Here is a 72,089-nt window from a genome sequence, read left to right as displayed (position 1 = left end):
GCGCAAAGACGGATACCGGATCCGTGGCTGTATTCATTATATATAATACAGCAACCGGAAAAACGTGAGGTGATATCAGCTTCACTAGGGTCGGATGCAGCAACAGACACAGAGGTCAGCGGTACTCCCAGAGGGGGTAAACCGATAAAAGGACTCGGGTTGCCCGTCGAACCAGGACCCGGAGGGGACAGATTGGGCCGGCAGCCAGTTCACATACAGCAGCAGGGCCACACAGAAATTGCGCACAATAAGAGGCGAAGACCCCGGCAGGGTCAAAGTAACTCAGAGTTCCCATACAGACTCCGGTGACAGGACTGGTTGTAAATCCTTTTATGTTAAAGTAAACTGGTTAAACGTTTCAGTGCCTCAGTCTTTCATTTGGACAATAGCCATCTATCCAGGATCGAGATCGTCACCGCTGGGAGAACCTGCTGCTGATCAAGTAAGTGCCTGTCCCCTCATAATACCCCTTACACTGTGCATTGCCTGAGGCCACAGCACCGGGTCAAGCCACCCGTGACATCCCCCTCAAGAGACAGACTCCATTGGTCCGGTGCTGGGTATCCCGGTCTCCTGGGCGTCACAATTGGCGTCACGAACAGGATCTAGCCAGCCCGTATACCGGGTATTGTGTGCCGTGATTGGAGCCCAAAACTGTGAAAACTGGGATGAAAAATCTTGAAAATTGACTTTATTAAAGAAAAATCCATTCCCCATTGAAAACTATTGAAAGTGACTTTTCCCCATTGGTTATAATGGAGTAAAGATGGCCGCCATCCCCTGAGGTAATCACTTCATAACCGTTAGGCACGAGACTGTTAATTGAGCTACGCCATCACCTGAGCCCCAGTCTAACTGAAAAACTTCAGAATCCGCCATTACAGAGCGCGGTGGGTGGGAGCAGCAGGGGGCGTGTCATTGTGGGCGGCACCAAGCTGAGCGCTCTGACATCAGAGCAAGGGGAAAATCGATCCTGCTGCACAGCGGAACGAATCTACACTATCCCGACGGAAGCGGAGGACCGGAAGGGTCCGGATTAACTAAGGGGGCACAGTATGTCGCAGCACGGAGACGCCGCAGCACTCGGCAACGCTAATGCAGCTGAAAGACAGAGTGTCAATAGAGAGTCCGGCAGCGCAGCGGTGCAAGGAGTGGCGCCCATCATGCCGGTGCTGATGCCATATACCCCGGGTGGCCCATGGCTTCCAATGTATGAAGGTGAGCCTAATACCCTTGACGATTTCAGAGAAAAGATGCTGGCCCATTTTGACATGTTCCCTGTGGGTGAAGTTCAGCGTGTTAGTCTCCTGATGATGCAGTTAAGTGGCCATGCTAAGCGAGAAGTCACAGCATGGGCAGCTGATCTAAAAGGCACTGTTGAACGCATATTTGCTGGATTAAAAGCTACATTTGAAACCACGGCCAGCAGCAAAGCTAAAATACGATTCTTTAGTTGCAAACAAAAAGCTAATGAGGGCGTGAGAGACTTTGCCTTAAACCTGCAGGAAGCCCTTAAATCACTTACACTGGCTGAACCCATTTTTAACACCGGAGCGGATAAACTGCTAAGAGATCAATTTATTGAGGGACTCTACACCCCTTCTCACCGGGGGCATGTGAGCATGCTTGTTTTTAAGAACCCTGAATTGACATTTGCCCAATTAAAGGAGAGCGCTATACGTCTCCAGCTGGCAGAGGCACCTCGGGATCAGGATCCTGCGCAACCCATGGCAGAGGCACCTCAACAACAGGGAGTGCCAGTGACATCAGCTATGTCTGGGGCCATTGCTAAGCCCCTGGGGCCCAGTACTAATGAGACTCTTCAACAAAAGCTTGACTCTTTAGCTGATGTTGTTGCTTCAATGGCTAAAACCATGCAGGAGATGAGAGGACACAAGATGGAGTTGGCAAACTGTAGAGAGGATGTTCCATGGATGAGACCCCGGAGATACCCGACATGGAGAGGACGACCCCGCGACCGCTACCAACCGGATGGACAGCCCATTTGCCGCCGTTGCCAGCAGCCGGGCCACTTTGCACGAGATTGTGATTTAAACGGGAATCCCCTGGGAATGCGGGCCGCTTCGCAGGAATGAACTTTCAAGGCCCAACACCCTGGCACGACAGGTACATCGGAGGACGACCCATTATCCCTATCGTGCTGGACGGAATTCCCCTCAACGCTTTGCTGGACACAGGTTCCCAGATTTCATCTATACCGTATATCCTTTATAAGAGGTACTGGGCTGATGCAGATATTGATAAAGGGCCCTCTGATGTTGAACTAGATATATGGGCCAGTAATGGTAAGTTGGTACCGAAACTAGGATTCAGGGAGATGACCATAAAGATTGGTAAAGTAGAACTGAAGAAACAGGGTATAATTGTTGTTGATGTTGACCGGCGGAACTGTGAACCAACTGTATTGATAGGAATGAATGTGTTAGAGAACTGCTTTTCCGAAGTCATTTCTGTCTTACAGCAAATTGCTGAAACCGCCCAATCCTGCCAGCAGAGAGTTCTCCGGAGGGAAATAAAAGTATTGATGTTAAGGCAACAGGTAGAAGTTGCAGGTGGAGAAATCGGCAGTGTGAGGGTAAGTGATCCAACGTCTATTGTAATCCCACCAAAAACAGAAATGCTGGTATGGTGTAGAGCAGCCATTGGTACTAAGGGACGAGATTATCAAGCCTTAATAGAACCAGTGTACACCGACAGCAGGCCCACTATACTCACAGCACGAGGGATAGTCGAGGTACACCGGGGACGAGTGCCGGTACGACTTTTGAACTGTGGAGAGGAAGAGGTCACTTTGCCAAGGTATGCTACAATGGCAAAGCTATATACTGTTGACAACAATGCCATCACAACCATTGAGCCCTTAGAACCAACCTGTCAGGTGGAAGGCAATGGCTCAGATGGAGAAATGGAGGATTGGTGCCAACAGCTACACGTGGGCATAAATTCAACACCTACCCATCAAAAACAAGGGGTGTATAGGCTAGTGACGGAATATGAACAAGTCTTCAGTAAACACCCATTGGACTTCGGACGGATAGAAGGGGTAGAACACACAATCCCCACAGGTGACCATCCCCCAATAAAAGAAAGATATAGACCCATACCGCCCGCTCACTATCAATGTGCAAAAGATATGCTGAGGGAAATGAAACAGGCCGGGGTAATAAGAGACAGCTGTAGCCCCTGGGCGGCCCCTCTAGTGATTGTCAAAAAAAAGGACGGAACCATGAGAATGTGCGTAGACTACCGGAAGATTAATAACATCACCCATAAAGATGCCTACCCCTTGCCTAGGATAGAAGAGTCCTTAAGGCTGGTTTCACACTAGCGTTTTTGAACGCATGCGTTTTTCTGAAAAAAAATGCATGCGTTTTTTTCCCTATATTTAACATTAAAAACGCGTGCGTTTTTTGATGTCCGCGTTTTTGAACGCATGCGTTTTTTAACTGCATGCGTTCACTTTCTAAAATGCAACATGTAGTATTTTGCAAAGCGTTTTTTTTTTTCAAAAAAAACGCATGCGTTCACATGCGGTTTTTTTTGGAAAAAAATTGCATTGGAGTCAATGGAGACGCATGCGTTTTTTTGGACATGCGTTTGCATGCGTTTTTTTTTACGCATGCGTTTTTTTTAAGCATGCGTTTTTTTTGGCACCATAGTTAAGATAAGGTTGTCTAGACACTGATAAGGCTCCCCCATAGCTGAAGGGTTATAAAAGGAAGGCTGGGGGAAGTTTCTGGTCACTTCTCATCAGACTCCAAGGAAGACAGCACCCTGCCCGGACGCATTGTTGGACAAGACACAGAGCAATGTGAGTATATCCTTGCCAATGCATTATTCTTTAATTTTTTTGGATCTACATGTCCTAATTTTTTCAATGTTTTTCTTTCAACACGCATCAGAATGTCTTCTCCGGTTTCTTCGTCTGATGATGAATTCCAGCCACGGCAATCAGAAGTGGATCACGTGAGCGAGGTAATTTTTTGTTCCGTCAGCTTGGTAAGTATTGACTGTCACATCGACACATGAGGCAATTATATTTTTTTTATTCTATAGAGCACTTCAACTGAGGGACAGAGAGGTACGGAGCAGCGGAGTCAAGGTCCAGGTGGAAGACGGCAGCGGGTATGTATACCAGGCAGACTGTCCTTATTTAAGTTGTCTTTCATATTTCTGCCCTTTCTCATTTTTTTTTTTTTTTTTTAAATGTGGTTGAGCAAACTTAATTTTTTTTAATTAAATTTTAGGTTTCACAACGGGACGATGACCACATCGATAATGACCTGCTAATCACTCTGGTACAGGAGCGAGTCCCGTTGTGGGACAGCCGGGATCAACAGCACTCCGTCAATAGTGTTATCCGTCGTTTGTGGAGTGAGGTGGCCCAAGCGTTGTGGGATGGCTGGGAGAATTCAACGCCACGGGTCCGTAATGCATTTGGTAAGTATTGCACGATAGTGTGAAGAAACAGACCTTGGCCATGCTCTCTTGACTGTGTGTGATGACAGAAACTTTTCGTAGTTTCTGTCATCACACACAGTCACGAGAGCATGGCCAAAAGTCCTGATTCTGACCATTATATTTTATTGTTATTTCACAGTGGACAAAGTAAGAACACGTTGGCGTTCCATGAAGGACCGCTTCAACAAGGACCTGCGTGCAGAGAAGAGTGCAGCTAGTGGTTCCGGAGCAAGGCACCGGCTGTACAAGTACCACAGTGTGCTGGCCTTCCTGAGACCGGTCCTTCTCTTGAGAACGTAAGTATTTGTCACATGCCTCCGGTTGTATTGCATTGACATAATCTGTCATTTTTAATTCCATAGGATGTACCGTCTTGTTATCGTTTGGTATTAATTTTCTGTTTTATTTTTTCACAGCACACACTGCACGACTGTCGCCACAGGTTCTGGAGCGGTCCTTCAGCCGACAGCCACGGACCCGTCCCAGCCATCCAGCAGCGCAGCACCAGGTGGGTCTTCCACAGTCACTGGAGACCAGGGAGCTGGCCCATCAGGTCTTCCCCTTTCGCAGTCCTCTTTCGCTGCACCCATTTTTGCGGGCTCATCCCGGCAGCGACAGAGGGCTTCGGATAGGTCCCTCATGCCCGAGTTTTTGCACTTGAGCTCGGTTTTACACGAAGCTATCAAGGCTTTAAGTGACAAAATGGATGTGTCCCATAACCTGTTAGAGTGCCGCATCCAGGATGTCGCTAAAAGCCTTGATCAAGTTAAAGCCGACCTCCAGAAGCCAGCTCATCATTTTTTTAATAAAATCCACCAGAGCATGTCGGAACACCTTAGCCCTGATCTCCAGCTGAGTGTGATGCAGGCCTGCAATGTTGCTTTGGGGCAGGCTATGCAGCAGAGTCAGAGTCGTAATGTGGCGGCATATCCAACTGTGCCGTCACTGTCCGAAGTAAACACCATTCCTACCTCTGCTGCATACCACTGCACGGCCACCTCTATTCCCTCAACAGGTGTTCTCCAGTACAGCGCCAACACGATGACGAGTGCTGTTGGACATCCCACCGCCACCACCGTGACGACCGCTGCTCCGGCTTGGACCTCCTCCGCTGACACCTCTATGACGCAGGACCCTGGCGTGGCTTATCGGCCCGACAACCTCCCGATGCAGCAGGACCAATCCATGCAATATCGGACCGGCCCACCCCCGATGCAGCAGGACCCATCCATGCAATATCGGACCGGCCCACCCCCGATGCAGCAGGACAGAGGCCTGGCATATCTGACCGGACCCACCCCGATGCAGGAGGACCGAGGCCTGGCATATCGGACCGGACCAACCCCGATGCAGCAGGACCGAGGCGTTGCTTTCCGGGCAGGAAACCCCCCGATGCAGCAGGACACATCCATGGCGTATCGCACCGGGCACCCCATGATGCATGACCAAGCCATACGTTTCCGGGCAGGACCCACCCCGATGCACCAAGAACCATCCATGGCTTTATGTTCCCCCCCACCAGCAATGCAGCAGGACGCTGGTATGGGATTTGTTTCCCCCACCCCAACGATGCCCCAGGACCCTGGGAGGGTGTTAATTTCCCCCCCCCCCCCAACGAGGCACCAGGATCCTGGGAGGGTTTTTGTTTCCCCCCCCCCAACGAGGCACCAGGACCCAGGCGGGACTTTATCTTTCCCCCCATTGGACTCAGAGATTGCCGAGCGCTCCACAATGGAGACTGACTGTGAAATTGTGGAGCCGGGTCCTGACGTGTCTCCCACCCAAAGTTTACACCCTAGCCCCAAAAGACTTCCCCCAACCCGGAAAACACAGAAAACTGGCAAAACCCATAAGAAACAGAAAACTTTGTTTATTCCTCCCCCATCACCTTCCGATGTGTCTCAACCGTGCAGTTTGTCTCAAGCCCCTCATGTTTTAAGCCCCATCCCCGAACTTCCAGACCCTTCAAGTTTTGTTGCCCATTCTCCTGCAACCTCTGCCTCCTCCTCCACGGTGAGCCAGGCTTCAGTTCTAAATACCCCCCAGTTACGGCACTCAACCCCAAGCCGGCGTGGTTCAACCCGGCGCGGTAAAAAAAAATAAATTTGTGTTTTTCCCCAATAAAAAAAAGTTTATTTTCAACAATAATGTTTGGTTTATTGTGTCTTTCACCGCTCTAAATACACACCAATAAACTGCGTTTACACACTTTTATTCTTTTGGCCTACACATATCTCCAGTAGTATAAAATACCAGACAACATCTATATGTGTTTCTTTAGTATACAGATATGAGTTGGCCAAAAAAATAGTAGTTATTTCCATACTCTTATTTTTAATTTTTAACTGGTGTAGTGTCACTGTACAAAGAAAAAATGGTGTAAATCAAGTTCAGAACTCAACTGAACCGGTCAGATGTCAAAATAGACACCTGACCTGTTTAGTTGATTACTGACTTGTATATTCACCATATTCTATATAGCACATTATGTGACAATGTTTGTCAAACTGATGGGACAATGGTTGGCACACGCTAACTATCTATCCTCACCTTGGCAGGTGTAAGAAATTCTGAATTCATGATCATGTTTATGTTCATCATGAATTCATTATTTCTTACACTTGACTTGACGGGAATAGAGAGCGTGCCAGTCGTGACGCAATGACGTCAAGAAGATTACCAATAAAGAAATTTAAATCTGGTTACATTATAAGTATGCGTGTTTATATCATTGTTTGTAAACCAAAATAGGGAGTGCAACAGAGGTCAATTATGATTAAAAAAATCAAATTGTTACCTCATCAACTATCACCCACTCCTTGTTTTGGATTACAAATTATGATATACTACTACTGCCCATCTTTGTTCAACCTTTAGAGAGGAAAAAGACAGGAGACCTGGTGAACACAAAAAAGTTTATTAATTTGAAAAATTGGTAGCAGTATTTAATATTTGGTAAACATTAACATACAACAGGACATTTAAACAACATTGTCCTGCCATGAAACCCGTCCAATATCGGACACAAAATAGGCCGCAAATTGGTCACGCATAAGACCAACGGCTGCAGTTGACCTCATCGGGTGATGATGAAAATCGGGCAATGGGTGTGAAATTGGTTCATCAAGTTCAATGTGGGGTCGCTCCTTAGCCATTATATAATTGTGTAGAACCACACAGGCTTTGACCACCTCGTCCACTGTTTCCACTTTTAGATTGATGGCTGTTGCGAGAATGCGCCATTTTGCAACCAGAATGCCAAAGCTGCACTCTACGGTTCTTCTTGCCCTTGTCAGTCTGTAGTTGAATATTCTGCGAATATGGTCCAAGTCCCTACTAGAATATGGCTTCAGGAGATTTTCACACATCTGGAAGGCCTCATCCCCAACCATAACAAATGGCAGCGGTGACCCTTGAGTGTTGGGGAGAGGCTGTGGAGGTGGGAAATTAAAATTGTTGCCATACACACGGCGGCCCATATCAGAGCTCTTGAAGGTCTGGGAATCATTGCCACGGCCAAAAGCTCCAACGTCCACGGCGATGAAGCGACACTCCGCATCCGCTATTGCCATGAGCACTATCGAAAAATATTTTTTATAATTAAAAAACTCAGATCCGGTTCTTGCAGGTTTAACAATGCGGATGTGCTTCCCGTCCACCGCCCCTAAACAGTTTGGAAAATCACACACGTTCAAAAATGTTTTTGATATTTCCCGCCACATGTCCACGGTGGGTACGGGTATAAACTCCTCACGGAGTACATTCCATAACGCACGACAGGTGTCCACAACAATTCCGGACAGGGTTGAGATTCCAAGGCGGTATTGGAAGTGCAGGGAAGATAAACTCTCTCCTGTGGCCAGAAATCTAGAAGGAAAAGAAACCAAAAAAAACATTATAAAACGGCTCTTATTTTATGTTGTTTTTCAATAAGAAAAATTTAAAAAAAACAACCCAAAATACATGTCATAACCCCAAAATTTGACTATCATTGGTTTATTTTTGGAACGTACCGTAATGTCACCAATAGACGTTCCTCGGGTGGAATTGCTCTACGGAGCCGTGTGTCCTGTCGCCGTATGGAACCTTCGACACGAGACAGTAATTCACGGAAAGAATCTTGCGACATTCTGGTGTAATCTTGGAATTTCTCGGGGTTGGCATTCTGCTCCGCATACAGGGTGTGATATGCTCCGCGGGTCTCACGCACTTCAATGATGGGGTGCCTCCAAAAACGCCGACGCTGTCTCCTTCTCCATCTTTGGCGGTTTCGGTCTTGCTCCCAAGCAAAAACACAGGCAAGGAAAATCTTGAAGCTGAACTCCAGTTGGAAATTAAAGTTCGCTATTGAAAGATCCATCGTGACACCGGAAACAGTAGCAAGCTCTGAAACTTTATGTACCCCTAGGGTCTATATATTGAGTCCCAATCATGTACGCCCTCTCTAGCCCACTCTATTCTCATTGGTTGGTTATTGTAACCTTTTTTTTTTTTCCCAAAAATGCACAAAAAACGCAAACGCATGCAAAAACACATGTAAACGCGTGTAAACGCTGCGTTTTTTTGACGCACGCGTTTAACGCGTGCGTCAAAAAACGCAGCGTTTACACGCGTTTACATGCGTTTTTGTACCATGCGTTTTTTAAAAAAAACGCATGCGTTCAAAAACGCTAGTGTGAAACCAGCCTAACTGCTTTGAAATCTGCTAATTATTTTTCCACCTTAGACTTAACAAGCGGGTATTGGTAAGTCCCTGTGGCTGAGAGAGATAAGGAAAAGACGGCATTCACCACACCAATGGGTCTATGTGAATTTAATCGCATGCCGTTCGGACTCTGCAACGCATCCGGTACCTTCCAGCGGCTGATGGAATGCTGCCTCGGACTCAAGAACTTCGAGACCGTCCTCCTGTACCTAGATGATGTGATCGTCTACTCAAAGACTTACGAACAACACTTAATAGACCTGGCAGAAGTGTTCGAAGCCTTATCCAGGTATGGCATGAAAGTCAAGCCATCCAAATGTCACCTTCTCAAGCCAAAGGTACAGTACCTGGGACACATCGTGAGTTCGGAGGGAGTAGCACCAGATCCCGAGAAAATAAGCGCCATAAGGGATTGGCCAAGACCTACCAGCGCAAAAGAAGTGAGACAATTCCTGGGATTGGTGGGTTACTATCGCAGATTTATAAAAGGATTTACCAAGTTGGCAGCACCCTTGCAAGACACCTTGGTAGGGCAGACGAAGAAACCTTCAAACCGAAACCCTCCTTTTCAGTGGAACGACGAAAGGGAAGACTCCTTTGAACAACTAAAGAAGGCACTAACCGGAGAAGAGGTTCTGGCATACCCAGATTACCATAAACCTTTCATCCTCTACACCGATGCCAGTAATGTGGGACTAGGAGCGGTGCTGTCACAAAAGCAAGAAGGTCGGGAGAAAGTCATCGCCTTTGCAAGTAGAAAGCTCCGGCCTACTGAAAGAAATTCAGAAAATTACAGCTCCTTCAAATTGGAACTACTGGCAGTAGTTTGGGCTGTGACGGAGCGTTTCAAACACTATCTGGCCGCTGCAGAATTTATTGTCTATACTGACAACAATCCGTTGACCCACCTGGACACAGCCAAATTAGGTGCGTTAGAACAGCGATGGATAGCCCGGTTATCTAATTACAACTTCATAATCAAGTATCGAGCAGGTCGCAAAGCAAAGCAAGAATGGAAATGCCGATGCCCTATCCCGGATGCCACACTTGAGAGATGTAGAAGAGGAAACGGGGGAGCTTGAAGAAATTGAACTACCAGCCTTCCATCGTCCCAAGGCAAAACATCATCAGTCAAGTACCTATCAGAAACAACAAGAGGTGAATTTTAATCCGTTAGCACACCATAGATGGGCTGACACCCAAGACAGCAATCCGGCTGTGAAGTTGGTGAAGGAACTGTTGACTGAGCAAAGTGCATATCCCTATGAGGATGCCCCAGAAGAGACGCATCAACTCTGGAAAGAGAGAGGCAAAATGTTCCTGTATCAAGGGAAGCTCTGTAGAAGATACACCAATCCGAAAACACATGAATTGGTTTGGCAGATTATTGTGCCTAAACAAGATGTGAAGATGGTCCTCGAAGCTTACCATAATGGTGCTGGTCACTTCGGTTGGAAAAAGTTAGAAGTACTTCTAAGAGAAAGATTTTATTGGGTCGGGATGAGAAAATCAATGGAACAGTGGTGCAGAAATTGTGGCCCGTGCAACCTCAGAAGAAACGATCAAAAGAACCAAAGAGCACCACTGCAGCCCATAATCACCAAACAACCACTTGAACTTGTAGCCATGGACCACGTGAAGTTGACACCAAGCCGGTCCAGCTATGTCTATGCCTTGACCATCGTGGACCATTATTCACGTTTCTTGGTAGTAGTACCCGTAAAAGATCTGACAGCAAAAACAGCAGCCAAAGCGTTCCAAACGTACTTTTGTAGACCCCATGGATATCCGGAACAGGTTCTCACCGACCAAGGTACAGCCTTTGAATCAGAGATCTTCAGAGAATTCTGTAATATGTATGGTTGCAAAAAGATCCGGACGACGGCCTATCATCCACAAACAAACGGCTTATGCGAGAAGATGAACCATATTGTAATAGACCTACTAAAGACTTTACCTGAGACAGAAAGGAATCAATGGCCAAAGAAATTGCCTGACTTGGTGGATCTGTATAATCATGTCCCGGTGAGCTCCACCAATTGCACCCCAGCTTACCTTATGCGTGCAAGACCCGGCCAATTACCAATCGATCTAGAAATGGGAATTCTGAAACCAGACGCAGAAGTTCAAGACTCCAATTGGGATATCATACGGCAAAAGCAGTATCGCCAAGTGCAAGAGAGTGTGGAAAGAAGCCTTCAGCAAACTAGAGAAAGACAAGAGCGAACTTTCAACCAGAATGCTCTAGCGACCCCATTAAGACCGGGTGACCAAGTGCTCAAGAGAAATCGTCGAACCAATAAACTGGACAATCAGTGGGAAGCCGTACCCTACACAGTTTTGCCAACAAGAGTGGATAATCCTAAAATGTGTCTCATTAGCAAAAACGGAGGCTTAACATCTGTACTAGTGTCAAGAGACAATCTTAAATTATGTCCGGAAGCATTGAAAGAGCCAGACGTTGTCCAGCCAGAACCAGAAGTTATTCAACCCATACAGGTTCAACCAGTAAAGGAAAAAGAAGAGGAAGTGTATCACACCTGTATAGGAGACTTTCCCAAAACTCTACTAACATACCATGGTGCAGTAGTGGTTCCCATGGTGGCCTTTTACCCAACACCGAACCCAATACCAGAAGTCCCAAGACAGGAAGAGGCTGACCCCGTACTACAGGAGGTTCCAGGCCAGGAAGAACAGATTCCTGGTCAGAGTAATCCCATTCACGGTGGACTTGCCAACTCCATAGTCGTGGAATTATCTTTAGCAGAGCGGGCAGATACTACATCCGCAGTAGACAGTAGTACACCACATGAAGAGACACCGCTATTACGTAGATCACAGCGTAGTACCCAGGGTCAATTACCGGCCAGGTATGCAGATTACCAACTATAAAGCTCATAATGTGAATTGTATATATGTTATGCCGTATATAGTTAAACAGAAAATGTAGTATAGTCATTGCTATCAGTCTGCAACGTTTAAGCCCAGTGCCTACAGAGACTTGTCTGTATGAACTTATTGCATATTCTTGAACTTTTTATCAGCCCGGAGGCACTAAATCAAAGCTCCGGAAAGACTGCTTTTTGAACTTTGCTTTTTGCTCTTTTTGAACTTTCTTTAGACTTTATATTGATAACTCCGTTGGAAAAATGGAACTAAATTCCTGGACACTAAGTACAGTGCCGTTCCTAATGCCTTCAAGGATAGAACTGTATTAATGGACGCTATTTGAAGTGACTTTTTACAGAACTCTATTTTTGTTTCCTTGAGTGGTTTTTGTAACTTTTCATTTTTAAGACTCTGTACATATTAATTGTTATTTCAAAATGTTATTGTCCCACAGTCCCGGAGTACTGTTCTTAACTAAGGGGGAATGTGGCACCCCTAGGGGTATTTGCCACAAAAATAGTTACTGACAGTAAGTACAAATACTAAAATAGCAAGACTGCACTACCACCTCCGGCCAGAAGGGGGAGCTCCAGAGACTCCCCTTGATCCATTCTGGTCTGAGAGAAGAAATGGCAGTTGGGCCAAGGAGCTGATAGTGAGAGGTCATACAGTTGAATCTCTAACAGCCCTGTGACTGTTACCAGGCCTAAATCACCGGCCTGAGGAGAAGAGGGATAGAGAAAAAGGACATTGTGAGAACCGGGTAGCATTAATCACTACCCAGAACAGGCGCAAAGACGGATACCGGATCCGTGGCTGTATTCATTATATATAATACAGCAACCGGAAAAACGTGAGGTGATATCAGCTTCACTAGGGTCGGATGCAGCAACAGACACAGAGGTCAGCGGTACTCCCAGAGGGGGTAAACCGATAAAAGGACTCGGGTTGCCCGTCGAACCAGGACCCGGAGGGGACAGATTGGGCCGGCAGCCAGTTCACATACAGCAGCAGGGCCACACAGAAATTGCGCACAATAAGAGGCGAAGACCCCGGCAGGGTCAAAGTAACTCAGAGTTCCCATACAGACTCCGGTGACAGGACTGGTTGTAAATCCTTTTATGTTAAAGTAAACTGGTTAAACGTTTCAGTGCCTCAGTCTTTCATTTGGACAATAGCCATCTATCCAGGATCGAGATCGTCACCGCTGGGAGAACCTGCTGCTGATCAAGTAAGTGCCTGTCCCCTCATAATACCCCTTACACTGTGCATTGCCTGAGGCCACAGCACCGGGTCAAGCCACCCGTGACATCCCCCTCAAGAGACAGACTCCATTGGTCCGGTGCTGGGTATCCCGGTCTCCTGGGCGTCACATATCTTTTATGCTGAAACATGACAGCCTTTACTTACAGGCCCAAAGCATGAGGCTGCACTACTGAGAGGTTCTGATGATGTAAGTAATTGTTTCGGCTGTAAGGGTACATATACACTGCATGCTCATTTCTCAATAATCTTCCAGTGTAAACACTTGTTCCCGGGTGAAGTGGTTGGGTTTGCGCAAAAGATCATCAGTGTGTGCACAGGACCTGTGCTGCCGAGAACAATGGCAGCCTGTGTGCTCAGAATGATCCATTAAGGTGGGATTACATTTCCCAATTATGGTTGTTTAATAGCCTATTTACTCAGGCAGACCAAGAGATCTGTAATAGATCATCCAGTGAGCATACAGGTCCTTCTCAAAAAATTAGCATATAGTGTTAAATTTCATTATTTACCATAATGTAATGATTACAATTAAACTTTCATATATTATAGATTCATTATCCACCAACTGAAATTTGTCAGGTCTTTTATTGTTTTAATACTGATGATTTTGGCATACAACTCCTGATAACCCAAAAAACCTGTCTCAATAAATTAGCATATCAAGAAAAGGTTCTCTAAACGACCTATTACCCTAATCTTCTGAATCAACTAATTAACTCTAAACACATGCAAAAGATACCTGAGGCTTTTATAAACTCCCTGCCTGGTTCATTACTCAAAACCCCCATCATGGGTAAGACTAGCGACCTGACAGATGTCAAGAAGGCCATCATTGACACCCTCAAGCAAGAGGGTAAGACCCAGAACGAAATTTCTCAACAAATAGGCTGTTCCCAGAGTGCTGTATCAAGGCACCTCAATGGTAAGTCTGTTGGAAGGAAACAATGTGGCAGAAAACGCTGTACAACGAGAAGAGGAGACCGGACCCTGAGGAAGATTGTGGAGGACCGATTCCAGACCTTGGGGAACCTGAGGAAGCAGTGGACTGAGTCTGGTGTGGAAACATCCAGAGCCACCGTGCACAGGCGTGTGCAGGAAATGGGCTACAGGTGCCGCATTCCCCAGGTAAAGCCACTTTTGAACCATAAACAGCGGCAGAGGCGCCTGACCTGGGCTACAGAGAAGCAGCACTGGACTGTTGCTAAGTGGTCCCAAGTACTTTTTTCTGATGAAAGCAAATTTTGCATGTCATTCGGAAATCAAGGTGCCAGAGTCTGGAGGAAGACTGGGGAGAAGGAAATGCCAAAATGCCTGAAGTCCAGTGTCAAGTACCCACAGTCAGTGATGGTGTGGGGTGCCATGTCAGCTGCTGGTGTTGGTCCACTGTGTTTCATCAAGGGCAGGGTCAATGCAGCTAGCTATCAGGAGATTTTGGAGCACTTCATGCTTCCATCGGCTGAAATGCTTTATGGAGATGAAGATTTCATTTTTCAGCACGACCTGGCACCTGCTCACAGTGCCAAAACCACTGGTAAATGGTTTACTGACCATGGTATTACTGTGCTCAATTGGCCTGCCAACTCTCCTGACCTGAACCCCATAGAGAATCTGTGGGATATTGTGAAGAGAAAGTTGAGAGACGCAAGACCCAACACTCTGGATGAGCTTAAGGCCGCTATTGAAGCATCCTGGGCCTCCATAACATCTCAGCAGTGTCACAGGCTGATTGCCTCCATGCCACGCCGCATTGAAGCAGTCAATTCTGCCAAAGGATTCCCGACCAAGTATTGAGTGCATAACTGAACATTATTATTTGATGTTTTTTTTGTTTGTTATTAAAAAACACTTTTATTTGATTGGATGGGTGAAATATGCTAATTTATTGAGACAGGTTTTTTGGGTTATCAGGAGTTGTATGCCAAAATCATCAGTATTAAAACAATAAAAGACCTGACAAATTTCAGTTGGTGGATAATGAATCTATAATATATGAAAGTTTAATTGTAATCATTACATTATGGTAAATAATGAAATTTAACACTATATGCTAAAAGATCGTTGGGTACAGCCGGGACCAGCTGCTTCGAAAGCATCACCAAACCAGGGATTCAAGCTTTAGGAGGCTAATTTGCATATTCCAGGTGCCTTCTGGGAGAAGCGAAGTCTCCCTAAGCTAGAAGATCGTTGGGTACAGCCGGGACCAGCTGCTTCGAAAGCATCACCAAACCAGGGATTCAAGCTTTAGGAGGCTAATTTGCATATTCCAGGTGCCTTCTGGGAGAAGCGAAGTCTCCCTAAGCTAGAAGATCGTTGGGTACAGCCGGGACCAGCTGCTTCGAAAGCATCACCAAACCGCGCGCCTTACGGCGCGCGAATTTTTGCCTGTAGGACATTATTGCAAGAGAGCTTGGCTGAGTAGATTACACAAGAAGGAAAACACACAGCAAGTCAGCAGGATCTAGGAGCAACATGGCAGATGTGACAACCTACATGGTGAGCTGCAGCATGTGCTACATGTTCACAGATCGACCAGAAGAAGAATCCAATTTCACCTGTCAGAAGTGTAGACTAGTGGCCCTTTTAGAAGAAAAGGTGCGGGGTCTGGAAGAAAGAATAGCAACTTTGAAACTCATCAAAGAGAATGAAGACTTTCTAGACAGAACAGAAGCATCTCTACTGGTCACAGAAGGTGAAAAAAGTGTCAGAGAACCTCCAAAAGCAGATGAGTGGAAGCATGTGACCAAAAGAAGCAAGAAGACCATGGAGAAATCACCAACCACACAACTGAAGAACCGATATCAAATCTTTGTAGAGGATGAAGATGGCACACCTAAGAATGAAGCAATACCAGCAAGCAAAAAAGAAAAGGGCACACAGCAACAAGTGACAGCAAAAAGTACAGCCAAGAAGCAACGAAGAGTGGTGGTGGTGGGAGACTCACTACTGAGAGGCACAGAAGCAGCCATCTGCAGACCGGACATAACTGCAAGAGAAGTATGCTGCCTTCCAGGTGCGATGATCAAGGATGTGACCGATAGGATACCAAAGCTCTTCAGCTCCAAGGACGTCCACCCATTTCTTCTGATACATGTTGGCACCAATGACACGGCAAGGAAGGACCTACCGACAATCTGCAAGGACTTTGAAGAGTTGGGGAAGAAAGTAAAGGAACTGGATGCACAGGTAGTTTTTTCTTCTATCCTTCCAGTAGACGGGCATGGCACCAGGAGATGGAACAGGATCCTTGATGCAAACAACTGGCTAAGACGATGGTGCAGACAACAAGGATTCGGATTCCTGGACCACGGTGTGAATTACTTGTATGATGGACTCCTCGCCAGAGACGGACTACACCTCAACAAACCAGGGAAACACACATTCGCCAGAAGACTCGCTACACTCATCAGGAGGGCGTTAAACTAGAAGAAGAGGGGACGGGAAGAAAAACATTAGACTTGAACAAAGACGACCCAGGAAAACATACTCAGAAGGGAGGTAAGAACATTTCTAAAACAATCCACAGTGAGGAGATTGGAACAAAACAAAATCCTCTAAACTGCATGCTCGCAAACGCCAGAAGCCTGACAAACAAGATGGAAGAACTAGAAGCAGAAATATCTACAGGTAACTTTGACATAGTGGGAATAACCGAGACATGGTTAGATGAAAGCTATGACTGGGCAGTTAACTTACAGGGTTACAGTCTGTTTAGAAAGGATCGTAAAAATCGGAGAGGAGGAGGGGTTTGTCTCTATGTAAAGTCTTGTCTAAAGTCCACTTTAAGGGAGGATATTAGCGAAGGGAATGAGGATGTCGAGTCCATATGGGTTGAAATTCATGGAGGGAAAAATGGTAACAAAATTCTCATTGGGGTCTGTTACAAACCCCCAAATATAACAGAAACCATGGAAAGTCTACTTCTAAAGCAGATAGATGAAGCTGCAACCCATAATGAGGTCCTGGTTATGGGGGACTTTAACTACCCGGATATTGACTGGGAAACAGAAACCTGTGAAACCCATAAAGGCAACAGGTTTCTGCTAATAACCAAGAAAAATTATCTTTCACAATTTGTGCAGAATCCAACCAGAGGAGCAGCACTTTTAGACCTAATACTATCTAATAGACCTGACAGAATAACAAATCTGCAGGTGGTTGGGCATTTAGGAAATAGCGACCACAATATTGTGCAGTTTCACCTGTCTTTCACTAGGGGGACTTGTCAGGGAGTCACAAAAACATTGAACTTTAGGAAGGCAAAGTTTGACCAGCTTAGAGATGCCCTTAATCTGGTAGACTGGGACAATATCCTCAGAAATGAGAATACAGATAATAAATGGGAAATGTTTAAGAACATCCTAAATAGGCAGTGTAAGCGGTTTATACCTTGTGGGAATAAAAGGACTAGAAATAGGAAAAACCCAATGTGGCTAAACAAAGAAGTAAGACAGGCAATTAACAGTAAAAAGAAAGCATTTGCACTACTAAAGCAGGATGGCACCATTGAAGCTCTAAAAAACTATAGGGAGAAAAATACTTTATCTAAAAAACTAATTAAAGCTGCCAAAAAGGAAACAGAGAAGCACATTGCTAAAGAGAGTAAAACTAATCCCAAACCGTTCTTCAACTATATCAATAGTAAAAGAATAAAAACTGAAAATGTAGGCCCCTTAAAAAATAGTGAGGAAAGAATGGTTGTAGATGACGAGGAAAAAGCTAACATATTAAACACCTTCTTCTCCACGGTATTCACGGTGGAAAATGAAATGCTAGGTGAAATCCCAAGAAACAATGAAAACCCTATATTAAGGGTCACCAATCTAACCCAAGAAGAGGTGCGAAACCGGCTAAATAAGATTAAAATAGATAAATCTCCGGGTCCGGATGGCATACACCCACGAGTACTAAGAGAACTAAGTAATGTAATAGATAAACCATTATTTCTTATTTTTAGTGACTCTATAGCGACAGGGTCTGTTCCGCAGGACTGGCGCATAGCAAATGTGGTGCCAATATTCAAAAAGGGCTGTAAAAGTGAACCTGGAAATTATAGGCCAGTAAGTCTAACCTCTATTGTTGGTAAAATATTTGAAGGGTTTCTGAGGGATGTTATTCTGGATTATCTCAATGAGAATAACTGTTTAACTCCATATCAGCATGGGTTTATGAGAAATCGCTCCTGTCAAACCAATCTAATCAGTTTTTATGAAGAGGTAAGCTATAGGCTGGACCACGGTGAGTCATTGGACGTGGTATATCTCGATTTTTCCAAAGCGTTTGATACCGTGCCGCACAAGAGGTTGGTACACAAAATGAGAATGCTTGGTCTGGGGGAAAATGTGTGTAAATGGGTTAGTAACTGGCTTAGTGATAGAAAGCAGAGGGTGGTTATAAATGGTATAGTCTCTAACTGGGTCGCTGTGACCAGTGGGGTACCGCAGGGGTCAGTATTGGGACCTGTTCTCTTCAACATATTCATTAATGATCTGGTAGAAGGTTTACACAGTAAAATATCGATATTTGCAGATGATACAAAACTATGTAAAGCAGTTAATACAAGAGAAGATAGTATTCTGCTACAGATGGATCTGGATAAGTTGGAAACTTGGGCTGAAAGGTGGCAGATGAGGTTTAACAATGATAAATGTAAGGTTATACACATGGGAAGAGGGAATCAATATCACCATTACACACTGAACGGGAAACCACTGGGTAAATCTGACAGGGAGAAGGACTTGGGGATCCTAGTTAATGATAAACTTACCTGGAGCAGCCAGTGCCAGGCAGCAGCTGCCAAGGCAAACAGGATCATGGGGTGCATTAAAAGAGGTCTGGATACACATGATGAGAGCATTATACTGCCTCTGTACAAATCCCTAGTTAGACCGCACATGGAGTACTGTGTCCAGTTTTGGGCACCGGTGCTCAGGAAGGATATAATGGAACTAGAGAGAGTACAAAGGAGGGCAACAAAATTAATAAAGGGGATGGGAGAACTACAATACCCAGATAGATTAGCGAAATTAGGATTATTTAGTCTAGAAAAAAGACGACTGAGGGGCGATCTAATAACCATGTATAAGTATATAAGGGGACAATACAAATATCTCGCTGAGGATCTGTTTATACCAAGGAAGGTGACGGGCACAAGGGGGCATTCTTTGCGTCTGGAGGAGAGAAGGTTTTTCCACCAACATAGAAGAGGATTCTTTACTGTTAGGGCAGTGAGAATCTGGAATTGCTTGCCTGAGGAGGTGGTGATGGCGAACTCAGTCGAGGGGTTCAAGAGAGGCCTGGATGTCTTCCTGGAGCAGAACAATATTGTATCATACAATTATTAGGTTCTGTAGAAGGACGTAGATCTGGGGATTTATTATGATGGAATATAGGCTGAACTGGATGGACAAATGTCTTTTTTCGGCCTTACTAACTATGTTACTATGTTACTATGCTAATTTTTTGAGAAGGACCTGTATACTGCCATTGTAGGATGATGCAGCTGCTGAGAACACTGGTCTTTTGTGAAAATCAAAGGATCATTTCACCCGACGAACAAGCGGTTTTACCTATTCATTGGGTGATCAGCAGCCTATTTACACTGCAAGATTATGGTGAAACAAGCGTTCCTACAGTCAATAGCTTGCAGTGTAAGTGCGATTTACTGATTGTGCGCATATTGTGCCTGTGTAAACAGCCGGTTAATCCACCTGGCAAATTGTACTGATCGGCAGATCACATAATGTAAAAGCACGTTTACTTGTGGAATCTCCTCCAGCTGGATCATTTCTGTTTCTCTAGGTGACATGTTCTCCAGGCCAGTAAACCCTGGATGACGCCGACACCACATAAGCGCTAATCAGCGCGAGCACACAATCTGATACGTTTGCTTACCAGCCTGCCTTTACACGGTTTGCTGAGCACAAGACTGTAAAACCTGATAATGATGCGAGTACTTTTCCAGTGTAAACGTTTAACCATGCTCATCATTTATGGCATACACTTCCAAACAAGACGTTTCTGTGTAGCAATTAAACCACCAGATAAAGAGATGGTCATTCTGGTCTTGTAACCTAAACTCCACTAGTAGGACCGGTTTGAGAATATGAGTGTTCCAGAATACAATAAAAGACGCAGACGGGATTTTAACTTTATTTATTAAATTCTCTTAAAACAAACCAAAAAAAAAAAAAAAAAAGAGCAGAAAATCCCACCCACAAAGAAAACAAAACCACACAAAAATGCTGCCCACTAACCCACCCCAACCATTCAGTTAACACAATAACACAGTGTGAGACAATAAAAGAAGATCCCAACAACCAAAGCAAGCTCCTTACCATCCACCCAGAATGAAAAACAAAAAGCAACCAAATAAAAAGAATCCTCGCACCAACCCTTAGCCTAATTTCAGCCCTGCACTGCAGTCTGAAACAGCAAAGGTATAGTGTCTGGAGTTAGTGTAGCAGCAGGACTTGCAAAGCACTCTACTGCCATCCCGTGGCACAAGCTTTTACTGCAAGCATTAAGCCAGCCACTACTGGAGCTCATGGACCATCCTTGGCCTTTCAGTAGGGCAAAGCCTCAAAACTCTCCTCTATTTCTCTAGTACCACATGTGCCAGCAGAGTGAAAAATCATCAGTGTCTATTTAAATCGAGGAGAACATAGGGATCGAGGCAAGTACAAGAGGAACAGGTGGCGTCAAGATTCTTCATTGCCAGAATCATCCTGGTCGTCATAGCAGCTGTCACCCTCATCTTCCATGTCATCGTCCTCATAGTAGTCATCGTAGAACAGGTCAGATCCCTCATCTGGAGCTGTAACCTTAGTTTTCACACAATATTCAGCCAGTGTGGTGGGAACCTTTACTCCATCATTGTCTGCATCTGCCTTCGTGGTGAGAACTTGCTTCCTATGAAAGCAAACAGAGGTAAGGGTATGATAATGGTCTCTGTCAGCCTCAGAGCGGTCACCTGCCACATGGCATCAGACTACGGGGCAGACTGCTGTAGTACTGCAGAAGGTCCGGTTCTCAGCCGACATGGCAAGTGACTTGTAGGAAGCCTTTGCACACCATTACTACATGTGGTCCTACTTTTCCTATCTAATACAACTGCAGGAAAAAAGCGTGCATTAATATAGCTATGCAGTATTTACTCCATTATTATGGATTAGTAGTCAGCTATATTTATGTCCTATGGCAGCAATGCCTCCAGCTTACCGGATAATGTCTGTGTACTCTCGATCCCGACCCTTGCTCTCCTTCCATTTTCGGTACATGACAGATGCATCCACGTTAGCCGGGGAAAAGGTGTTTGGCTCATTTAGGAGAGAGATGACACTGAGGAGGATCGTCCTATGCAGAATTAAAAACATTTGCCTTCTTTAACTCTGACTTTGCACTGATGAGGGGCAATACCACAAACCACCGTGTCTGCACATTGAGATTCTGATTTGGCAAGACTTGTCCCCTTAGTGACCAGGAAAATTTGTTGAAACCTGACCAGTGTCACTTTATGTGGTGATAACTCTGGAACGCTTCAACAAATCCCAGTGATTTTGTTTTTTTTGTGACACATTGTACTTCATGATAGTGGTAATTTTTTTGTCGACATTTTCTGCACTTATTAATAAAAATATCAGAAACTAAACAAATTTAAAAAAATGTGCAATTTTCAAAAAATCCAGTTTGTAAAAAAAAAAAATTTTAAAAATCATTTTCCAATACCCGTAGCGTCTCCATTTTTTGTGATCTGGGGATGGGTGAGGGCTTATTTTTTGTGCGCCGAGCTGATGTTTTTATTGATACCATGTTGGGGTAGATACGACCTTTTGATTGCCAGTTATTGCATTTTAAAGGGAATCTGTCACCTGAATTTGGAGGGAACAATTTTCAGCCATAGGGGCGGGGTTTTCGGGTGTTTGATTCACCCTTTCCTTACCTGCTGGCTGCATGCTGGCCGCAATATTGGATTGAAGTTCATTCTCTGTCCTCCATAGTACACGCCTGCGCAAAGCAAGACGCATTGGTAAAAAGGAGTTAAATGAGTCCCACCTGGCTACTATTTCATGCGTTGGTATGGGTACAACATGACAATGCATATAAAACAGAAATGTACAGAACAATGTAGAATTTAGGAAACAAATAATGCCTGCGTATAGATACACAAAAACAAGAAAATCATCAGCAGCAATAGAAAATATCTTTGACTAGCCATTTTCAGTGACTGATCAAGGTGGGTGCAAGCCTTTGGGCAAAAGATATTACTTCTAAACTAGCTGTTTCCAGCCAGCTAACGCTCGGCACGCTCATTGCTATCTAATTAACGCTGCTGGTGATTAAACTAAAGTAAATAATGACAACATTCAATAGCGCTTACGCAGGTGGTAAATTACCTTAAAATGAAGTTAATAATAATTATCATTAAAAATCTGAAGGAGCCTCGTGTGGTAATGTGGGGGTGCGGGATTAAGTATGGTAATGTGGGGGGGGGGGGGAGGGGCGGGATTATGTGTGGTAATGTGGTGGGGGGCGGGATTATGTGTGGTAATGTGGTGGGGGGCGGGATTATATGTGGTGATGTGGAGGGGGAGGCGAAATTGTGTGGCGATGTGGTGGGGGGGCGGGATTATGTGTGGTGATGCGGTAGAGGGGGTCGGGATTATGTGTGGTGATGCATTGGGGGGCGGGATTGTGTGTGGTGATGCGTTGGGGGCCGGGATTATGTGTGGTGATGCGTTGGGGGCCGGGATTATGTGTGGTGATGTGTTGGGGGGGGGGATTATGTGTGGTGATGTGTTGGGGGGCGGGATTATGTGTGGTGATGTGTTGGGGGGCGGGATTATGTGTGGTGATGTGTTGGGGGGCGGGATTATGTGTGGTGATGTGTTGGGGGGCGGGATTATGTGTGGTGATGTGTTGGGGGGCGGGATTATGTGTGGTGATGTGTTGGGGGGGGCGGGATTATGTGTGGTGATATGGTGGGCGGGCGGGATTGTGTGTAGTGATGTGGTGGGGCCGGAGCTACTGTGCAGGGGGCGAGATTATATATATTAGTCTTTCTCAGAAATTTCCTACCATTTTGTTGCTTTAGAGTCTGTGCAACATCTTCACATAGCTGCAGCCCATCTCACAGATTGGACAGCGCACTGCTCCTCTCTGCCTGCTCTTTCTTCTCTCACAGAAAGCAGCAGGAAGGAAGAACACAGCCAATTACGTGTTTTTGACCACTGCAACATTGCAAAAAACGGCAATAAGAGACAATCAAAACGTTGCATGCACCCCAAAATGGTATCAGTAAAAATGTCAGCTCAGAGCACCAACGAAAAGCACTCACACAGCCCTATATACTGAAAATTGATTACATTATGGGTCTTGGAAAATGGTGACACGAGAAAAGGTGTTTTTATTAAAAAAAAAAAAAAAACTTTCACTTTTTTTCACCACACACAAAAAAAATACCGTAATACATGTTTTGGTATCTGTATAATCGTCAGTTTTAACAATATAGTGAACACTGTAAATAAAAAAGAAATAAAAAAATTATGAAATTGCACTTTTTCAGTTTCAATGCAGTTGTAATGTTTTCCTGCTTTCCAGTGCATTACATAATAAAATGAATGGGGTCATTCAAAAGTACGACTCGTCTAGTAAAAAAACAAACCATCACATGGCAATATTGACAGAAAAATAAAAGTTATATGGCTCTTAAGGTACCATAACACTAAACGACTTACCAAAGATCACGACCAGCGATACGACCTGGCCGTGATCGTTGGTAAGTCGTTGTGTGGTCGCTGGGGAGCTGTCACACAGACAGCTCTATCCAGCGACCAACGATCCGGGGAAAGACTTCGGCATCGTTGAAACTGTCTTTAACGATGCCGAAGTCCCCGGGCAACCAGGGTAAACATCGGGTTACTAAGTGCAGGGCCGCGCTTAGTAACCCGATGTTTACCCTTGTTACCATTGTAAAAGTAAAAAAAAAACAAAAAACAGTACATACTCACATTCCGATGTCTGTCACATCCCCCGCCGTCAGCTTCCCTCCACTGACTGTGTCAGCGCCGGCCGTAAAGCAGAGCACAGCGGTGATGACGGGGAACGTGACAGACATCGGAATGTAAGTATGTAGTGTTTTTTTCTTAACTTTTACAATGGTAACCAGGGTAAATATCGGGTTACTAAGCGCGGCCCTGCACTTAGTAACCCGATATTTACCCTGGTTACAAGTGAACACACGCCGATCCAGCGATGACAGTGGGTGATCAGCGACCAAAAAAAGGTCCTGATCATTCCCCACGACCAACGATCTCCCAGCAGGGGCCTGATCGTTGGTCGCTGTCACATATAAGGAGATCGTTAGTGAGATTGTTGCTACGTCACAAAAAAGCGTGACGTTGCAACGATATCGTTATGTGTGAAGGTACCTTTAGAGTAAAGGGAGTAAAAAGTGAAAAAAAAAAAAAAAATCACCAGGGGGTGAAGAGGAGAAAAAAAAAGTCTGAAGAAAAAAAACAAAATAATAATGTTGCTTTGTGTTAATATTTTCCAAGACCTAGAAGCAGAATGCCGGCACTGCACTCACATCTCTCTCATTGTTTATCACCATGGATCCAGGACAGACCCTTGATGATGTCCTGTTCCAGGAGGGGTTTTAAGTGCTGCAGTTAAGCAAGTGCAGCTCCAGCCTCCTATGATGTACTATGCAAGACTCCTCTCAAATGAAACATCACATAGGTCGAAGTGTAGGACATTTTATAATAAAGAAAATTACGTTACAAAAGTTGTTAGGGAGCAAAGATAGACATTTAGAAAGGAAATTTTAGGTAGCGGCCCCCCTTTAACTCTTGAAGAAGGAGACTGGCGCGTGGGTCTTCGGTAGTAAGGTTAATGAACACAGCAGTCAGTCACCACTTCTGCCACACAGTAAAGTGTCACTTTTGTTGGAGATATACCTAATGACTGTAATCCTCATGGTGGTGCTCATCTTAATATCATTGGAAAAAAGAAATGTAGGCCCCTGGGAAATTTGTCCTCGCTACAACCCCTGGCCACTTGCTGGATGTGGTAAGCCCAAATAAATGACTCATTATACCACAGGAAAGAAATATATCTTGGTACCGTGTTAGCCAGTAAATATGTTATTCTTCAGAATTTGTTTTAGTCTTTGCCTGATGAAGAGACCTGTGTAGTCTCGAAAGCTTGCAATTTGTTACCATCTTTTCAGTTAGCCATTAAAAGGTATCAACCACTGAGGACTCTCAATTCTAAATATTTTTCATTATACCACAACACCTAAGCACACATGTTCTCTGATCATATTTTCATGGAGAATAAAAGAAAGCAGACATGTCGGGATATTCCTACACGTTATGCCTGGAGAGAAAAGCTTACCGCACATTCTGGGTTGGGTTCCACCTTTCAGAAGGAAGTTCTCCACTCTGTGGGTCATCTACTGGGGGATGCAAGATGGAAATGCATACATCTCCATTCTGGAAGAAACCCAAAAAATGAAACTGAAAGTGCAATACTCCTGCAGTCATAAAACATTGCGACATATAATGAAGGGCACCTTTCGTTGTTTTGTTACGATTTTATCAGTAATTTTCAGTGGCCACTGGGCTATTCTAGACTCCTTTTTCTTTCAGTAGGTGGACCGACTCTGACCCTATTTTTTGCATTGAAGCATCTATCAGCCTGTGATCTATAGTGAATGGTTTAACCTGTGTTATCTACAGGGCTGCTTCCGCCATAAGGGGATATGAGCATCTTGCCTACGGCAGAGATCCCAGTGTTTTTCCAGAGGGTGATATTTTGCAGTCCTCCCAGGAATGGGATTTAGCAGGCTCTCCGCACCGGCTGTTAAACAGATTGCCATCTCTGAGAACATGCATAATGCCGGTTCCTTGCTTTTTCAGATGCAAATACAATTTGGAATGCGAGTGTCCGCACTACAGGACCACAGGCAACATGCAGCAGGATATGGCCATCTGATTCCAGAGCCATCACTGCTGCGCCACAGAGGCAGCGAGACAATGGCAAGGTAAGTGCTGTGGAGAGAGGGTGTTCGAGTAATGGCACAGTATGGCGACAACAGTATATAGAAGGGGCAGAGTGAAGGCACAGTACGGAGATATGGCAGTATGTAAAAGCGGCACAATATGGAAAGGGGGCAAAGTGAGTGGAGTATAGTGTGAAAAGACAGTACGGAGAGGTAGCAGCATAGGAGGGACAGTGAGAAAAGGGAGCAGTGAGGAGAAACAGCAATCTGACCCCACTCCAAGTGGTTGTACATCCTAGTGATATACTCCGATCGTGTGAGAGGAATAATCCTTTAAAAACTAAAGAAAGCCTCTTCCCAAAGAATTTGGCTGCACATAAATCAGCCTATAGCAGTCACCGCGAACATTGCACTTGAAAGGCATCAACATAAAACAAAGTTTAATTATAGTCTTTAAGTAGGTTCCACTCCTGCTTTTGGCTTACAAATACTGATGTGTGGATTGGGCTGAAGAAGAGTACGATGGAAACTTTTACTCCCCTTTCTCCATTACAGCAAAAAAATCTGCATGTAAAAACCGTACTTTACTATCTGGAAAGTGTTCCTCATAAAACTACACACCTGATGTTAGGATCATTTCTGTTTCCTTACATACAGTAAATTAAAATATGTATGATACATATACTTACCTCATAGATGTTTGGGTGCCACATTTTTGTTAGAAACCGAAATGCTGGGGGAGAATATGGATAATCAATAGGAAACTTTAGCCGAGCCTGAAAAATGCATAACAGAATTTAGTACATCAAAAAGTGATATTTCTTACCTAGAAGTGATAGTTTTATCAATTAGCAAAATGCAAAGTGAATGAGGAAATCAAATCACTATTTGGTGTAACTACCCAAACCTGCAGCCAAACACCAGTTCTTCTAGGCACAATGGTACACCGTTTTGAAGGAACTTGGTTGGGAGGTTGTTCCAAACATCTTGAAGAGCTAATCACAAATCATCTGTGGATGTAGGCTTGTGCAAATCCTTCTGTCTCTTTATCCCACACAGACTTGATGATGTTGAGATTAGGGCTCTGTCGGGGCCATATTATTATCTGGTGGGACCACCCTTTGTCTTCAAAACAGAATCAATTCTTCTAGGTACAATTGTACATTGTTTTTGAGGAAACTCGGCAGGACGGTTCTACCTTCATCATGGAAATAAGGCCAAGCGACAACTATTTGCAAACATTATTGGAACTGGGGTGCAGAAAAATGGCATAAGGTGCTCTGGACTGATGAGTAAGGCTTCTTTTACACTTCCGTCGGTCCGGGCGCGTCATAATGCAGCGAATTGAAGTACCGACGGACGTTGTGTACATGGAGTAAAACGTGTGTAACTCTTCAAGTTTTATGACGGATGCGTCGAATGGGTTAAGGAGAGAAAGAGAGTGAGAGAGAGAATTTTTCCCCAGACTAGAAAATCCTTCCAGGCATGCTCAGAATAGAATATGTCGCTGGATTCCTGCTTTTCACAGGCAACGACGCATCCTGCGTCCATAGGCTGCCAATATAGCCAACGACGTATGCCGCAGGATGCGTCGCTGCACGTTTATCCGACGCTGACAAAGAACGTTTCATTGAATGTTTTTTTCAGACGACGGACCGCTATTTTCTGACAGAACCAGTGCACGACGGATGAAACAGATGGCTGTCGCTAATACAAGTCTGTGGGAAAATGGAGGATCCTGCAGAAAAATTTGCAGGATCCTGTTTCTTCAAAACTCGACAGATTTCGACAGGAGGAAAAAGACGGAAGTGTGAAAGAGGCCTAAAATTAATGTTTGTAACACTTTGCTGGAGGGCGGTACAAAAATGAATGTAGGAAACAGTGAAGAATGGTGGAGGTTCCTTGTAAGTTTGGGATTTGGTCAAGATTAATGGTGGCCTCAGTGCTAAGAAATGTAAACAGATACGTATCTATCATACAATATCATCAACAGTCATCTAATTGGCTATTTAAATGTTACAAATAGGTACGCAGGCCGCATGTGTGCCGCATGCAGATGTAGGCGGAGCTACAAGCGGAGGTGCAGCTGAGGGCGGGGCTTCACGGAGGAAGTCCGCAGCCCTCCGCACATCAGGGAAACGCTAGTGTGAAACCGGCCTTACTTATTCACAACCTGTGTTGTCAGCGGATTCCGTCAGGGTAAATGAGAACTGCATCCAGTCCAGGTGTAGAAATTCAAAGGAACTTTGTTCTGCCATATAGAGCATAAGTTTCGATCTCCAGCGTGTCTTTGTCAAGGACTTGCTGGAGGTCGAAATGTTGTATGCTCTATATGGCAGAATAAAATACCTTTGAATTTCTACACCTGGATTGGATGCGGTTCTCATTTACCCTGACTGCTGCTACTTTTCCAAGTGGGTTCCTTGGATCGAGAGCGGGCGTCCATACTTAGTGAGTGCTGTCAGCCTTTCTTTTATGTAGCCGATTGAGACAGCTGAGCCCCGGCACTCAGCACCAGACCTTCACTTTAACCTCCTAAATGCTGCGATGGCAGCATTTACCGAGCAGGCATGAGGAAGAAAGTCCCACTGCCCTCGGATCGGCGCCCCTGCAACATCATTGTGGGACCCGATACTTGCCTTGATGACATCCGGGTCACCAGGCAGTAGCAACATAATTAGATCATACCCAGTAATTTCAGCTCTGAAATCTCATCTCCCGAGATCTCGGTGCCATTTTCTCAAGAGTCCACCGCACAGGAAACCATGGGACTGCCAGGGTGGGCCCATGCAGCACTGGAGACCGCCACAGCAGCATCGGTCTACACCAGGCCGCGCACCCGCAGCACTGGAGACACCAACAGAGCACCGGGCAGCAGCGCCGGACACCCCTTCATACCAGCCTGCAGCAACGGTACTGGTAACGTACATTCGCATTATAAGACGCACCCCCAAATTTGGGGGGGCAAAAAGTACGTCTTATAATCCGAAAAATACGGTAAGTGCATAAAATGAAGCTTTTGAAAATTGGTAAATTTTCCAAATTTCTGTTTTTTTCATAGATATAATCGCAAGTCATATTGAAGAAATGTTACCACTAGCATGAAGTACAATATGCAACTAAAAATCAATCTCAGAATGAGTAGGATCCGATGAAGTGTTCCACATAAAGGGACACTGGTCAGAATTGTAAAATTTGCCCTGGTCACGAAGATGAAAACAGGCTTGGGGGATGAAGGGGTTAAAGGTGTATTCTCAAACTATTAAACAGCTTTAACTAGAAAGCATAACAATTCAAATGTTTCTAAGTGTTGTCATTCTCCTGCCGTGAGAACACTTATCACTTATGTTTCATAGTGTACAGCTGGTTTCCACGGAGCTTGGCCTTAAGATTCTACCCAAAGCATAGCATAGACTGCGTGGTAGTTACATTTCAGAAGAGGGGTTAGCGTCTAATATCGCAGCCATCTCTCTCCAGTCCATTGATTTTGACACAACAGTTACGGTACGTTCACATTTGCGTTGTTGGACGCAGCGTCGTCGACGCAGCCCACAACGCATATACACAACGCAGCGTTTTCTGACACATGCGTAGTCATAAAATATTAAAGTTCAGGAATTTGGGCGCAGAGAAAATGCTACAAGTAGTGTTATCTGCACCCTGTCTGGTGCGTCAAAATGACGCATGCGTCGTAAAACGCATTACAACGCATACCGGCGCATGTCCATGCGCCCCCCCATGTTAAAGATAGGGGCGCATGACGCATGCGTCGGTATCCGTCGACGACGCTGCGCCCAACAACGCAAATGTGAACATAGCATTAGCTGCTCACCTCCCTCCCCTCAGCCTCTTATGAGCTGCTGTAATCTTGAAAAACCACCATGTCCCAGCATCAGCTGCTTGCAGAGTAGGCCTCCTAACCAGGACTCTTTGCTGTTCAAATCCCGTGGGTGTACGCACGTGCACAAGTACACTGTGGGTGTACGCGCGCGCAAGTCCCCTGTGGGTGTATGCATGCAAGTCCCTTGTGGGTGGGCCATTTTTATGGATACACCTAAATAAAATGGGAATAGTTAGTGATGTGCAGCATCTGAAACATCGGATACTGGAAGCCTGTGCTAGCATTTCTTCTGCGGTGTTGCTATCAGTGTGTCAAGAGTGGGAGAAGAGGGTTGCATTGACAATCCAACACAATAGGCAGCACTTTGAACACATTTTATAAGTGGTCATAAACTTGTAAATAACTCATGAAAGAATAAAGTTACGTTAAAACCAAGCACACCATTGTTTTTCTTGTGAAATTCTCAATAAGTTTGACATGTCACATGACCCTCTTCCCATTGAAAAAAAAAGTTGGATCCAAAATGGCCGCCATGGTCACCACCCATCTTGAAAAGTTTTTCCCCTCCCATATACTAATGTGCCACGAACAGAAAGTTGATATCACCAATCATTCCCACTTTATTTAGGTGCAGCCATATAAATGGCCCACCCTGTACATGTCTCCTGTGGATGTATGTATGTATGTAAGTTTCCCGCTGATGAATGTATGTACGTGTCTCCTGTGGCCGTCTTTATGTGTCCAAATCCCAAGCGGATGTATGTACTTATATGTCCAGAGGGGACACATATGTAGTATGTGTACAAGTCCCCGCTCAAATATGTATACATGTCCACTGTAGATGTATGAATGTGTACAGGTTCCTCGCACATGTATGTACGTAGGCATTTCCTCTGTGGACGTGTATACATATAAGTGTTGACGTGGATGTATTTGTGTGCAAGTTCCTCGCAAGGGTACGAGTCCCCTGTGGTTGTGTACACGTGCACAAGTACCCCCCGTCGTACGCATATATGTGTCCCCTGTGGTTGTGTACATGTGCACAAGTTCCCCCTGATGTGCGCATGTATACGTGTCCTCTGTGGATGTATATACGTGCACAAGTTCCCCCTGATGTACGCACGAATACGTGTCCCCTATGGAGTGTAGACATGCACAAGTTCCCCCGATGTACGCACGTATACGTGTCCCCTGTAGAGTGTACACCTGCACAAGTTCCCCACTGATGTACGCACATATACATGTCCCCTGAGGTTGTGTACACCTGCACAAGTTCCCCTGATGTACGCACGAATACGTGTCCCCTGTGGATGTGTACACCTGCACATGTTCCCCCTGATGTACGCACGTATACGTATTCTCTGTGAGTGAAGAAGTATACAAGTTCCCCCTGATGTACGCATGTATACGTGTCCTCTGTGGATGTATATACGTGCACAAGTTCCCCCTGATGTACGCACGAATACGTGTCCTCTGCGGAGTGTAGACTTGCACAAGTTCCCCCGGTGTACGCACGTATACGTGTCCCCTGTAGAGTGTACACCTGCACAAGTTCCCCACTGATGTACGCACATATACATGTCCCCTGAGGTTGTGTACACCTGCACAAGTTCCCCTGATGTACGCACGAATACGTATCCCCTGTGGATGTTTACACCTGCACATGTTCCCCCTGATGTACGCACGTATACGTGTCCCTTGTGAATGTGTACACCTGCACAAGTTCCCAATGATGTAAGCACGTATACGTGTCCCCTGTGAATGTGTACACCTGCACAAGTTCCCCCTGATGTACGCACGTATACCTGTCCCCTGTGGATGTGTACACCTGCACAAGTTCCCCCTGATGTACACACGTATACGTGTCCCCTGTAGACATACACAAGTTCCCCCGATGTATGCACGTATACGTGTCCCCTGTGGAGTGTTGACGTGCACAAGTTCCCCCGATGTACGCATGTATACGTGTCCCCTGTAGACGTACACAAGTTCCCCCTGATGTACGCACGTATACGTGTCCCCTGTATAGACGCACACAAGTTCCCCCAATGTACGCACGTATATGTGTCCCCTGTGGATGTGTACACCTGCACAAGTTCCCCCTGATGTACGCATGTATACGTGTCCCCTGTAGAGTATAGACGCACACAAGTTCCCCCAATGTAAGCACGTATGTGTCCCCTGTGGATGTGTACACCTGCACAAGTTCCCCCTGAAGTACGCATGTATACGTGTCCCCTGTGGATCTGTACACCTGCACAAGTTCCCCCTGATGTACGCATGTATACGTGTCCCCTGTGGATCTGTACACCTGCACAAGTTCCCCCTGATGTACGCACGTATACGTGTCCCCTGTAGAGTGTAGACGTGCACAAGTTCCCCCTGATGTACGCACGTATACGTGTCCCCTGTAGACGTACACAAGTTCCCCCTGATGTACGCACGTATACGTGTCCCCTGTAGACGTACACAAGTTCCCCCCGATGTACGCACGTATACGTGTCCCTTATGGGCAGAAGACGATTGTGACATTCCGACAACCCGTTTGCGGAGCTTCAGACTGTCCCTGGACTACTGATGCCGGGGACACAGGGATAGGAAATTTGGGGTTTGAACTTTGGGATCCGCAGGGATAGAAGCCCGGCCTTACTATCACGGACCCCTGTGATAGGGCCCTTCCACAGCCCTGGGGCTTTGTTGTGGGCGCAGACAATAGAGCGGAGCCCATGTACCACACATGGTGCTTCCTTTGTTGTCAGTTCCCTCCGTGTCACCCTATCTGCCCCCAATAACTGGAGCAGTTCTGCCCTGTGGCTCCTGCCCCAGCCCCCCTTCCTCACCTTGAAGTACCCCCCTTCATAGAAGGTGTTGGGGGGGCCGAATATCGCCACCTCCCAGTTGTACAAATCCGCCTCATCCACCAGGGTGACCCGGAACCCCTCCACTGGCTCCTCCTGCAGCCCCTTCAGCTCCAACAGCAGCGCCTTCTGGGAGCTGGGCACCGGCAGTGTTGGCCGGGCCATAGTCACTTTGCTCCCCGATCTTCCTTCTTGGGGCCTCTGGTGTCCTCCGCGCACTGCACGCTGGGATCGCTCCTTCTGATTGGGTGGGTGTGAGGGGATCTGTCAGGACATGTCACTGAGTGAGGAGCTGCAGAGCGAATGGGGCAGCGGCTGAGGGGGCTCTCGGGGGTGCGGACTACAACTCCCAGCACTCAGGAGGCGGCGCTGTGACGTCACGGAGGGGGTGTCTCCAGTAGGGGGCTGCCGGGCGGAGCTGTGAGGTGACGTCTGCCCCTGCAGCTGTTACTGTATGTAGAGAGCACATAGCTAGTAATGGCGCCGGGGTCCACACACTGCTGGAGCGGCCAGCGACCTCGTCACCTAGCCTGCCCAGTGTCACTTACCTCACACACCGACCCTCATCTCATTAGTCACATCACGGTGGGACCGAGGATCAGACGTCGGTGTGTCTGGTATGTGTGGTGACGTGGAGCCACTCAAGTGACTGGGTCTGTGCACATGTCAGTGCTTCCACGGACCGTGTGACTGAGGCTACTTTCACACTAGCGTCGGAATCTCCCCGTCGCAATGCGTCGGGCAGAGATTCCGACGCTAGCGTTTAACGCACTGCACAACGGAGGCAGCGGATGCATTTCTCCGGCGCATCCGCTGCCCCATTGTGAGAGGTGGGGGCGGAGTTCCAGCCGCGCATGCGCGGTCGGAAAAAGCTGTCCGTCAGGAGCAAAAAACGTTACATGTAGCATTTTTTGCTCCTGACGGTCCGCCAAAGCACGACGCATGCGTCTCACGACGGATGCGACGTGTGGCAATCCGTCGCAATGCGTCGTCAATACAAGTGGGGAAACAACACATCCTGCAAGCACTTTTGCAGGATGCGTTTTTTCTGCAAAACGACGCATTGTGACGGATTGCAGATAACGCTAGTGTGAAAGTAGCCTGAGTGCACAATATGCTGACGTGTCCGGTTTTTTACAGCAGCACAGACTGCAAAACGCGCTGCACCTGTTCACACAGATGACACACAGGAGTTATCCATGTGACATGCAGTGGTGCCTGAGCGGCTGCGGTACAGTAAGAGCTGGTGCAGGGCCCTGGGTGCTGAAAACCACTCATCATTCTCTACTCTGCTGGTGATCAGCGCAACCAGGGGAAAATGGGGAGAATTATATCCAAGTGATAACAGTTAGGGTATGTGCACACGTTGCGGAAAGGTGTGCTGATTTTTCTGCACTGATTTTGGTAAATCCGTAGGAAATAAGCACTGCAGATTTACACCAGTTTTTGTGCGAATTCCACCTGCAGATTCCTATTATGGAGCAGGTGTAAACCACTGCAGAATCCGCACAAAGAATTGACATGCTGCGGAATAAACAACGCAGCATTCACGCGCATTTTTTTCCGCAGCATGTGCACAGCGGATTTGGTTTTCATGGTACTGTAAACTCATGGAAAACTGCTGCGGATCCGCAGCGTCTGCACATACCCTAAGAGCAGGTGGTGACTGATGGGACTATTAGAGTAAGTTCACACTGGGTGTTTTTGCTGAGTTTTCTGCAGCAAAACCTGATTTGGCAGGAAATAAGCTGTGGCAAAAACACTAGTATTGGTGCGTTGTTTGTGGGTTTTGGTGCATTTTTTTTCATGCGTTTTTGGGGCAAATTTGTGTCTCTTTGTGCATGCTAATAAAGTTGAGTTCCCCCCAAAGGAAAAAAAAAAAACTTCCTGAAGAACCATACCTCTAGATTCTTTGTAAAGCCGGCAATTCATGTGCCGCATACAGTAAAATCACGCTGACAGGTTAGAATAGATATATACACATAGGATATATAGATATCAATGTTATATATATATATATATATATATATATATATCACTGCTCAAAAAAATAAAGTGAACACTAAAATCCAACATCCTAGATATCACTGAAATATTCCAGTTGTATATCTTTATTCATTAAATAGTGGAATGTGTTGAGAGCAATAAAACATAAAAATTATCAATATAAATCACAACTAATATCCCACGGAGGTCTGAAGTTGGAATGATGCTCAAAATCAAAGTGGAAAATGAAGTTACAGGCTGATCCAACTTCACTGGAAATGCCTCAAGACAAGGAAATGATGCTCAGTAGTGTGTGTGGCCTTTACGTGCCTGTATGACCTCCCTACAACGCCTGGGCATGCTCCTGATGAGGCGACGGATGGTCTCCTGAGGGAACTCCGCTCAGACCTGGACTAAAGCATCCGCCAACTCCTGGACAGTCTGTGGTGCAATGTGACGTTGGTGGATAGTGCGAGACATGATGTCCCAGATGTGTTCAGTCGGAGTCAGGTCTGGGGAACGGGTGAGCCAGTTCATAGCTTCAATGCCTACATCTTGCAGGAACGGCTGACTCACTCCAGCCACGTGAGGTCTGGCTTTGTCCTGCATTAGGAGGAACCCAGGGCCAACCGCACCAGCATATGGTCTCACAAGGTGTCCAAGGATCTCATCTTGGTACCTAACCCACACCATTACTGACCCACTGCCAAAATGGTCATGCTGAAGGATGTTGCAGGCAGCAGATCGCTCTCCACGGCGTCTCCAGACTCTGTCACGTCTGTCACATGTGCTCAGTGTGAACCTGCTTTCATCTGTGAAGAGCACAGGCTGCCAGTGTCAAATTTGCCCATCCTGGGCATCAGGACTAGGAAGTGGACCCTCTGGGTCACGACTTTAGAGCCCCCGAGGGCGAGTGAACCAGATGATGCCACCCCCTGTACAGGGACAGTCTTGAGACACAGCAAAGGATGCACGGAGCCTAGGAACCTAAGGAGATGCTGGTAAAGACCAGCAAAAGCAATAGACGAAAAGGAGTTTGAGCAGGGCAGACGCAGGGAAGAAGTACACGACGGGTGCCGCCATATTGGAAGCGGAGCTGCCGGGGCACGACCTCCCAGAAGCCCCAGCGACGAAAGGAGCGCGTCTGCGCATGCGCGGACCGCAGAATGGACGAGCGCCGGAGAAGCTAAGAGACAGAGCAGGAAGGAGCATCGGGAGTGCGCCGGCCGGACAGGTAAGTATGAGGTAGCGGCGTAACCTTACCCCCTCTATTACCCCCCCCCCCTCTTTAAAACTGGAAATGGATCTTTTCAAGATTACAGGAGCATTGATATTCTCCAGGGGTTCCTAAGATCTTTCTTCAGGACCAAAGCCTTTCCAATCAATTAAGTAAAAAGTCTTACCCGTAACAAATTTCCTAGCGAGAATATCCTTAACCTCAAAAGAAGCATCGGAGGAAATAGGTAAATGAGAATGCGACGGAGCAGAATGAAAATTATTAATGATGATTAAAAATTGCGGGTTTGAGGAGTGATACATGAAAAGAGTTGGGAATACGTAATGAGGTGGGCAACTTCAACTTGTAAGCTACATCATCAATCTGGCTAGAAATTTCAAAGGGACCGATGTAACGTGGACCTAATTTTTGAGAGGGAATCTTGAGTCTAATGTAGCAAGACCTTGTCACCTGGACGATACGGAGGAACATCTAAATGCCTTTTGTCAGCATACTTTTTCATTCTGCAACTAGCCCTCTGAAGCGCCTCCTTAGCCTGCTGCCAAATTTTGGAGAATTCCAAAGACAAGGCATCCTCCGCCGGTACACCAGAGGTGTGGAAAACAGGGAGAGGAATGCCAGGATATTGCCCAAAAACAATAAAAAAAAAGATTTAGACGAAGATTCACTAGTATGGTTATTATAAGCGAATTCAGCCCAAGGAAGAAAAGACACCCAGTCATCATGATGAGCAATAGTAAAATGGCGAAGATAAGATGTGAGAATTTGATTCACACGCTCCACTAGTCCGTTGGACTGGGGATGGTATGCAGAAAAATCTAACGATACCTTCATAAGTCCACAAAGAGCTCTCCAAAAACAAGAGGTAAACTGAACTCAACGATCGGACACGATATGCTGAGAGAATCCATGAAGTTGAAATACTTGATGTAAAAAGACCTTAGCTAGATCGGGAGCTGAAGGTAAACCAGGTAGAGAGATGAAGTGGGCCATTTTGGAAAATCTATCCACCACCACCAAAATTACAGTGCAATTAGAAGATTTCGGTAAGTCAGTGATGAAATCCATTGCAATATGACTCCAGGGAACCCAGGGCACAGGAAGTGGATGCAATGGTCCAGAAGGAAGCTGTCGAGCAACTTTGTTCCTAGCACATGAGGAACAAGAGGCAACAAAATTCAGAACATCTTGGCGAAGCGAAGGCCACCAGTAATGGCGAGAAATCAGGGTGAGAGTTTTATTGCCCCCAACATGTCCAGCGAACCGGGAAGAATGACCCCTACGTAAAACTTTCATTTTGTCACGATTTGACACAAAGGTTTTTTCCCGGGGGTGTAGAGATCACCTTCAGAGGAGCCAACGAAACAATCTTAGCAGGATCAAGAATATGCGCTGGTCTCTCCTCTTCATCCAGAGGTTGAAAAGATCTTGACAGGGCATCAGCTTTAATGTTCTTATTCCCGGGTCAGAAATGTAACTCAAACATCCGAAAAACAAGGACCATCTGGCTTGTCGAGGATTTAGCCTTTGGGCGGACTGGACATAGGACAGATTGTAGTGATCTGTAAAAATAAAGAAAGGATGTACAGCCCCTTCTAGGAGGTACCGCCACTCCTCCAGGGCCAATTTTATGGCCAGTAATTCCTTGTCACCAATGGAATAGTTTCGCTCCAGAGGAGAGAAAGCCTTAGAGAAAAACCCACAGGGGACTAATCGACCCTAGTTAGATCTTTGGAGTAGAACCGCTCCAGCTCCAATAGAGGATGCATCAACTTCAAGGATAAACGGTTTGTTGGAATCTGGACGATGGAGCACCGTTGCTGAAGCAAACTCTTGCTTCAGAGTTTGGAAAGCAGCTGCGGCCTCTGGAGGCCAGAGATTAGAGTTTGCTCCCTTGCGGACCAGAGCAGAAATTGGTTTGGTCAAAGAGGAGAAATGAGGTATAAATAGTCTATAGTAGTTGGCGAAGCCAAGGAATCGCCCGAAGGACGTGGCCAATTTAGGACGGACGACACCTTCTCAGGATCCATCTTCAGACCATCCTCAGAGACAATATAACCCAGGAAGGGTACCGACGACTGTTCAAAGACACATTTCTCAATATTCACGAAGAGATGATTCTGTCTTAAATGTAGTAAAACCTGGCGAACATCACGTTGATGAGTGGATAAATCTGGAGAAAAGACGAGGATGTCATCCAAGTAGACCACGACACTGGTATAGAGGCAATCTCGAAAGATGTCGCTGACAAACTCTTGGAACACAGCTTGAGCATTAGAAAGTCCAAAAGGCATTACCAAATACTCATAGTGACAGTCCCGAGTGTTGAATGCGGTTTTCCACTCGTCCCCCGCACGGATACCAATCAAATTGTAGGCTCCCCGGAGGTCTAGCTTGGTAAAAATTCGTGCTCCCCTCAGGCGGTCGAAGAGTTCTGAAATAAGAGGCAATGGGCATTTATTCTTCACAGTGCTGTTATTTAACCCTCTGTAGTCAATACAAGGATGAAGGGTACCATCCTTCTTTTTCACAAAATAGAAACTTGCCCCAACCTGAGACGAAGATTTTCGAATAAAACCTTTGGTAAGGTTTTCTTGAATATAGTCCGACATAGCTTGAGTTTCTGCAGGCGAGAGAGGATAAATTCTTCCTCTAGGAGTGGTACCAGGTACAAGGTCTACAGGACAGTCGTAGGGTCTATGTGGCGGAAGAGTATCCGCCTCCTTTTTGTCAAAAACATCTGCAAAAGAAGCATAGACAGAGGGCAACCCGGAAGGGATGGGGAAAGGACAGGGGACACCAACAGGACGCACCGGCAGCAGACAACGAGTCCGACAGGAATCCCCCCAGTGAAGAATGTTGCCCCTATGCCAATCTAAGAAGGGTTTGTGGACCCGTAACCACAGAAGACCGAGAAGAATGGGATGAGAGATGTTGGCTAAAACAAAAATTGAGATTCTCTCCCTATGGAGAGCCCCTACCTGAAGCTCAACTAACTGAGTAACTTGAGTGACAGTCTCTTGCAGAGGTCTCCCGTTAACAGAAGCGAGAAAGAGAGGATTCTCTAAAGACCTAACAGGGACAGAAAACTTAATAACCTCCTCCAACCTAATAAAATTTCCCGCTGCACCGGAGTCCACATACGCCTCAAGAGAAATACGCTTATCATGAATGTGCAACAAAACTGGTAGAGTGAGGGGTAGAGAGGTTTCACATGCACCTAGGTAGGCCTCTCTTACCTGATCTAGGTGGATGAGTTTTCCGGACGATCTGGGCAGACTCAGAGAAGATGAGAGGAGCTTCCACAGTAAAAACAGAGACCTTGGGCACGTCTCTCCCGACATTGTTCGGAGAGTTTAAGACGATCCACTTGCATAGGCTCTGAGGCAGGAACCGAAGCAGGGACTCTGGGCCGTGGACTGAGAGGTCTACGAGAAGGCATTGACGGACGAGGAAATTTCGTCTCCCGAGCTCGCTCCTGAAAGCGAAGATCTATGCGTGTAGCCAAGGCAATTAAATCCTCCAAATTAGTTGGAGTATCTTGACCTGCTAATTCATCTTTAATACGGCTAGAAAGCCCCCGCCAGAAAGCCCCTACTAACACCTCATTATTCCAACCCAAATCAGAAGATAAGGTCCGAAACTGGATAGCGTATTGCCCAACAGTTAAAGACCCCTGCAGTAAATTAAACAAAGCCTCAGTGGTTGAGGCCAAGCGACCCGGTTCATCAAATACCCGACGAAAGGTCTCTAGAAATGGAGTGAGCTGAAGAACCACTGGATCATCCAGCTCCCAAAGAGGATTAACCCAAGCTAAAGCATCTCCCTTCAAATGAGAAACAATAAAAGCCACCTAGGCCCGATCCGTAGGATACTGCATAGGAAGGAGCTCAAAATGAAGACGGCACTGAGCCAAACCAAATAGAACACTTTTGATATTATGATGCCCATGAAACACAATAATGTCTCAGGCACAATGTGTCTCAGATGAACAAAATAGCAGACCACAAACTACAAAATAAAAATTGTATATAGAAAATATAAATAAAATATATAAAATAAAAAATGTAATCATATAGCTGCTATAGCATATGAATGGCAAACCATTCGGATAACTGGTAGAAAAACTAGACCCCAGAAATGAAAATCAAACAAAAAAAATAAATAAAGAATGATGTTTCAAATAACGAAAGGCAAGTATGGTATAACAATATAATATATCTTTATTGAATTATAAAGGATGGCACTATAAAAGTGTGCCTGTGCTTGGAGGCATAAATATATATAGAAATTAAGTGCTATCAAAATGGCCTATAAAAAGGAACTATTCCAATGTCTATAGCATAAAAACGTGAGCGGACACAACAGAAGGTAGATTTACAATATTAATATACAACCACTTCATCACCTGGACCTAAGGCGTGCAAAGATGCATGTAAATATACCTATATGCCTGTGATCACAGAAGGAAAATAAAAATTAAATAAAAACAAAAAAAGTTATATGTTGCAGAATAAAATCAAAAAAGTGCACCGTGCTGGTAATAATATACCCACTATGTAATATATATATATAAATGTGTATTACATCACAACTATGTGTGTGATGCTAAAAAAGTGCATCAGTGCAATATAAACAGCTGGAAACGTATAATATATCCAAACAAATGACTAAATGTGTGTGAGAAACCAAAAAATCCCTGACGAAGGAGTATATCCGAAACGCGCGTCGGGGTGCGCTGTGCTTGGAGTGAACGGACCGTGACAGGTAGTGACCTATTGTCATTATTAGGGCATTTTTGTTGACATATATATCACTTGGAACCGGGCGGACTCTGATGCAGGGTTTAGGCACATATTGTGCTGTTTCCACAGACGGATTTTTTGGTTTCTCACACACATTTAGTCATTTGTTTGGATATATTATACGTTTCCAGCTGTTTATATTGCACTGATGCACTTTTTTAGCATCACACACATAGTTGTGATGTAATACACATTTATATATATATATTACATAGTGGGTATATTATTACCAGCACGGTGCACTTTTTTGATTTTATTCTGCAACATATAACTTTTTTTGTTTTTATTTAATTTTTATTTTCCTTCTGTGATCACAGGCATATAGGTATATTTACATGCATCTTTGCACGCCTTAGGTCCAGGTGATGAAGTGGTTGTATATTAATATTGTAAATCTACCTTCTGTTGTGTCCGCTCACGTTTTTATGCTATAGACATTGGAATAGTTCCTTTTTATAGGCCATTTTGATAGCACTTAATTTCTATATATATTTATGCCTCCAAGCACAGGCACACTTTTATAGTGCCATCCTTTATAATTCAATAAAGATATATTATATTGTTATACCATACTTGCCTTTCGTTATTTGAAACATCATTCTTTATTTATTTTTTATGTTTGATTTTCATTTCTGGGGTCTAGTTTTTCTAACAATGTGTCTCAGGCAGTCTCTTTCGAGTGGACACTCCTAGTCACAGTAGTACCCAGAAAGACCGTACCTTGAGAAAGAGCAGCGAAACGCGCGTCGGTAGCGGCGAGACACGGGTCCGGCACTATACGATCAGATGGGTAAGCATTCCTGACAAGCACCGCCAGGACGGAGGGAAGACGGAGCTACTGAAGTGAGTTGGCGGAGGCACTGGCCAGATAGAGGCAGCAAAAGACAAAGTACTGACCGGAAAGATGAAGGCACACATAGACGAAAACAACGGAGACTCAGAACTAGCGGGCACGGCAGGAACACGGGACTGGAAGGCACGGCAGGAACACGGAACTGGAAGGCACGGCAGGAACACGGAACTGGAAGGAATGGCAGGAACACGGGACTGGAAGGCACGGCAGGAACATGGGACTGGAAGGCATGGCAAACAGACAGTCTTGAGACACAGCAAAGGATGCACAGAGCCTATGAACCTAAAGAGATGCTGGTAAAGACCAGCAAACGCAATAGATGCAAAGAAGTCTGAGCAGGGCAGGCGCTGGGAAGAAGTACCCGACGGGTGCTGCCATACTGGAGGCGGAGCCGCCAGGTCACGACCCCCCAGAAGCCCCAGCGACGAAAGGAGCGTGTCTGCGCATGTGCGGACCGCAGAATGGACGAGCGCCGGAGAAGCTGGAAGAGCAGGAAGGAGCATCAGGAGCGCGCCGGCCGGACAGGTAACACTGGGGTTCTGTGGCAAATGCCAAGCGTCCTGCACGGTGTTGGGCTGTGAGCACAACCCCATCTGTGGATGTCGGGCACTCAGACCATCCTCATGGAGTCTGTTTCTAACCATTTGTGCAGACACATGCACATTTGTGGCCTGCTAGAGGTAATTTTGCAGGGCTCTGGCAGTAGTGCTCCTCCTGTTCCTCCTTGCACAAAGGCTGAGGTAGCGGTCCTGCTGCTGAGCTGTTGCCCTCCTACGGCCCTTCCACATCTCCTGATGTGCTGGCCTGCCTCCTGGTAGTGCCTCCAGCCTCTGGACACTACCCTGACAGACACATCAAACCTTCTTGCCACAGCTCGCATTGATGTGCCATCCTGGATTAGCTGCACTACCTGAGGCTCTTGTGTGGGTTGTAGAGTCCGTCTCATGCTACCACGAGTGTGAAAGCACAACCAACATTCAAAAGTGACCAAAACATCAGCCAGAAAGCATTGGTACGGAGATGTGGACCCCACCTGCAGAACCACTCCTTTATTGAGTGTGTTTTGATAATTGCCATTAATTTCCATCTGTTGTCTATTCCATTTGCACAACAGCATGTGAAATTGATTGTCAAACAGTGTTGCTTCCTAAATGGACAGTTTGATTTCACAGAAGTTTGATTTACTTGAAGTTCTATTCTGTTTTTTAAGTGTTCCCTTTATTTTTTTTGATATATGAAAAATTATTTTTCAGAAAAAAAATGGCATGAGCTCCTGCACAATTTTTGTAACCAGCAGAGGGAAAGTCGACGGTTGGGAGCCGATGTTTATAGCCTGGGAAGGGGGTAATACCCATGGAGCTTCACAGACTGTTAATATCACCTCACAGCTGCATAACTAGCCTTTACTGGCTATTAAAATGGGGTACCCTAAAAAAATGGAAGCCTTTCGTATGGTCTTCTGCAGCCTCTTCTCTTCTCCGCTAACGCCAAGGTAACTTCTCTGTGGACCAGTATGCAGTCCGTTTCCATACCTTGTCTTCAGAACTGGCTTGTAACAATGAGGCTCTGATGGCAACCTTCTGGGAAGCTCTCTCTGGGCGAATCAAGGACAAACTGGCAGGCAGGGAAATACCCACCACTCTGGATGACCTGGTGTCTCTCGCAAACAGAATTGACATTAGGGTCCATGAATGCAACAAAGAGGTGAACCGCGAGAGAAGAGTGGTACCCCTGGCTCCCACCTTCCAACTACTGATCATTAAGCAAGTTCCTGCGGCGACTTCTTTGCTTGAACCAATGCAGATTGATCTGGTGAAGCTATCCAAGTGCCGCCACGAGGTTCATCGGGCTGAAGAGACATGCTTCTACTGCGGCAGCTCCGAAGACCTTATTTGATCCTGCCCCGAGAAACCAGGAAACACCAGTTCCTAGGGTTAGTAGGAGAGGCTACCCTGGGCAAGACTTCTCGCTCTCCATCGTTAACCCTGACTGTATCTGTCTCCTGCGGCAAAGAAACTTTTGTTGAATTGGCCCATCTGGACTCTGCGGGTAACTTTGTTCAACAGGCTGTGGTCGAGCGGTATAAGATTCCGGTCCTACGTCTTCTGGATCCGTTGGTGATTACTTCAGTAGATGGAAAGCCTCTTTCCGAGACAATCCAGTTCATCATGAAGCCTGTGGATCTTCGGTGGGGACGCTGCATTCGGAGATTTCTCTTCATGTGCTGTCTGGGCTCTCTTATCCTCTAGTTCTAGGTCTCCCGTGGCTGCAAAAATACAAACCTGTTCTGGACTGGAGGTCTGGAGAAGTACTCCGTTGGGCTCAGGATGTCACAAAATGTGCCTTGCTCCTGTTCGTTCTGTCCAGTCCCCTACTTCTCTTGATAATTTGCCTTGCCTGTCTGCGGCATATTGGACGTATGTGGACGTCTTTAACAAGGAGGCGGCCGAGACCTTGCCACCTCATAGGCTATATGACCGCTCGATTGACCTCCTGCTGGGTACCTCACCCCCACGAGGCCGAATCTACCCCATCCCAGGCCGAGACTCGCGCTATGTCCGAGTATATAGAAGAGAACCTTGCTAGGGGATTTATCCGGAAATCCTCATCTCCGGCAGGAGCTGGGTTTTTCTTTGTGAAGGACTGCTCTCTGCGACTCTGCATTGACTACAGGGGCCTTAACCAAATCACGGTAAAAAATAAGTACCCCCTACCCCTGATCTCCAAGCTGTTTGATCATGGGCCTCTGATGTTTCCTTTTCTTCTTATTAACCCTCCGTCACATACAACTGATCTGACAGGCGCTTCTCTTTTACTTTCATTTCTCCTTCCTCACCAGATTGTGAGGAAACCCCCTCCCTCCAGGTAGTCTCCTGTCTCTTGAAGGTCTGTGAAACCTGATATCACAGTTGGATTTCAGAGCTTCAGGGGAGAGGATATAGCTGCACAGATCTCTCAGGCTCATTGTATGTGAATACGTCACATTCAGTAAGGTTGGTATTTTATGTTTTTATTCATCACAATAGTTTATTTAGCTTGTTTTATGAATGTATAGCACAAAATGTGAGGATATTTCATAGAAATAAGGGAGATTTTATAAAAGAAAGTGTGCTGCTCAGGCATATACAGTAGTTCCCTAACATATTCCTTCTCTTGCTTCAGATTATCTGCTGAAATGGAGAGGAAAATGTACAATTTATCCAAACAACTTGATGTTGAGGAAGTAACAAACATGCTGTTAGATGATAGAGACCTCACACTGAATGAGGATTTAGGAGAGGAAAGTGAGATTGATTCTCATGATGAGGTGGAAGAATGTGTCCTGGATTCTGAAACAGAGCAAGATGGTGACAGTGGTGAGGATGAAGAAGTTGGATCATATTATATTGGAAAAGATAAAAATACTAAATGGAACAAGAAGCCATTCCAGAAAAATCGTACTTCTTCTATCAACACTTCATGATGATGCTGCCATCGATCCTGGGACTGGGGCAGAAAAAAACCTGGAGATAATTACATTTTACAATGCCACCAAAGGGGGTGTGGATACAGCAGATCAGATGTGCTCCACTTTCAACGTCAGCAGAAACATCAAACGTTGGCCAATGGTCATATTTTTTGCTATGTTGAATTTGTGTGGTATAAATTCACAAGTAATTTATCTTGAAAACAAGCTTGAACCACTCCGTAGACGATTGTATCTGAAAAAATTGGCCCATGAACTAGTACTTGGAGAGCTACGCAGGAGAAGCGTGAAAACAATCGGTATCCCCTCTCGCCTTCAAGTTCAGCTCAAAAGGTTCCGCCCAGAAGATGATGGTGAAAAGTCACCATCTGCACCACCTCACAAAAGAAGGAGATGCACAACCTGCCAAACGGAAAGCGGAACCAGAAGGCTTTCAAATTATGAATGTCTCAAATGTCATAAAGCAATTTGCCTGACACATGCAAAAATGGTGTGTAATTCTTGCTATTTGCTCTGCAAGTGTGACTTTTCTTGGGAAACCTCAGCATCTACTTCTGATTGAATATGTTTTTAATAGTACTTAAGGTACCTTAAAATTAAGTTTGTGTTCAAAAATTTTCTTTGTACATTTTTTTGAGAGAGTCGAACTGGGGACTATTTGGCGGGAGTTTTGAAAAGTTTGTATTTCATAGTTATTAGTTTTATGTTAAGTAAATGTTTTTTTTTGCAACTGATTATGTGTAGTCTCTTTTATTACATCCCTATGAAGGTCACTGATCACTTTTAGAGCACTGAAATTGCAAACATTAGATATTATAGGTATTTTTCCAGCAGGCGCCTGACAGGCACATTATATGTGAACTCGTTAGTCCGAATATTGTATGTGACGGAGGGTTAAGAGGAGTGAATCTGAGAAAGCCGCTACCGAGTGAAGATTAGACCAGGAATGTTTGCTCTGTTTTATTTAATACCTCAGTTAATAACTGAGAACTCTTGGGGTATGTGCACACGTTGCGGATACCATTGCGGATTTTTCTGCGTGGATTCTGAAATTTCGGATTTCACCTGTGTTTTTACACCTGCAGATTCCAATTATCGAATAGGTGTAAAACGCAGCGAAATCCATGCAAAGAATTGACATGCTGCGGAAAATAAACCGCAGCGTTTCTGTGCTGTATTTTCTGCAGCATGTGCACTGCGGATTTGGTTTTCCATAGGTTTATATGGTACTGTACAACGCATGGAAAACTGCTGTGGATTCCCAGCGTCCGATCCACAGCCAAATCTGCAATGTGTGCACATACCCTTGGACTATCTGCAAACAGGGTTACTGGTCTTCTAGTGATAATCTCCTGCTGATAAAAGTGTGTATCAAAACTACAGCAAGCAGCCCAGTAAGTGACCGCTGGAATCAGGGTCTCAGCCCATACATCACGCTCCTCTCAGATTAGGTGGCAAAAACCAGGTGACAGATTCCCTTTATGGTATATTGTGGAGACATTGTTGTGTGGCAATTTTACTTAATGTAGTTCAGAGAATGCACTGCTGCTCTGACAACGCACCACCCGAATTGTGTCCTGGGGATGAGACGACCGCTGGAGCTACAGCGACAAGTCCAGAGAAGGCCAAACACACATGTACCTTCACTTTCTGTAATCATGCATTAGTGCTAACAATACTTAGGAGCCTACTAAGGAATGGACTTTAGAAGACTGGAGATAAAAAGCACCACATTTAATATAAGATACAGCAAAATTCAAAACATTTGATTGAAACAGATTTATTTTAGTTGCGAGTTTATTTATTTTTTTACAACATGCAGTACAATCCTGCAGAAAATCTATATATATTTGAGGCATCGGGATTACTCGCTAATCCCGCCCCCTGCACAGTAGCTCCGCCTCCCACCACATCACCACACACAATCCCGCCCCCCAACCCATCACCACACACAATCCCGCCCCCCAACCCATCACCACACACAATCTCGCCCCCCACCCCATCACCACACACAATCCTGCCCCCCACCACACACAATCTCGCCCCCCACCCCATCACAACCCAAAATACCGCCCCCCCACCACATCCTCACCAATAATCCCGCCCCCCACCACCCATAATCCTACCCCCACCACTTTACCACATATAATCCCGCCCCCCACCACATTACCACACATAATCCCACCCTTCACATAATCCCGCCCCCCACATTACCACACGAGGTTCCGTCTCCCACATTACCACACGAGGCTCCGTCCTCACACATTACCACACGAGGCTGCGTCCCCACACATTACCACACGAGGCTTCGTCCTCACACATTACCACACGAGGCTTCGTCCTCACACATTACCACACGAGGCTTCGTCCTCACACATTACCACACGAGGCTTCGTCCTCACACATTACCAAACGAGGCTGCGTCTCCACACATTACCACACGAGGCTCCGTCCACACACATTACCACACGAGGCTCCATCCCCCCACATTACCACACGAGGCTCCATCCCCCCACATTACCACACGAGGCTCCGTCTCCACACATTACCACATGAGGCTCTGTCCCCATACATTACCACATGAGGCTCTGTCCCCATACATTACCATACGAGGCTCTGCCCCCACACATTACCACACGAGGCTCCGTACCCACACATTACCACAAGCAGCACTTCCTTTCTATGTAGTTTAACCACTTCAGCCAAGGTAAACGTACATTTAATTGCCAGGTCCATCTCACAGGCCGCAGGAAAATCCGGACAACGATGCAGTAGCTGATCGACAACAACAAAATCGTAGGATTGGTTATCAACAACTAACACCTGAGCAGGTTGATAAGGACAGAGAGAGATATCACAAGGTTTATATTAGATAGCAATGAGCGTGCCGAGCGTTAGCTGGCTGGAAACAGCTAGTATAACTAGTTAAATGTGTTGGACACCCCATATTGGATCACTACGTTTCTCCCCCAGTAAAATAAGATTTATACTCCCCTCTGGTGCCAGCACCATCCCAGCAGTGTCGGCACTGGTTCTCCTGGGGCTTGTATGACATTGTTATGTCATGTGATGCCTGTGGCCAATCAGTGCTGACTTTCCTCTCCTACGGACACAACTGACATCAGAGGAAGTTTTGTGGATGTTCTCTTACTTCATCCATATGTCGGAAGGAGGGGCGCATGAAGCCAGTGACAATGTTATGTCAAGTAACCCTAGGAGAGTCAGTGCCAGCCCTGGAGGCGAGTTTAAGTGTTATTTTACTGGGGGAAACATAGGGATTCAGAAAAGGTTGTTCCTGCAGTGGACAAGTTCTATTGATGAGTGAGCAAGCTAGAATAAGGTGTTATCTGACTGTGCTTGAGTGCTAATCACTAGGATAAGGTGTTATCTGACCATGCTCCAGTGCTAATCACTAGTATAAGGTGTTATCTGACCATGCTCGAGTGCTAATCACTAGGATAAGGTGTTATCTGACCATGCTCAAGTGCCTATCACTAGGATAAGGTGTTATCTGACCATGCTCAAGTGCCTATCACTAGGATAAGGTGTTATCTGACCATGCTCAAGTGCTAATCACTAGGATAAGGTGTTATCTGACCATGCTCGAGTGCCAATCACTAGGATAAGTTATCTGACAATGCTTGAGTGCTAATGACACATTTCGGCATACTCTAGTGGCCGCCACTGTTCCACAGCCACAACACATGCATGCGTTGTGGCTGTCGTACAGCCGGGTGACATGCAGCTTTGGGGACTCGAGCATATTTGTTTTAAACACACTAAAATACGTGATTAGCACTCGAGCATGGTCAGCCTACACCTTATCCCAGCATGCTTGCTCATCACTATGGACAACCCCTTTAAAACACACACACAGAAGGATAGTACTGTTTCTGAGGACAAAGACTAAGAGCCAAAGCCATTGCCTAAGAGCAGATTATGCCAGGAGCAATAGTGATACTTTTTTTCTGACAAAAGAAAGGAGTGTTTGGCAATTACCTGATCAACAGCCAAAAGATATACATGCGTAAAATATAGAAACACATACTTCAAGAACACAAGCATCTTTGATCAGCATTGCCAGTCCTGCCATGTGCGGCTGCAATATAGATGAGGGATGACACCATAGTCTGTCTGCCACACGTTCTTCCTATACACACAGGACCAGACCTGGCAGCTCGGGGGGAGGGGAGAAGCTGCCGGGACTGCTCTTAGGCTATGTGCACACAATGCGAATTTGCTGCGGATCTGCAGCGGATTTTTCCACGCAGAAACGCTGCAGATCCGCATTGTGATGTACAGTATAATGTTATTCTATGGGAAAAAAAAGCTGTGCAGAAAAATCAGTGCAGAATTGCTGTGGATTTCAATGAAGTGCATGTCACTTCTTTTGTGCGGATTTGCAGTGTTTCTGCACCCCTCCATGTTAAAAATCCACAGTAGCAAAAACCGCAGAAAAGCCGCAGTAAATCCGCCAGGAGAAGCGGATTTTGTGACGAAAATTCTGCACCTCTTTTCTTACGTGTGCACATAGCCTTACACTAGTCATCTGAGTTCATGGCTCTTGAAATGGCTCAGCATGCCCACGTAAAGCTTATACAGCTGGCACAGTGCAGTCAGCGTCCGTCCCTGCTGCCCGTGGATCCCCCGTCACCCTGAAGACTTGGTCAGCCGTGTGTACAATGTGTAGGTGTGCGGTCACAGTGAGATCCCACCAGGACCAAGAATGTCACACACAGCTGCTCAGACGAGCAGTGACACTAGTTTCTGGATGACACTTGCCTGCACAAGTCTATGACAAGAAACTCCGGATCCCATATGGATCACCTGTATGACATCCGGCTTGTATGGACATTTTGCAATTATTAACATAGGAAACTGTATTTAGCCTTGCAAACATTGATGTATAAATGCAGATGCCATATGGATGGACTAGGGACGAGAATGGGACGATAGTTCATACACCCGTCTGAACCCGGCACAACAACAGTAACCAAATTAACCGCATAATGTTTTAATGGGTTTTTTTTTGCAATTACATTCAAGGAGATTTTCTACTACCTGGTCAGCCACTTTTTACGTGAAGTAGACCCTGCTCATACATTCACCTGCCATAACTGCGTCCCCCGGGGCTCATATGACACTATTGTGCCACGTGAGCCCGGCAGCCAATCAGGGCTTCTACTAAGCTGCTGCACGCTCTCTATTTCCCAACCTCAAATGGGAAAAGGGAGAGCTGATTGGCTGCAGGGCTCACATGGGACAACATTGTCACATTTGCCCCAGCAATGCTGGTACAAAAGGGGAGTATGCAATGTTTTTATAAGGGGGACTACTTTATTTAAAAAGGGTTTGTCCAGGAAGTGGACAACCCCTTTAAAGCTTCAGAATTTCGCTGGCTTCTTATTACTGTAGAGCAGTGCATTCTGGGTGCTTGGATCACCTTGCACTTTAGTTCACATGGCTGCTAGTGGAGTCCAGAGACCCAGTCTGTTTCTGCAGCCAGCAATAAATATGGATACAGACACAAATTGGAGAGAACCCAACTAGATGACGTTGGATTCTTTTAGATGGGAATGAGGCACACATGACACTTTTTATTGTAGTCCCCAAAGCAATTCTGTGCTCCATTGAAATTTATGTAACCATCTTCAGTTCTTAGGAAGTACCTTGAAAGTGACTGTCTATTATTCATTACTAAACTATTCTTAGTAAAAGTCATCAGAATGGAGGGACCCCAACTGTGTATGGAGCCCCCCCAACAGCCTGGCTCTATACACCATATAGTGGCCATTATTGGGTATTTGGTCCTATAGGAGCCAAGCAGCAGTACCCAAGGACAACCACTGCACTGTGAATGGCGCTGTGCTGGCTCCGTATACAGTCATGGCCAAAATTTTTGAGAATGACACCAAAATTATATTTTCACATGATCTGCTGCCCTCTGGTTTTTATTAGTGTTTGTCTGATGTTTATATCACATACAGAAATATAATTGCAATCATATTATGAGTACCAATAGGTTATATTGACAGTTAGAATGAGTTAATACAGCAAGTCATTATTTGCAGTGTTGATCCTTCTTCTTCAAGACCTCTGCAATTCTCCCTGGCATGCTCTCAATCAACTTCTGGACCAAATCCTGACTGATAGCAGTCCATTCTTGCATAATCAATGCTTGCATTTTGCCAGAATTTGTTGGTTTTGGTTTGTCCACCCGTCTCTTGATGATTGACCACAAGTTCTCAATGGGATTAAGATCTGGGGAGTTTCCAGGCCATGGACCCAAAATCTCTATGTTTTGTTCCATGAGCCATTTAGTTATCACCTTTGCTTTATGGCAAGGTGCTCCATCATGCTGGAAAAAGCATTGTTGGGCGCCAAACTGCTCTTGGACGGTTGGGAGAAGTTGCTCTTGGAGGACATTCTGGTACCATTCTTTATTCATGGCTGTGTTTTTAGGCAAGACTGAGTGAGCTGAAAAAAAAGTACTGCAGTGCGCAGGCGCCGGGCCTCTCTGACCTTTCCCCGCACCTGTGCAGTGCAGTACTTTACTCTGCCCTCAACAGGACAAAGTACGCCTGCGCCGGAGCCGCGGCGTGAAGACCAGAAGAGGACGTCATCTGATGAAGATGGGAGGCCCCGGACCGCGACGCCCACTGGATCGGACCGCCCGCCCAGGAGAGTATAATCTAACCTCTTTTCCTCATCTTTCAGGATACATCGGGGGCTTATCTACAGCATTACAGAATGCTGTAGATAAGCCCCTGATGCCGGTGGGCTTAGTTCACCTTCGATTTTGGGGTTAACAGGTTCCCTTTAATGACCTACTCTAAAATAATAGTGGCTAATTGCTTTAGCTCCTCTTTCATATGGTAGTATTTGTCACATGTTTTACATCAGTGCTTTTGAGGGGGTTTTCCTGAGAATAGCGTTTTACACCCCGTAATCCATAGTTTGGCTAAAGTAATAAAACAGCCATTATGTAAAAGGCTTAAGGTACCTTCACACATAACGATATTGTTAACGATATCGTTGCTATTTGTGACGTAGCAACGATATCGTTAATGAAATCGTTATGTGTGACAGCGACCAACGATCAGGCCCCTGCTGGGAGATCGTTGGTCGCTGAGGAAAGTCCAGAACTTTATTTCGTCGCTGGACTCCCTGGAGACATCGCTGGATCGGCGTGTGTGACACCGATCCAGCGATGTCTTCACTGGTAACCAGGGTAAACATCGGGTAACTAAGCGCAGGGCCGCGCTTAGTAACCCGATGTTTACCCTGGTTACCATGCTAAAAGTAAAAAAAAAACAAACACTAGATACTTACCTACCGCTGTCTGTCCTCCAGCGCTGCGCTCTGCACTCCTCCTGTACTGGCTGGGAGCCGGAAAGCAGAGCGGTGACGTCACCGCTCTGCTTTCCGACTCCCAGACAGTACAAGAGGAGAGCAGAGAAGCAGAGCGCAGCGCTGGAGGACAGACGGCTGTAGGTAAGTATCTAGTGTTTGTTTTTTTTTACTTTTAGCATGGTAACCAGGGTAAACATCGGGTTACTAAGCGCGGCCCTGCGCTTAGTTACCCGATGTTTACCCTGGTTACCGGCATAGTTGGTCGCTGGAGAGCGGTCTGTGTGACAGCTCTCCAGCGACCAAACAGCGACGCTGCAGCGATCCGGATCGTTGTCGGTATCGCTGCAGCGTCGCTAAATGTGAAGGGGCCTTTAGCCTTGTCTCTCCTTCCCTGCTATGGAGACTGTTACAGGGTACAGCAGTGACAACTAGACAAAGCTCATTAACACTGCAGCTAATCACTGTGTACCATCTACATCAGCACAGTGACTGGCTGCAGTGGTGACATCACTGCTGCAGCCTGCAGACAATCACTGCTGCAGCAGCCGAGCCGATGCTGGAACTGGGAAAGATAACAGCTCCTTTCATTGGCTTAACAAAGCAATGGCTGATAGAATTGGAAGCACAATTCCCGGAAAACCCTTTTAAACCGAAACCAGGAATGAAATCTAAACATACAATTCTATAATGAAACGGTTATACGCTGACCATAGTATTGCTGTGTGAGTAAGGTCATCAAGACCGGCTTCCCACTGCCAGGCTTTTCATGAAGGCAAATCCAGAAATGGATTCTTAGTGGCTGACATCAGTAGAGAAGAGCGAAGGGTGCACCAAATCCACAAGCACAATGTGCCAACTTCATTAAGAGGTGCACGACGGCTAAGGAATTTGCCATGTTTCGGCTGCTAGAATTGATGCCTCTTTCTGATGTATGCCTACCAGGCCGCGCTTCACCATACCCCCTTCCATTAAGCCCCATGCACATTTAAGAACCAATGGAGCCTGTTATGTGCTAGGTACGGTGTAATAACCTGAAAGGTTTGTCCCTTCCAACAGGTGGCGCTATAGAGTTTAAGTCCTCTTTTTTCCAGAAGAGGCAATTTGCATATTATATTTCCCTGAATTTAGGCTACTTTTGCTTCAAAAACTGCATAAAAAAACCTAAACATGAAAATGTAGCGACAGGTGAAGCTTTCCGTTATATTCTGCATCAAAAAGTGTGAAATAAGCCTAAGAAGGGTCGGACCGTGTAGCGTGACCCCCTATAATTTAAAGGGAACACATCACACAATTCATGCTGCCCAAACCGTAGACAGTATGACTCAAGAGCCGGGCTGCACAATTATTTTCTACTGAAATTCTCCGGCATTTCAGAGAAAATATCCAGTAATTAGGAGATCCGGCTGGGGACCATAGCCAGTGATGAGACGAGTCCGGCGCTGTCCCCGACCGGCTTCTTCCCGCTCTGCACCAGGTGAATAACAGGTCTCTCACAATGGGGGAGACCCATCAATCACCTCTAGCAGCGCTGGGAAAAGCCGGTCGGGTGTCCCTGGTCGGATCCTCTAACAATCGGGCAGCCAGGCTCAGATTCATGCTGCCCGTAGTTTGGGCAGCAAGAAGCAGAAGACAGATTCCCTTTAAAGATATCGCCCCCCATCCCTGACAATGAACTGTTATTGGGAAACCAAACATTTATTGCAGTAGAAAAACATCATTAAACAGCCTTTTTTAGTCAACAGAGGGTCATATAGGGCATGCTGAACACCCCAGAGTAAGAGCTACCCTGCCCTGTCTAATATCTTGAGTAGAAAGCCCTCCCATACGCAAACTGTCCATCAGCCAAGAATGAAACCAACCTGGAAAAGAAAACTCTTTCGATATGTGACATAGCTAGGATACAACTATATAATAAAGAACAGGGATCAGCAACCTTCAGTACTTCAGCTGTTGTTAAACTCTAAATATGCCTAGATGGGCCACAGGAATGCAGATGTAGTTTCACAACAGCTAGAGTACCAGAGACGGCTGGTAGAACTTGGGTTATCACCTCACAAGTTAGGTCATTTAACGTGAAGGAGTGCAAAACATTACGCCATCAGGTGGTAAGAAGACAACATGGCGCACAGATCATTCATTGAACTGGTTTGACTTTGTCAAGGAACAGCAAGCATGCTTCTTTCAAAAATTCACCGCGCTCCATAGGAATACCAGGCTTTTTGTTCTGGAGAGCTCGGTCCATAGCGATGGCCAAACAGTCAGGTCCTAGTTTGGAGCCAGCCTCCAGGTAGCTAGCTGGCACAGATAAGTCACTAGCAGTAAGTGCTTCTTCTAAAGTGTCCAGCACAGCCTGGCACAGCCTTTGGTCCGACTGGTTGCCACCATCTAGAATATTAAACAGAGCATCTGCTTTAGTTATGAACTCCACCAACACAAAGCAGGTGAGCACCCCATAACGGAATACATCAAAGGGAACAGCTTCATGATCTCGGCACTGGATCTTCTTCAGAAGAGAAGAGGATATCTCCGTAGGGAGGTCGCCGTCCTGACAAATCCTGGACAGGACCTCACTGTATGTCTTTCCATTCAGGCCAGGCTTTCTCTTTCTTCCCCCAGCACTGAGGCCATCATATGCAATGGTGAGGTTATTGTTGAAGGCAGTTCTGTACAGAGAAACAGATAATGTATGTGAAACACTCCTTTCCCTCATACTGTCTGATGCATATGGCTGCATGGTTTTATCGTATGATCGGTTGTGGTCCATGCTTGACGGTCCCACTGTTACTTGAATAAGTGTGCAGGAGCCCCTAATCCATACACCTAGAGACAGGCAGCCATGTTACACCAGTGAAGTAGGAGCTGCAACAGGCACACACATTTCAGGAATGGAACGTTATACCATAATTCGCACCACTTGTAACTTCAGCAGTGATGGTGAACGTGTCTGATTAGCACAGTCACTCATATTTGTTAAATATGTGTATTTAGTAGTGATGAGCGAGCATCCTCGGAATAGGTTTTATCTGTACTAGGTTTTATGACACTATGATATCAGTGCACTTACATGGCACTGTGATGATGATGTGTGAACTGAAGTCATCATTGTACACTGACATTGGTGCGCTTACACGGCACTGTGAAGTCATCATTGTACGCTGATGTCATCGGTGCGCTTACATGGCACTATGATGTTAATGTGTGAAGTCATCATTGTACGCCAACATTGGTGCATTCAAATTGCACGATGATAATGATGTGTGAAGTCATCACTGTATGCGGACATCATTGGTGCACTTACATGGCACTATGATGATGATGCGTGAAGCCATCATTGTATGCTGACATTGGTGCGCTTACATGGCATGATGATGATGATGTGTGAAGTCATCATTGTACGCTGACACTGATGCGCTTACACGGCACTATGATGATGTGTGAAATCATTATTGTATGCTGACATCATTGGTGCGCTTGCATGGCATTATGATGATGATGTGCGAAGTCATCATTGTATGCTGACATCATTGGTGCGCTTACACGGCACTATGATGATATGTGAAGTCATCATTGTACGCTAACATTGGTGCGCTTACACGGCACTATGATGATGATGTGTGAAGCCATCATTGTATGCTGACATCATTGGTGCGCTTACATGGCATGATGATGATGTGTGAAGTCATCATTGTACGCTGACATCGATGCGCTTACATGGCACTATGATGATGATGTATGAAGCCATCATTGTATGCTGACATCATTGGTGCGCTTACATGGCATGATGATGATGTGTGAAGTCATCATTGTACGCTGACATCATTGGTGCGCTTACACGGCACTATGATGATGATGTGTGAAGCCATCATTGTATGCTGACATCATTGGTGCGCTTACATGGCTGTCATGATCCCAATGGCAGGGGATCACAAAAGGACAAGCACACAAAAAACAGAACAAGCTCTAGGGTGATGGAAACTGAGCTGACCGCGATCCTGAACCTAATTCACAACACTAGCAGTAGACGGGGAACGTGCCTACGATGATTCTAGATGTCTCGCGCCAGCCGAAGGACTAGCTTCCCCTATTTAGAAGAAACAAAGACCTCTCTTGCCTCCAGAGAAACACCCCACAGAAATAGCAGCCCCCCACATGTAATGACGGTGAAATGAGAGGAAAGCACATACGTAGTAATGAAAACAGATTCAGCAAAATGAGGCCCGCTAAAACTAGATAGCAGAGGATACAAAAGTGAACTGCGCGGTCAGCGAAAAACCCTACAAAAAAAACCATCCTGAAATTACCTGAACTCATGTGCCAACTCATGGAACATGAGGAGTAATATCAGCCCACTAGAGCAACCAGCAACAAGGAATCACATAACTGCAAGCTGGACTAAAACAAAAATAAAGCAAAACGTGGAACAGGAAAAACAAAAACTTAGCTTGTCCTGAAGATTACTGAAGCGGAAAGCAGAGGTAACAAGACACACTGATTACATTGATCGCCGGCGAGGAAATGACAAGAAAGCCAAGTTAAATAGGAAACTCCCATATCCTGATAGAACAGGTGGACACCAGAGACCGAAGAGAACACAAGTCACCCAGTACCATCTGTAACCACCAGAGGGAGCCCAAAAACAGAATCCACAACACATGGCATGATGATGATGTGTGAAGTCATCATTGTACGCTGACATCATTGGTGCGCTTACATGGCACTATGATGATGTGTGAAGTCATCATTGTACGCTGACATCATTGGTGCGCTTACATGGCACTATGATGATGATGTGTGAAGCCATCATTGTACGCTGATATCATTGGTGCGCTTACATGGCACTATGATGATGTGTGAAGCCATCATTGTACGCTGACATCATTGGTGCGCTTACACGGCACTATGATGATGTGTGAAGTCATCATTGTACGCTGACATCATAGGTGCGCTTACATGGCACTATGATGATGATGTGTGAAGCCATCATTGTATGCTGACATCGATGCACTTACACGGCACTATGATGATGACGTGTGAAGTCATCATTGTACGCTGACATCATTGGTGCGCTTACATGGCACTATGATGATGATTATGATGTGTGAAGCCATCATTGTATGCTGACATCATTGGTGCGCTTACATGGCACTATGATGATGATGTGTGAAGTCATCATTGTACGCTGACATCATTGGTGCGCTTACATGGCACTATGATGATGTGTGAAGTCATCATTGTACGCTGACATCATTGGTGTGCTTACATGGCACTATGATGATGTGTGAAGTCATCATTGTACGCTGACATCATTGGTGTGCTTACATGGCACTATGATGATGTGTGAAGCCATCATTGTACGCTGATATCATTGGTGCGCTTACACGGCACTATGATGATGATGTGTGAAGCCATCATTGTATGCTGACATCATTGGTGCGCTTACACGGCACTATGATTATGATGTGTGAAGTCATCATTGTATGCTGACATCATTGGTGCACTTACATGGCACTATGATGATGATGTGTGAAGCCATCATTGTATGCTGATATCATTGGTGCGCTTACACGGCACTACGATGATGATGATGTGTGAAGCCATCATTGTATGCTGACATCATTGGTGCGCTTACACGGCACTATGATGATGATGATGATGTGTGAAGTCATCATTGTACGCTGATATCATTGGTGCGCTTACACGGCACTATGATGATGATGATGTGTGAAGCCATCATTGTACGCTGACATCATTGGTGTGCTTACATGGCACTATGATGATGATGTGTGAAGTCATCATTGTACGCTGATATCATTGGTGCGCTTACATGGCACTATGATGATGATGTGTGAAGCCATCATTGTATGCTGACATCGATGTGCTTACACGGCACTATGATGATGATGTGTGAAGCCATCATTGTACGCTGACATCATTGGTGCGCTTACATGGCACTATGACGATGATGATGTGTGAAGTCATCATTGTATGCTGACATCGATGCACTTACATGGCACTATGATGATGATGTGTGAAGCCATCATTGTATGCTGACATTGGTGTGCTTACACAGCACTATGATGATGAGGTGTGAAGCCATCATTGTACGCTGATATCATTGGTGCACTTACATGGCACTATGATGATGATGATGATGTGTGAAGCCATCATTGTATGCTGACATCATTGGTGCGCTTACATGGCACTATGATTATGATGTGTGAAGTCATCATTGTATGCTGACATCATTGGTGCGCTTACATGGCACTATGATTATGATGTGTGAAGTCATCATTGTACGCCGATATCATTGGTGCGCTTACACGGCACTATGATGATGATGATGTGTGAAGCCATCATTGTACGCTGACATCATTGGTGCGCTTACACGGCACTATGATGATGATGATGTGTGAAGCCATCATTGTACGCTGACATCATTGGTGCGCTTACACGGCACTATGATTATGATGTGTGAAGTCATCATTGTATGCTGACATCATTGGTGCACTTACATGGCACTATGATGATGATGTGTGAAGCCATCATTGTATGCTGATATCATTGGTGCGCTTACACGGCACTACGATGATGATGATGTGTGAAGCCATCATTGTATGCTGACATCATTGGTGCGCTTACACGGCACTATGATGATGATGATGTGTGAAGTCATCATTGTACGCTGATATCATTGGTGCGCTTACACGGCACTATGATGATGATGATGTGTGAAGCCATCATTGTACGCTGACATCATTGGTGTGCTTACATGGCACTATGATGATGATGTGTGAAGTCATCATTGTACGCTGATATCATTGGTGCGCTTACATGGCACTATGATGATGATGTGTGAAGCAATCATTGTATGCTGACATCGATGTGCTTACACGGCACTATGATGATGATGTGTGAAGCCATCATTGTACGCTGACATCATTGGTGCGCTTACATGGCACTATGATGATGATGATGTGTGAAGTCATCATTGTATGCTGACATCGATGCGCTTACATGGCACTATGATAATGATGTGTGAAGCCATCATTGTATGCTGACATTGGTGCGCTTACACAGCACTATGATGATGATGTGTGAAGCCATCATTGTACGCTGATATCATTGGTGCACTTACATGGCACTATGATGATGATGATGATGTGTGAAGCCATCATTGTATGCTGACATCATTGGTGCGCTTACATGGCACTATGATTATGATGTGTGAAGTCATCATTGTATGCTGACATCATTGGTGCGCTTACATGGCACTATGATTATGATGTGTGAAGTCATCATTGTACGCCGATATCATTGGTGCGCTTACACGGCACTATGATGATGATGATGTGTGAAGCCATCATTGTACGCTGACATCATTGGTGCGCTTACACGGCACTATGATGATGATGATGTGTGAAGCCATCATTGTACGCTGACATCATTGGTGCGCTTACACGGCACTATGATGATGTGTGAAGCCATCATTGTATGCTGATATCATTGGTGCACTTACATGGCACTATGATGATGATGATTGTTGTGAATTCTGTGGCAGAGTTCACTCCTGTGGTCACAAGTGGTACTTCGGCTGATTCTCTCTGGGAGCTTCCGTTTGTGGAGAAAAGTGGTACTGCAGCTTCTGAGTTTCCTCCCTCAGGTGATCTGGTGAGGTCGTTAGCTGCTTCTCTACTTAACTCCACCTGATGCTTTGATCCATGCTTCCTGTCAATGTTCCAGTGTTGGACTTGTGTTTCTCTGGATCATTCCTGTGGCCTGCTGCTCTGCATAGCTAAGTGCTTCTTTGCTATTTGTTGCTATTTTTTCTGTCCAGCTTGTCTATTTGTTTTGCTGGAAGCTCTGGGACGCAAAGGGTGTACCTCCGTGCCGTTAGTTCGGTACGGAGGGTCTTTTTGCCCCCTTTGCGTGGTTTTCTTTAGGGTTTTGTGTAGACCGCAAAGTTATCTTTCCTATCCTCGTTCTGTCTAGAATATCGGGCCTCACTTTGCTGAATCTATTTCATCCCTACGTTTGTCTTTTCATCTTACTCATAGTCATATGTGGGGGGCTGCCTTTTCCTTTGGGGTATTTCTCTGAGGCAAGGTAGGCTTATTTTTCTATCTTCAGGCTAGTTAGTTTCTCAGGCTGTGCCGAGTTGCATAGGGAGCTTTAAGCGCAATCCTCAGCTGCCTCTAGTTGTGTTTGGAGAGGATTAGGAATTGCGGTCTACAGAGTTTCCACGTCTCAGAGCTCGTTCTATTATTTTGGGTTGTTGTCAGATCACTGTGTGTGCTCTGATCGCTATGTACATTGTGTTACTGAATTGCCTATCATAACAGATGATGTGTGAAGTCATCATTGTAAGCTGATATCATTGGTGTGCTTACATGGCACTATGATGATGATGTGTGAAGCCATCATTGTACGCTGATATCATTGGTGCGCTTACATGGCACTATGATGATGATGATGTGTGAAGCCATCATTGTACGCTGATATCATTGGTGCGCTTACACGGCACTATGATTATGATGTGTGAAGTCATCATTGTATGCTGACATCATTGGTGCACTTACATGGCACTATGATGATGATGTGTGAAGCCATCATTGTATGCTGATATCATTGGTGCGCTTACACGGCACTACGATGATGATGTGTGAAGCCATCATTGTATGCTGATATCATTGGTGCGCTTACATGGCACTATGATGATGATGATGTGTGAAGCCATCATTGTACGCTGACATCATTGGTGCGCTTACACGGCACTATGATGATGATGATGTGTGAAGTCATCATTGTACGCTGATATCATTGGTGCGCTTACACGGCACTATGATGATGATGTGTGAAGCCATCATTGTATGCTGACATCGATGTGCTTACACGGCACTATGATGATGATGTGTGAAGCCATCATTGTACGCTGACATCATTGGTGCGCTTACATGGCACTATGATGATGATGATGTGTGAAGTCATCATTGTATGCTGACATCGATGCGCTTACATGGCACTATGATGATGATGTGTGAAGCCATCATTGTATGCTGACATTGGTGCGCTTACACAGCACTATGATGATGATGTGTGAAGCCATCATTGTACGCTGATATCATTGGTGCACTTACATGGCACTATGATGATGATGATGATGTGTGAAGCCATCATTGTATGCTGACATCATTGGTGCGCTTACATGGCACTATGATTATGATGTGTGAAGTCATCATTGTATGCTGACATCATTGGTGCGCTTACATGGCACTATGATTATGATGTGTGAAGTCATCATTGTACGCCGATATCATTGGTGCGCTTACACGGCACTATGATGATGATGATGTGTGAAGCTATCATTGTACGCTGACATCATTGGTGCGCTTACACGGCACTATGATGATGATGATGTGTGAAGCCATCATTGTACGCTGACATCATTGGTGCGCTTACACGGCACTATGATGATGTGTGAAGCCATCATTGTACGCTGATATCATTGGTGCGCTTACACGGCACTATGATGATGATGATGTGTGAAGCCATCATTGTACGCTGACATCATTGGTGCGCTTACACGGCACTATGATGATGATGATGTGTGAAGCCATCAATGTACGCTGACATCATTGGTGCGCTTACACAGCACTATGATGATGATGATGTGTGAAGCCATCATTATACGCTGATATCATTGGTGCGCTTACACGGCACTATGATGATGATGTGTGAAGTCATCATTGTATGCTGACATCAATGCGCTTACATGGCACTATGATGATGATGTGTGAAGCCATCATTGTAAGCTGATATCATTGGTGCACTTACATGGCACTATGATGATGATGATGTGTGAAGCCATCATTGTACGCTGACATCATTGGTGCGCTTACACGGCACTATGATGATGATGATGTGTGAAGCCATCAATGTACGCTGACATCATTGGTGCGCTTACACAGCACTATGATGATGATGATGTGTGAAGCCATCATTATACGCTGATATCATTGGTGCGCTTACACGGCACTATGATGATGATGTGTGAAGTCATCATTGTATGCTGACATCAATGCGCTTACATGGCACTATGATGATGATGTGTGAAGCCATCATTGTAAGCTGATATCATTGGTGCACTTACATGGCACTATGATGATGATGTGTGAAGCCATCATTGTACGCTGATATCATTGGTGCACTTACATGGCACTATGATGATGATGTGTGAAGCCATCATTGTACGCTGATATCATTGGTGCACTTACATGGCACTATGATGATGATGATGTGTGTAGTCATCATTGTACGCTGATATCATTGGTGCGCTTACATGGCACTATGATGATGATGATGTGCGAAGTCATCATTGTACGCTGATATCATTGGTACGCTTACATGGCACTATGATGATGATGATGTGTGAAGCCATCATTGTACGCTGATATCATTGGTGTGCTTACATGGCACTATGATGATGTGTGAAGCCATCATTGTACGCTGATATCATTGGTGCGCTTACATGGCACTATGATGATGATGATGTGCGAAGTCATCATTGTACGCTGACATCATTGGTGCGCTTACATGGCACTATGATGATGATGTGTGAAGCCATCATTGTACGCTGATATCATTAGTGCGCTTACATGGCACTATGATGATGATGTGTGAAGCCATCATTGTACGTTGATATCATTGGTGCGCTTACACGGCACTATGATGATGATGTGTGAAGCCATCATTGTACGCTGATATCATTGGTGCGCTTACATGGCACTATGATGATGATGATGTGTGAAGCCATCATTGTACGCTGATATCATTGGTGCGCTTACATGGCACTATGATGATGATGATGTGTGAAGCCATCATTGTACGCTGATATCATTGGTGCGCTTACATGGCACTATGATGATGATGATGTGCGAAGTCATCATTGTACGCTGATATCATTGGTGCGCTTACATGGCACTATGATGATGATGATGTGTGAAGCCATCATTGTACGCTGATATCATTGGTGCGCTTACATGGCACTATGATGATGATGTGTGAAGCAATCATTGTAAGCTGATATCATTGGTGCGCTTAGATGGCACTATGATGATGATGATGATGTGTGAAGCCATCATTGTACGCTGATATCATTGGTGCGCTTACATGGCACTATGATGATGATGATGTGCGAAGTCATCATTGTATGCTGATATCATTGGTGCGCTTACACGGCACTATGATGATGATGTGTGAAGTCATCATTGTATGCTGACACCAATGCGCTTACATGGCACTATGATGATGATGTGTGAAGCCATCATTGTAAGCTGATATCATTGGTGCACTTACATGGCACTATGATGATGATGATTGTTGTGAATTCTGTGGCAGAGTTCACTCCTGTGGTCACAAGTGGTACTTCGGCTGATTCTCTCTGGGAGCTTCCGTTTGTGGAGAAAAGTGGTACTGCAGCTTCTGAGTTTCCTCCCTCAGGTGATCTGGTGAGGTCGTTAGCTGCTTCTCTACTTAACTCCACCTGATGCTTTGATCCATGCTTCCTGTCAATGTTCCAGTGTTGGACTTGTGTTTCTCTGGATCATTCCTGTGGCCTGCTGCTCTGCATAGCTAAGTGCTTCTTTGCTATTTGTTGCTATTTTTTCTGTCCAGCTTGTCTATTTGTTTTGCTGGAAGCTCTGGGACGCAAAGGGTGTACCTCCGTGCCGTTAGTTCGGTACGGAGGGTCTTTTTGCCCCCTTTGCGTGGTTTTCTTTAGGGTTTTGTGTAGACCGCAAAGTTATCTTTCCTATCCTCGTTCTGTCTAGAATATCGGGCCTCACTTTGCTGAATCTATTTCATCCCTACGTTTGTCTTTTCATCTTACTCATAGTCATATGTGGGGGGCTGCCTTTTCCTTTGGGGTATTTCTCTGAGGCAAGGTAGGCTTATTTTTCTATCTTCAGGCTAGTTAGTTTCTCAGGCTGTGCCGAGTTGCATAGGGAGCTTTAAGCGCAATCCTCAGCTGCCTCTAGTTGTGTTTGGAGAGGATTAGGAATTGCGGTCTACAGAGTTTCCACGTCTCAGAGCTCGTTCTATTATTTTGGGTTGTTGTCAGATCACTGTGTGTGCTCTGATCGCTATGTACATTGTGTTACTGAATTGCCTATCATAACAGATGATGTGTGAAGTCATCATTGTAAGCTGATATCATTGGTGTGCTTACATGGCACTATGATGATGATGTGTGAAGCCATCATTGTACGCTGATATCATTGGTGCGCTTACATGGCACTATGATGATGATGATGTGTGAAGCCATCATTGTACGCTGATATCATTGGTGCGCTTACACGGCACTATGATTATGATGTGTGAAGTCATCATTGTATGCTGACATCATTGGTGCACTTACATGGCACTATGATGATGATGTGTGAAGCCATCATTGTATGCTGATATCATTGGTGCGCTTACACGGCACTACGATGATGATGTGTGAAGCCATCATTGTATGCTGATATCATTGGTGCGCTTACATGGCACTATGATGATGATGATGTGTGAAGCCATCATTGTACGCTGACATCATTGGTGCGCTTACACGGCACTATGATGATGATGATGTGTGAAGTCATCATTGTACGCTGATATCATTGGTGCGCTTACACGGCACTATGATGATGATGTGTGAAGCCATCATTGTATGCTGACATCGATGTGCTTACACGGCACTATGATGATGATGTGTGAAGCCATCATTGTACGCTGACATCATTGGTGCGCTTACATGGCACTATGATGATGATGATGTGTGAAGTCATCATTGTATGCTGACATCGATGCGCTTACATGGCACTATGATGATGATGTGTGAAGCCATCATTGTATGCTGACATTGGTGCGCTTACACAGCACTATGATGATGATGTGTGAAGCCATCATTGTACGCTGATATCATTGGTGCACTTACATGGCACTATGATGATGATGATGATGTGTGAAGCCATCATTGTATGCTGACATCATTGGTGCGCTTACATGGCACTATGATTATGATGTGTGAAGTCATCATTGTATGCTGACATCATTGGTGCGCTTACATGGCACTATGATTATGATGTGTGAAGTCATCATTGTACGCCGATATCATTGGTGCGCTTACACGGCACTATGATGATGATGATGTGTGAAGCTATCATTGTACGCTGACATCATTGGTGCGCTTACACGGCACTATGATGATGATGATGTGTGAAGCCATCATTGTACGCTGACATCATTGGTGCGCTTACACGGCACTATGATGATGTGTGAAGCCATCATTGTACGCTGATATCATTGGTGCGCTTACACGGCACTATGATGATGATGATGTGTGAAGCCATCATTGTACGCTGACATCATTGGTGCGCTTACACGGCACTATGATGATGATGATGTGTGAAGCCATCAATGTACGCTGACATCATTGGTGCGCTTACACAGCACTATGATGATGATGATGTGTGAAGCCATCATTATACGCTGATATCATTGGTGCGCTTACACGGCACTATGATGATGATGTGTGAAGTCATCATTGTATGCTGACATCAATGCGCTTACATGGCACTATGATGATGATGTGTGAAGCCATCATTGTAAGCTGATATCATTGGTGCGCTTACATGGCACTATGATGATGATGATGTGTGAAGCCATCATTGTACGCTGATATCATTGGTGCGCTTACATGGCACTATGATGATGATGATGTGTGAAGCCATCATTGTACGCTGACATCATTGGTGCGCTTACACGGCACTATGATGATGATGATGTGTGAAGCCATCAATGTACGCTGACATCATTGGTGCGCTTACACAGCACTATGATGATGATGATGTGTGAAGCCATCATTATACGCTGATATCATTGGTGCGCTTACACGGCACTATGATGATGATGTGTGAAGTCATCATTGTATGCTGACATCAATGCGCTTACATGGCACTATGATGATGATGTGTGAAGCCATCATTGTAAGCTGATATCATTGGTGCACTTACATGGCACTATGATGATGATGTGTGAAGCCATCATTGTACGCTGATATCATTGGTGCACTTACATGGCACTATGATGATGATGTGTGAAGCCATCATTGTACGCTGATATCATTGGTGCACTTACATGGCACTATGATGATGATGATGTGTGTAGTCATCATTGTACGCTGATATCATTGGTGCGCTTACATGGCACTATGATGATGATGATGTGCGAAGTCATCATTGTACGCTGATATCATTGGTGCGCTTACATGGCACTATGATGATGATGATGTGTGAAGCCATCATTGTACGCTGATATCATTGGTGTGCTTACATGGCACTATGATGATGTGTGAAGCCATCATTGTACGCTGATATCATTGGTGCGCTTACATGGCACTATGATGATGATGATGTGCGAAGTCATCATTGTACGCTGACATCATTGGTGCGCTTACATGGCACTATGATGATGATGATGTGTGAAGCCATCATTGTACGCTGATATCATTAGTGCGCTTACATGGCACTATGATGATGATGTGTGAAGCCATCATTGTACGTTGATATCATTGGTGCGCTTACACGGCACTATGATGATGATGTGTGAAGCCATCATTGTACGCTGATATCATTGGTGCGCTTACATGGCACTATGATGATGATGATGTGTGAAGCCATCATTGTACGCTGATATCATTGGTGCGCTTACATGGCACTATGATGATGATGATGTGTGAAGCCATCATTGTACGCTGATATCATTGGTGCGCTTACATGGCACTATGATGATGATGATGTGCGAAGTCATCATTGTACGCTGATATCATTGGTGCGCTTACATGGCACTATGATGATGATGATGTGTGAAGCCATCATTGTACGCTGATATCATTGGTGCGCTTACATGGCACTATGATGATGATGTGTGAAGCAATCATTGTAAGCTGATATCATTGGTGCGCTTAGATGGCACTATGATGATGATGATGATGTGTGAAGCCATCATTGTACGCTGATATCATTGGTGCGCTTACATGGCACTATGATGATGATGATGTGCGAAGTCATCATTGTACGCTGATATCATTGGTGCGCTTACACGGCACTATGATGATGATGTGTGAAGTCATCATTGTATGCTGACACCAATGCGCTTACATGGCACTATGATGATGATGTGTGAAGCCATCATTGTAAGCTGATATCATTGGTGCACTTACATGGCACTATGATGATGATGATTGTTGTGAATTCTGTGGCAGAGTTCACTCCTGTGGTCACAAGTGGTACTTCGGCTGATTCTCTCTGGGAGCTTCCGTTTGTGGAGAAAAGTGGTACTGCAGCTTCTGAGTTTCCTCCCTCAGGTGATCTGGTGAGGTCGTTAGCTGCTTCTCTACTTAACTCCACCTGATGCTTTGATCCATGCTTCCTGTCAATGTTCCAGTGTTGGACTTGTGTTTCTCTGGATCATTCCTGTGGCCTGCTGCTCTGCATAGCTAAGTGCTTCTTTGCTATTTGTTGCTATTTTTTCTGTCCAGCTTGTCTATTTGTTTTGCTGGAAGCTCTGGGACGCAAAGGGTGTACCTCCGTGCCGTTAGTTCGGTACGGAGGGTCTTTTTGCCCCCTTTGCGTGGTTTTCTTTAGGGTTTTGTGTAGACCGCAAAGTTATCTTTCCTATCCTCGTTCTGTCTAGAATATCGGGCCTCACTTTGCTGAATCTATTTCATCCCTACGTTTGTCTTTTCATCTTACTCATAGTCATATGTGGGGGGCTGCCTTTTCCTTTGGGGTATTTCTCTGAGGCAAGGTAGGCTTATTTTTCTATCTTCAGGCTAGTTAGTTTCTCAGGCTGTGCCGAGTTGCATAGGGAGCTTTAGCCGCAATCCTCAGCTGCCTCTAGTTGTGTTTGGAGAGGATTAGGAATTGCGGTCTACAGAGTTTCCACGTCTCAGAGCTCGTTCTATTATTTTGGGTTGTTGTCAGATCACTGTGTGTGCTCTGATTGCTATGTACATTGTGTTACTGAATTGCCTATCATAACAGATGATGTGTGAAGCTATCATTGTAAGCTGATATCATTGGTGTGCTTACATGGCACTATGATGATGATGATGTGCGAAGTCATCATTGTACGCTGATATCATTGGTGCGCTTACATGGCACTATGATGATGATGATGTGTGAAGCCATCATTGTACGCTGATATCATTGGTGCGCTTACATGGCACTATGATGATGTGCGAAGTCATGATTGTACGCTGATATCATTGGTGCGCTTACATGGCACTATGATGATGATGATGTGTGAAGCCATCATTGTACGCTGATATCATTGGTGCGCTTACACGGCACGATGATGATGTGTGAAGCCATCATTGTACGATGACATTGGTGCGCTTACACGTTACTATGATGATGATGTGTGAAGCCATCATTGTACGCTGACATTGGTGCGCTTACATGGCACTATGATGATGATGAGGTGTGAAGCCATCATTGTACGCTGACATTGGTGCGCTTACATGGCACTATGATTATGATGTGTGAAGCCATCATTGTACGCTGACATTGGTGCGCTTACATGGCACTATGATGATGATGTGTGAAGCCATCATTGTACGCTGACATTGGTGCGCTTACATGGCACTATGATGATGATGATGTGTGAAGCCATCATTGTACGCTGACATCAATGCGCTTACATGGCACTATGATGATGATGAGGATGATGTGTGCCAGGCAGGCTACCAGTAGAGCCAGTGCTGTTGGTCTGTGACTAGGTGGGCACTGCCTAGCGCCTGTCCCACCCTGGCATACAGCCCCACCCTGACCAACCTCTGCGAGTGATGAGCCAGCTTCAGGTACCACAGCGCATGCCCCAGCCGCTGGTGGCCCAGTATGTGGGAGCCCCGGTCACCGGACTTGGATCCTCCAGCCGCTCCCACGCTCAATTTCTCAAAGAAAGCGGCCAGGAACACGAGCGGCTCCTCCGGCCTGGCCTCCAGCAGCTTCAGCACTGCCGACCGCAGCATGTCACGTACTCCGGCCTGAGCCAGAAAGTCCGCCTCGCTGGTGGCCCTCGGCTGAGAGCGCGGCCCCGGGGAGCCTGCTACACCACGTCTCTTGTCCGCCATGCTTCCAGTCAGTGGGAGAAGCCGGCCAGGCGCCATCTCATGTGAGGGCAGCGCTACGGCACCCGTCCCTAGGAGCCGGCCGGGCGGCCATACTTAGTGATGGCGTCATTGGTCGCCGTGACAACCACGGACGCCGCTAGAGCTGTCACTGACTTCTTCACCTGCTGAGGTTTTTCTCCTTTTGCTGAGAGCCATAACTTTTTTTCCCCAAAAATATATAGTTCTTTTTTTGTTTTTATTAAATCATAAGTTAAAAAAAGAAAAGGTTTCCTTTGTGTCACCGGCTCCTGAGACTTGCAACATTCAGATATTTTTTTGTTTGTTAATGGAGCTTTGACAGGACATGTTTTTTTGAGTGGTGATTCTCTATTTTGATCGTTTTTATCTCACTTTTTCGTGGGAGGTGCAGTGCACAAAACAAGAATTCTGGCGTTTACACATTTCACAGTTTACCGTGGTAGGGTATGGGTTAATTCATTGTGGAGTTTCTTAGATCAGGCTTTTATGGTTGCTGCAATAATAAAAGCATTTTTTTCTCAATTGTTTTTAACTACGGAAAGGATTGGAAAGCAGATCACATTGGGAAAATGCCAGTGATGAGGTCACCGCAGTTCAAGCTCAGTGTCTTCTCAGCAGATCACTGTCAGAATGTTCCACGGTCCAGAGGTCACTGCAGTTTAGGCCAGCTGGGAGCGCAGCCTCAGTGACGTCACCGCTAGTCACTCAAGCTGCGCTCCCAGCAGCTCATTCACCAGTGGTTTTCAGCCGGGATGGTTGCATCTTGGCACCGTCCAGGCTGAAAACGAATTATCCCCCAGACATGGATTACGGCGTGGGACAGAACGACGGACAGGTATGGTATATTGTTGCTTTTTTATTTTACTTTTATTACAGGAGATTGAGGGCACCGGTGGAATTAGGCGAGGTTGTAATTATGGTTTAAGAATATTAAGGCTATGTGCACACGTTGCGGATTAGGCTTAGGACTTTCTGGTGCGGATTCTGCCTCTCCTGGCAGAAAACACACCTGCGGATTTATCACGTTTTTTGTGCGTTTTTGCTGCGGTTTTCTTGCGGATTTGCTGCGGTTTTTTACCCCTGCGGTTTTATATAACGGAATGGGTACAAAAACGCTGCAGATTTACAAAAAATAATTGACATGCTACTTCTTTTCCGCAAAGTGTGCACAGCATTTTTTTTTCTCATTGATTTTTATTGTACTGTAAATCAATTGCAGATCTGCAGCGTTTCTGCACTGCAAAAAACACTGCGAATCCGCAGAGAATCCACAACGTGTGCACATAGCCTAAAAGGAGTTTGTGTCTTTATTTCAATTAAAGGACTTTTTTCTGGGTGTCAGTGTATTCTTACAATGTGACTATGGGGTTAGTAATGGGGGCGTCATATTGATGCCTCTCTATTACTAACCTCGGGGCTTGATGTCACCTGATGGTGACATCAACCCTCCCAGCTATTACCCCACTTGCCACCGCTACAGGGCAAGTGGGAAGAGCGAGGCTAAGTTCCAGCATTGGCGCATCTTAGGTCGGTTTCACACGTCAGTGGCTCCGGTACGTGAGGTGACAGTTTCCTCACGTACCAGAGCCACTGACACACGTAGACACATTGAAATCAATGCATCTGTGCAGATGTCATTGATTTTTTGCGGACCGTGTCTCCGTGTGCCAAACACGTAGACATGTCAGTGTTCGTGGGAGTGCACAGATTACACGGACCCATTAAAGTCAATGGGTCCGTGTAAAACACGTACCGCACACAGACGTTGTCCGTGTGCAGTCCGTAGGGGTTGAGCCACATATTCATTACTGTAAATGAGTGGCCCCACGTGACCGCTCATACAGTAGAAGGTTCGGCCAGGACAGGAAGCAGCGCCAGCCTGCGAGGGAGCCGGGTGAGTATTTTAAGAACAGCGGGCGGGCGCACAGGGGGTGGGAGGGGGGTGGGGACATGGATATTTATTTTAAACACGAGAAACAAAAAAAAAAGGAATATTCATATCTTCTCTACAGCAAACGCTGCTGCAGGGAAGATATGAATGGGGCTTCAGCATCAGTGGGGGGGACAGCGCTAAACTTTAGCGCTGTCTACTGCACGGTACGTATGTGTTACCCAGTGGGCACACGTGTGCCACACTGATGTGCCACAGAAACGCACGGG

General features: G+C 45.5%; 2 protein-coding genes across 2 annotated transcripts; both read right to left on the bottom strand.

Moving 5' to 3' along the window:
* Nucleotides 1-20,479: 20,479 nt before the first annotated feature.
* Nucleotides 20,480-33,406, bottom strand: CDC34 (cell division cycle 34, ubiqiutin conjugating enzyme). Its single transcript, XM_069767826.1, has 5 exons — nt 33,024-33,406; nt 27,032-27,118; nt 25,736-25,833; nt 21,560-21,694; nt 20,480-21,250 (listed from the first exon to the last, which is right to left on the bottom strand). The coding sequence occupies exons 1-5, from the start codon at nt 33,204-33,206 to the stop codon at nt 21,040-21,042; spliced, it is 714 nt and encodes a 237-aa protein (XP_069623927.1). The 5' UTR covers nt 33,207-33,406; the 3' UTR covers nt 20,480-21,039.
* A 21,011-nt stretch (nt 33,407-54,417) lies between these two features.
* TPGS1 (tubulin polyglutamylase complex subunit 1) lies at nt 54,418-70,016 on the bottom strand. Its single transcript, XM_069767825.1, has 2 exons — nt 69,613-70,016; nt 54,418-55,404 (listed from the first exon to the last, which is right to left on the bottom strand). The coding sequence occupies exons 1-2, from the start codon at nt 69,945-69,947 to the stop codon at nt 54,876-54,878; spliced, it is 864 nt and encodes a 287-aa protein (XP_069623926.1). The 5' UTR covers nt 69,948-70,016; the 3' UTR covers nt 54,418-54,875.
* Nucleotides 70,017-72,089: the final 2,073 nt, after the last annotated feature.

This window comes from Ranitomeya imitator, chromosome 1 (genome assembly GCF_032444005.1).
Source record: "Ranitomeya imitator isolate aRanImi1 chromosome 1, aRanImi1.pri, whole genome shotgun sequence".
Classification (NCBI taxonomy): domain Eukaryota; kingdom Metazoa; phylum Chordata; class Amphibia; order Anura; family Dendrobatidae; genus Ranitomeya; species Ranitomeya imitator.
Note: the sequence above shows the minus strand (reverse complement) of the source record. Positions and strands in the feature narration are given on the sequence as shown.

Excerpts from the sequence above, each read along its gene's own strand:
- CDC34 (XM_069767826.1), bottom strand. The coding sequence starts at position 33,206 with ATGGCCCGGCCAACACTGCCGGTGCCCAGCTCCCAGAAGGCGCTGCTG. Across the intron at positions 25,834-27,031 it reads GGCACCCAAACATCTATGAG|AATGGAGATGTATGCATTTC; the intron begins GTAAGTATATGT and ends GGTTTCTTCCAG. Across the intron at positions 21,695-25,735 it reads AACCCAACCCAGAATGTGCG|GACGATCCTCCTCAGTGTCA; the intron begins GTAAGCTTTTCT and ends AATTCTGCATAG.
- TPGS1 (XM_069767825.1), bottom strand. The coding sequence starts at position 69,947 with ATGGCGCCTGGCCGGCTTCTCCCACTGACTGGAAGCATGGCGGACAAG. Across the intron at positions 55,405-69,612 it reads CTGGCTCATCACTCGCAGAG|AACTGCCTTCAACAATAACC; the intron begins GTTGGTCAGGGT and ends TTCTCTGTACAG.